The sequence below is a fragment of the Hordeum vulgare genome, chromosome 1H (assembly GCF_904849725.1).
Source record: "Hordeum vulgare subsp. vulgare chromosome 1H, MorexV3_pseudomolecules_assembly, whole genome shotgun sequence".
In the NCBI taxonomy this organism is placed as follows: domain Eukaryota; kingdom Viridiplantae; phylum Streptophyta; class Magnoliopsida; order Poales; family Poaceae; genus Hordeum; species Hordeum vulgare.
The window spans coordinates 406,505,994-406,578,082 of NC_058518.1; the positions used below are offsets into that span (position 1 = coordinate 406,505,994).

A 72,089-nucleotide genomic window follows, 5' to 3' on the forward strand; every position below is an offset into this window, starting at 1 on the left:
AAGAAGACGGACGCGGACGGTAATGTGACCGTTTATAAAGCTCGACTTGTGGCAAAGGGTTTTTCACAAGTTCAAGGAGTTGACTACGATGAGACGTTCTCACCCGTAACGATGCTTAAGTCCGTCCGAATCATGTTAGCAATAGCTGCATTTTTTGATTATGAAATCTGGCAGATGTATGTCAAAATGGCGTTCCTTAACGGTTTTCTTAAGGAAGAGTTGTATATGATGCAGCCCGAAGGTTTTGTCGATCCGAAGAATGCTAACAAAGTGTGCAAGCTCCAGCGATCCATTTATGGACTGGTGCAAGCTTCTCGGAGTTGGAATAAGCGCTTTGATGAGGTGATCAAAGCATTTGGGTTTATACAAGTTGTTGGAGAATCTTGTATTTACAAGAAAGTGAGTGAGAGCTCTGTAGCGTTTCTAATATTATACGTGGATGACATATTGCTGATTGGAAACAATGTGGACTTTTTAGAGAGCGTAAAGGATTACTTGAACAAATGTTTTTCAATGAAAGACCTAGGAGAAGCTGCTTACATATTAGGCATTAAGATCTATAGGGATAGATCGAAGCGCCTAATAGGACTTTCACAAAGCACATACCTTGATAAAGTTTTGAAGAAGTTCAAAATGGAACGATCCAAGAAGGGGTTCTTGCCAGTATTACAAGGTATAAAGTTGAGTAAGACTCAGTGTCCAGTAACTGCGGAAGATAGAGAAAAGATGAGTACCGTCCCCTATGCTTTAGCCATAGAGTCTATCATGTATGCAATGTTGTGCACAAGACCGGACGTCAGCCTGGCCATAAGTATGGCAGGCAGGTTTCAAAGTAATCCATGAGTGGATCACTGGACGGCGGTCAAGAATATTCTGAAGTACCTGAAAAGGACTGAGGAAATGTTTCTCGTTTATGGAGGTGATGAAGAGCTCGTCGTAAAGGGTTACGTCGATGCAAGCTTTGACACTGATCCCGATGACTCTAAGTCTCAAACCAGATACGTATTTATTCTTAATGGGGGTGCGGTAAGCTGGTGCAGTACCAAGCAAAGCGTCGTAGCAGATTCTACATGTGAAGCGGAGTACATGGCTGCCTCGGAGGCAGCTAAGGAGGGTGTCTGGATGAAGCAGTTCATGACGGATCTTGGAGTTGTGTCGAATGCACTAAATCCAGTAACTTTGTTCTGTGACAACACTGGTGCCATTGCTCTAGCAAAGGAACCAAGGTTTCACAAGAAGACCAGACACATCAAACGACGCTTCAACCTCATCCGCGACTATGTTGAAGGAGAGGACGTAAACATTTGCAAAGTGCACACGGATCTGAATGTTGCAGATCCGCTGTCTAAACCTCTTCCACGAGCGAAGCATGATCAACACCAGAACTGTATGGGTGTTAGATTCATTCCAATGTAAATCGCATAGCGATGTGAGACTAGATTATTGACTCTAGTGCAAGTGGGAGACTGTTGGAAATATGACGTAGAGGCAATGATAAAATAGTTATTATTATATTTCCTGTTTCAAGATAATCGTTTATTATCCATGTTATAATTATATTGAATGAAAGCATAGATACATGTGTGGATATATAGACAAAACAATGTCCCTAGTAAGCCTCTAGTTGACTAGCCAGTTGATCAAGGATTGTTAAGGTTTTTTGACCATATGCAAGTGTTGTCACTTGATGACTGGATCACATCATTAGGAGAATGATGTGATGGATAAGACCCAAATTATAAATGTAGCATGTGATCGTGTCATTTTGTTGCCATTGTTTTCTGCGTGTCAAGTATTCATTCCTATGACCATGAGATCATGTAACTCACCGACACCGGAGGAATGCCTTGTGTGTATCAAACGCCACAACGTTATTGGGTGACTATAAAGGTGCTCTACAGGTATCTCCAAAGGTGTCCGTTGAGTTAGCATGGATCTCAGGTTATGTCTACATAGTTCTCGAACCCGCAGGGTCTGCACACTTAAGGTTCGGTGACGTTTCGGTATAGTTGAGTTATAGGTGTTGGTGACCGAAGGTTGTTCAGAGTCTCGTACGAGATCACGGACGTCACTAGGGTTTTCAGAATGGTCCGGAAACAAAAGATTGATATATAGGATGGTTTCATTTGGTCTTCGAAAAGATTTCGCGCATTACCAGTAGTGTATCGGGAGTGACAAATGGGCTCCGGATCTTCACCGGGAGGGGCCCACCCACCCGGGAGTGAGCCTAGTGGCCCAGGGGTAGCGCACCAACCCTTAGTGGGCTGGTGAGGGCAGCCCAAGTGGGCTATGGCACCACAAAAACAAAACCAAAGAAAAGGGAAAAAGAGAGGGAGGTGGGAAGGAAGAGGAGTACTCCTCCTTTCCAAACCGAATTGGGGTTGGAGTCCTCCTCCTCCTTTCGGTCGGCGCCCTTGGGGCTCTCTTGAGCCCCAAGGCTAGCCCCTCCCTCCTCCTATATATACTAGAGGTTTTAGGGTTTTTGACACACAACTTTGCTACGTGCAACTCAAACCTATACCTCGTAGTTCTACCTCTAGATCGGATTTCTGCGGAGCTCGGGCGGAGCCCTGCAGGAATAGATCATCACCATAATCGGCGCACCGTCACGCTGCCGGAGAACTCATCTACTTCCCCGTCTCTCTTGCTGGATCAAGAAGGCGGAGATCGTCATCGAGTTGTACGTGTGCTGAACGCGGAGGTGTCGTCCGTTCGGTACAAGATCAGGACTGATTGTGGGACGGATCGTGGGACGACGGTGATTTGAATCATGAAGTTGTACCACTACATCAACCGCGTTTCTTAACGCTTCCCGCTGAGCGATCTACAAGGGTATGTGGATCAGATCTCCCTCTCATAGATGAACATCACCATGATAGGTCTTCGTGTGCGTAGGAATTTTTTTGTTTCCCGTGCAACGTTCCCCAACAACAACAAGTCATGACTTCCCACATTTGATCTTTCGACCAGCTGTGAGTGGGGTACCGAACAACAGCAAAACGAGATTGAAGCACACCAAATGCCCGCTCGACATCCTTCCTGCAAGCTTCTTGACGCTTGGCAAAGTAGGAGTTCTTGCCTCTTGGTGCAGGGTTTAAGATAGTCTTCACAAATGTGGACCATCTTGAATAGATGCCATCTGCTAGGTAGTATCCCTTGTTGTAGTGGTGCCCATTGACCTCGTAGTTAATCGGAGGAGCATGACCTTCAACAAGCTTGGCAAAGACATTCGAGCACTGCAGTACATTGATGTCATATGTGGTCATGTGTGGCCACTGTCTCAAGTACCACACTGCAACCTCCTTTGACGCCTTTGTACATCCCCTGCCAAGCAAATGGACAGTTTTTCCATTTCCAACCTCCATTAACGCCGCAAATGCCTCCTCGTTGTCGGAGTCCATCGCCCACACAAATTGTCGAACTCCTGGCGGGCGCGGCGGGCACACAGTCGCGTGCATGCCCGGAGCGCCGGAAAAACTCACCAAGAAGCAGGGGCGAAGCGCGGTGAACCCTCCCTTCGTCGACGGGGAGATGGCCTTTGTAGTGGCTGTAGATAGGTGGGCGGCGCCAGGATCGTCACGGCAGCAAAAGATGTAGTGCGCGAGGGGCGGATCTAGAGGAGAAAAAACCTTTTTTTCGCCTGACGCGCAAGGGGGGGTGTGACGCGCCGTTTTTCCTTTCGCCGACGCCCCCAACGCGCTGGGTTCGGCCTGGAACCGTTTGGGCCAATTTCGGTCCTAACTGGCGAAAAACAGGCTCGTGGGACGCGTGACTGGGCCGTTTTTCCCCGTTGGCAACAAAAAATGACCTTGGGGGCCTGTTGGGGGCACGGCTGGAGATGCTCTAAGGATTCGCACAAAGACACTATCAGGATCCACTTTTAGCAGGGAAGAGAATTGCATTTCAGCTCAAATATTTCATCTTTATGAGGAAGTGTAGAACTGTAGAGAAATAAACTCACAAACTTTGACCAGCTCAATAATAATTAGAGCCATCACAGCTTCTTTTTCTCTGGTTAACCTCAACCAGCTCAACAACTAGAGGTATCACAACCTCTATTCACATGCAACTACTCCCAATCTTGTGAAAAAGCTCCTAAGGCTTTGAACAATGCAAAATACTTAGTAAAATAAGCCGAGTTTTTCTTATGCTAGTGCTTACATATATAGAAGGGGTGCCTAATTAATCATGCATAAGTTTATTTTTCTAAGCACCTTCTCTAAGCATCTTACATTGTACAAGGCTCAACATTTGCAACAATAATTCCATATAACATAAAAGGGCCAATGATAGCTTTCATTAGCAAATGTGATTAGAGAAAATACTGCACACATTGGGATACAACACGTTCATTGAAAAAGAAAAGGATACAACAAGGAATGGAGCATTTTGGAGGCCTGGCTGCCTGGAGGCCGTAATCCCGGTCGATGATTGTTACGTTGGAATCCATGGCTTCTGGCTTTTCAGTGATATACGGTAGCTACTTTGTAGGAATACATCGATGCCATTCTCTGCAGTTATTGATTTGTGCGTGCCCCCCATATAGGCCGGTGCTTGGATGAACATGATGTTCTGCGTGGACTGTTTTGAATATGACCTGGTACATCAATAAATGAATTAGATGGGCCCACGTGCGCAGGCAGGTATGTGTGTTCGGCTCGTCGACCCCTACCTCTAGCACACCAGAAACAGAGGTGCTTTCGCCATGGATGTCCTGAAGTTCTTCAACGATTGCTCTCGATGCATGATAATGCTCCATCGGATTTGATTGTGTGTTCTCCTTACACTAGCGGGGTTGTTCTTGGTCTGGATGGCAATGCTTTGGGTTGGTGATTTTTCCTTTTTTGCTCACCTAAGAACAGATCTGACTGGTTGTTGCTTTTGTGTTTGGGCAGATTTGTCCTTGTTTGGACGGCCGGGTTGTCCTACGAACTAGAGATGCTGGCGCGCAGTGAATAAAACTGCTGGGGTCCAACATGGATTGATTTCTTCTGAGTCAAGAAGATACACGCTCCAGGACGAAGCAGACCAGCAGACGGAGGAAACAACCGTGACCGAATCCCGCCGTTCCTGAACTCCTCTCACTGCATGGACGGGATGAGCGAGGCGATGGAGCGTGTTAACAACCCATCAAGGGGGCGTCACAGTACATGGGGGCGTCACAGTACATGGAATAACACTGCATAAATTCAGAATACGGCGTGGTGTAAAAATGTGTCAGATGAAATACGGTTGGATAATATGGCGCTGCAGCTGATCCACAGGAATACCAACGAGCCAGATAACGGCCTGCATTGTGCTCGGCCTCCAAATGGCATTTTCGTACAAGCTACCTACCTACCTATGTAATACACCTTATTTACAGTATGTACAGAGATCTGCTTTGCTGGAGTTCACCAAAAAGGGCACCACCTGTCAAACAGAATACATACAGTGAGACGTGGCAAAACTCAAATGGTTAACTAACACAAAGTTGCTAAAACCAGATGGAAAATACAAATATACTCTTAGTTTCTTATGCACCTATTACTGTCTTTTTTTGCATATAAGGTTTTGCTTTTTCACTTTCTAAAATGCTATACTAGTGCAATACGAAATTTGTAGTTTTTTTTCCCGTATGTGCAACATCTCATGAAAAGGTGCATATTGTACCGAAGAGCATAAGGTCCATGTATAAGAATATCAATTGTAAAATAACAATGCATACCCGACATAGTTCTGGCACAAATTTTCATGCGAAGTCGCTTGAAGTATAAGCTTCTGAACCTGAACCTTCACGGATAATCCAGGTTCTACCTCCCGAGCATCTACGGAGGCTAAATGTTCACTGCCATGTTGACTGGAGCCACCACCTCCTGACAATGTCGATCCAGAAGAAAAGTCACGCCCTGTTAGCTTGTGACTCATCCGTGCCATGACAGCCACAGCACGCTCGTTTAAAACCTCATTAGCATCACCGAGTTGATTGACCGCCTGCATGAACGACATAAATGGTCACCACTATAGGGACGTGGTTACGACAGTACAATACAATCAAGCATGAGAAGAGGACGCAACCTGTAGCAGTTCCTTCTCGCGTGCTCCCCTAGGAGGTTGCATGAGCTCTTCACTAGGAGCAGCTTCTTCACTGCTAACCACTGTATGAGTATGAGCATTTCCATAGTTTGAAACTTGAGGAACTTCATTGAAATTGAACAAACGCCAATTGATCAGCGGGTCATGTACAAATGCCTGAAAACAAATACTAAATTAGAATATCACCAAACATACTGGTTTAGGTACAAGAGATGAAGCATGAAGGAGCAGAATAGTTTGAGGAAAAATGTATAAGTAGCCATTAGTGGAGCCGGCAACTATGGGCAGCTGCACAGGGTCGCCAGAGTGACGACCCGCTGAGCTAGACGCGTGCATGTGCAGTTTGCTTTGCCCACGCAAAAGCTTCTTGGACTCATTAATCCATGCACAAAGCGTCAATTTTGTCCACGAGGGCACATGCAATATGTTGACCTGCTTTCCTCCCAAGAGCCTCCGTCTGACATTTAATTTCTCCACTTTCTCCACCGTTGGTATATGCAGTATGCAGCACCGAAAAAGATGCAAGTATTTCAGCAAGTGGACGACACAGGAGAACTTGAGTTGTTTTTGACCAGCAGATCCAACGTCACAATCCGGAGGTGGCGGTGGTGATGGTGCCAAGTTTGTTTTGGTCTGAACGGTGCGACAACAAAGCTGCAGTTCCACTGCCTATCTCGCAAGGGGTGTATCCCTCGCCACAGTGCGTTGAACGATCTAAAAATTTCACCTATTGGGGTGGTGGGCAACTCATGTGGCTCTCGAAAACCTTTGAGCTAGTACAGCTTGTGCAAGTTCTGTCTTCTGCAATGTTTTCACCGGAGACACGGAGATGCAAAAGATGAAAAAAAATGCTCAAGTCATGGTGCTGTCGGCTCTTCCCACTCTCTGCCACCAGCCTCCTGTAGTCTTGAGGTCCTGCTTCCTCCCAGCCTGCTGCCATGGCGCGTCCCAACTTCACCTTCCCAACACAGCTGCTTAGCTAACCATGACGACCTCAGTGGACATGAAGCTTTTTTTTCTTTTATGAGATAAAGCAAGCTGCTGTGATGCCATATTCTCCTCTCATTTCTTAATCTTATTTAGTCATTTTGGTCTAACAAAAAACCAAACCAAAGTGTTCGGTTAACCAAACTTTTGGCTCCCAATAACTGACAGGCAAATTTGGCTGTTGGTTAAAATAAACAAAATAATTGTAAACACAAGAAACCAAACCAAAAAAACCGGAGAACCAAATGTTCGCCCCTACTTTGAATTACCTTAAACAAAATAATTGTAAACACAAGAAACCAAACCAAAAAAAACGGAGATCGCGTTCTTCTGCCGCCTGGTGCAGGGTACCATCGGTCACGGACCTGCCACAGTCCGCCCACCCCTGGCCTTGGCTTTGCCATAGAGGAGACAGGCAGCACGCAGGTACCCGCTAAGCCTTTGATTGGCTGGTCAATGAGGCGGCATCGGGCGGACATTTCCACGGCGGTCCTAGACCGATCCTTGGCCAAGGCCAACACAAGGTTCGGGTTCATAGGACCCAGTCCAGCGCGACGTTGGACGTGGCGAATGCCTACCATCGGTCATGGACCTGCCACAGTCCGCCCACCCCTGGCCTTGGCTTTGCCATAGAGGAGACAGGCAGCACGCAGGTACCCGCTAAGCCTTTGATTGGCTGGTCACTGAGGCGGCATCGGGCGGACATTTCCACGGCGGTCCTAGACCGATCCTTGGCCAAGGCCAACACAAGGTTCGGGTTCATAGGACCCAGTCCGGCGCGACGTTGGACGTGGCGAACGCCTACCATCGGTCATGGACCTGCCACAGTCCGCCCACCCCTGGCCTTGGCTTTGCCATAGAGGAGACAGGCAGCACGCAGGTACCCGCTAAGCCTTTGATTGGCTGGTCACTGAGGCGGCATCGGGCGGACATTTCCACGGCGGTCCTAGACCGATCCTTGGTCAAGGCCAACACAAGGTTTGGGTTCATATGACCCAGTCCGGCGCGACGTCGGACGTGGCGAACGCCGCCTGCCGCGCCTGCTTGGCAGCCGCTCTGTATGTGCACGAGGACGAGGAGCCGCCGCCGCGTCCGAAGTAGTGGGGGATGCGATCGCGCATGTTGGCAACGGTGTTGCCGAGCTCTTCCTTCATCGGGCGCCACCACCTCTCCTTGCCGCGCCAGAAATGGAATAACGGGGACCCCAGCTGGAAGCAGCCAAACATGTTGCGCAGCGACGACAATGGCTCCTTCATTGGATGCCGCAATTGCGTGGCTTCTTCTACTTGACGTGACGGTGAGGGCGGCACCCTCGAGCTGGACCTCCAGCTACACCTGGCACTCCTAGACCATCGAGGTGGCCTCCGCGATGAGGGACGGCTGTTGCTGCTTCGTCGACGTCGCGGTGAACGATGACAACCATGGGAGACCGTGCAGCGGCGCCACGATCCGGAGGGAGATCCACCAACCGACGCCGAGAACCAACCGCCATGATCCGGCAGGCGGACCGACGCCGCTTCAATGCGGCTCAGCGACCGGAGTAGACTTCTCAATCGTCATGCGTCAACATTGAAGCGGTGCAGCCCTCCCATCCGGTCATGTCGGTCTGACCGGCAGCGTCAGGTCACGTCCGCTCTAGAGCAGCATGAATGTACGAAGAACGTTCGCAGGCAAGACACACGGCGACGACTTCGGGTTGGGCCGCACAATCGGATGCGTACAAAAGGAACGTCCAGACACCTGCAAACCTCCGCCCGGTTTGGAGGAATCCGGACGCGGACATTTGCGAGACGGTGCTGGATGGCGGCAAAAATCATGTGGGGGAGCATGTCTGGACTTTTTGGGGGCGGATTGGGGTACGCTGTTGGAGATGCCCTAAAATCAGATAAGGGTGTAAAGTGGACTGTTTAAAAGCTCAGGGCAACCTGGGCTCATCATGCTATACTCGCGGGGAAGGAAAAACAAGCAGTTTAAAGTGTTAGGACGAAATGTGGACTCTGTTACACTATATGTGGATTGACTAGCCCTTTCTATCAGTTCGGACTTTTGGTTGCGTTGGCTAGTGCATGAAGCTTAACATGGTATCGGAGCTAAGGTCTTGAGTTCAAGTCCTGGCTTTCGCAATTTATCAAAAATCGCTGGTAGCCCCCCTTTGTGTCCATGTAGAGGCCTCTTGAGTCATACGTGAGCTTCGCGCGCCGTCGCTTTTTTCCGGTTGCACGTGTTGACTTGTCTTCCCCGTCACACATGAGAGGGGGTGTTACACTATATGTGGATTGCCTAGCCCTTTCTATCAGTTCGGACTTTTGGTTGCGTTGGCTGTGCATGAAGCTTAACAGACTTGAGGCAAGCTTAGGGCCTAAAAAAGCAGGGACTGATCATGTATACTCGCAGGGAAGGAAAAAACAAACAGTTTAAAGTGTTAGGACGAAATGTGGACTCGAGGCAGGGTCTAAAAAAGCAGATTCTTTTTATTTCAATATTTAAATACTCACTCCATCTCATAATATAGTGCGAGTTGGTATCGTAAAAGTCAAGCTTTACAAACTTTTGACCTATTTTATAGAAAAAAAATATCTATATGTATAATACCAAATATACATCATATGAAAATATATTTCATGATGAATCCAAGGGTATTGATTTGGCATTCTTTATATACTGGGTCAAAATTTGACTTTAAAAAAATACAATAAGCACTATATTTTGGGACAGGGGGAGTATATAATATTGGCCAGGCAAGGTGCTACAGGCTATAGAATGTGTATTACTTACCTCCATCATAGCCATGACGCTGTCCTTGTTTGTTCGAAGGACTTGCATCACATTTTCACAAGTTGTTCTGAAAGTACCCTCGATACCACTAACTTCCATAGCTTTAACGAGCATTCTAGTCAAACGGAATGGTACCTACACCATGCATACAAAATGCGGAAGTGTAGTAAAAAAAGTTAAAATGACACATTCAATAACAGTTACAATACGAGACAAGATTCAACTAAACGATAGCATCAACCTATCAGGTGATTGGCAAGGAATAAAGCCCACAACACGGCCTACTTACTTTTTCAGGGAACTTTTCTCGATTCATTGATGCCTCAAAACAATCTCCAAAGTCAATGTGCAAAATTTTCCCACTGAAGCAAAAAATTACTATTAGGCCTCTAGACAACAGAACAAATTCACAACATTACATATGGTTACTTCAAGCTTCGCAGAAATTACCTAAAACGATCCAACATAAGATTGCTTGGATGCCGATCTCCTAACCCAAGCAAATAGCCAGCCTGCAAAATTACATTTTCACCATCTTAAGTCAAAAGGAATATTTCATACGAAAACACATATCATAGCAGTAATTCATACCATGCTCATAACAGCCAGGCTTCTTGTATAATTTGTACGCCGCTCAAGCCATACTTCGGATGTTCGACTTTTCAGCCAGAGAACCTATCACAATTTTGTTGAGGTAGATTAAATATTGTCACCAGAAAGCATCAAAATCAGCGAGCTTTTTTCATAGTGCAGTGACTAGAGACAGCATAGTACCTTTGCAAGGTCATTTCCTTCGGTATTCTGCAGAGCATGCTGAAATACTTCCACCTTCGCGATGAGGGGTAAGTGGTCATAATCAGGTGCAAACGCCAACATAAGTCTGTGCTCTTGATTTAAGAAAATCTGAACAAAGAAGAGGGGAATTAATTGAGAAATGACATCAAGCAGAACATGTTTATCTTCTTTCAGAAGGAAACAAATTATTGAGGCAGACTAACCTTCCTTGCATCTCTGTATTCACGGATCAGAGCATGAAGCGTGTCACAATTAGGTACCCATCCAATTAATCCACTGTTAGGAGACAAGGGAATAACAGCATATCTTTGGATCGACAAATCTTTCTCTGATGTTTTCCTTGAGTTCTCCAGGAGAGTATTCACCAGACCAAAAAGCTAAGTATAGAGGAAAGATATTTAGATACATATTTTTTGTTGGTAGCTTGTAATATCTAGAGGCTATTTCAGCTTGCGAGGACACCACCAGATTAACAGATTATGCCCATGTTAATTGCATGAATGCCAGAGAGGGGCTCCAGCTTATCAACAGTACATCAGTATTATCAGGCCCTCAAGAACAATTTGTTAACTAAGCGTTCGTCTGAGTTCATCCTGTGCATCACTATGTAAGATCAGGCTACTTAACTAAGCATGGGCATGGGAACAGTTTTTGTTTTGGACTCGTGGTGTTTTTCAAGCTTTCTATTTCAGATCAAGATACGGAAAAGAAGATGGCCTCAGGTGAAACAAATAAAGATATAATGATGAGGAATCGGTTACGGTTCAGATGGTAAACCACAAGGGTGCAGGAAAAACAAAGAGCTGGCCTCAGGTAAGGGGACAGTGGAGGACAAAACTATTCATGGGCACAACATATAAAAATATGCTTGCTAATCTGTGCTCTATTGCTACCAAAACAATAGTCAAAACAGCGTGAAAAAGACTTGCAATTTAGATACAAACCTGCATAACGCGTTCATCTTGCCTTAAATCTTCATGACCTTTAAGCAAGAATGCATAATCCTCGCCATCACTTCCATGAATTGTCAGTTTCCTCGGTCTTTGTTTGGATGTAATAACAATCAATTGCGGAACAAAATACTCAATAGTCACTAGTGGTGAATCTGGAAGCAAAGTTTAATTCTTAATGTCAGAATTCTAAGTCAATTTAACAATCAATTGCAGAACTCAATACTGGTGAATATGGAAGCAAAGTTTAATTCTTAATGTCAGCATTCTTATACAACCAAATGAAAGGCACGTTTCTCAAAAGATCTAAATAAATTGTCTTATTGTTGCCATCACTCAACATTTTATTGCATGGTTCCAGTAGGGACCTATCATATACAGACAAGGGATGTTCATGAGATAACACAAACTAGTGGATAATTAAAATGTTGGGGGTACTTGGTACAAATAACCCATGTATGCTACAAATAACCCATCTCACAATTGTGAAGATCTTTTGGAGTTCTGTAGAATTGGTAAGGCAAAAGAAAAGAGTACTAGGTTCCGTAAAAAGTAGAGAACTAAAATTTTAAATAAATGATATAACCCTGTAGAATACCTGCAGAATAAGTTCCTGGTACAGCAAGCTCCAACTTTCGACACTTGAGCAGCTCAGGTGAAACAGACTGAAAGAGACATCAAATGTTCAATCAAGGAGCCAAAGGAAACAAACTGCAGGGAAACAATCATATAACATGCTTACATGCAAATCAAGAGTTGTAAGACTTGGAAGCTGTTTGTCGATTCTTCTGAAAACATGGTAATACAAATCCCATGCCTAAAGAACACAGAAGTCATCCTCAGCAGTACTCAAGAAAACACAATAAAGAAATTATTGTATTGACACTCTTATATACCTTAGTTAGCTCAGCATCCTCTCCAGTAGCGCGATATTTTAAGCAGCATTCATGGGCTTCAAGTAATTCATGTCCATAGGCCTGGATAAGTTTCAATAGCATAAGCTATTAAACACTAACAAAACAAACTGAATTTGATGTTCAATGTCAAGTTGATAATTCAATAGGGTGAAGGCACCAAAAGATTTACTGTATAAAACACACCAAGATATAAGGACAAAATGCATTTTCATGAAAAGTAACCCAAACATTAGCAAGAGAAATATATTTGTGTAACGATATAGTGTGGTGGGGACTGGAGGTAAGTTTGGTGATGACACTACCTGAATGAAAGTGTTCTCTTTTATTGTCTCAGGCCCTCTCTCAAGCATTGCATGCAATGGCTCCAGTACCGCAAGCATTCCATCAATATTGTGCTCACCAAAATACATCCTGCTAGCTTCCTCGAGAGCTTCATGCCACATCTCATGCCACAAAATGGCAACTCGTATCAGTTCCTTTGAAACAAGCTGCGCCTGGAGCAACCAACATCAACAGTCAGGAGTGCTATGTGTCTTCCTTAGAAGCTTAACATATACTGATGCTAACCTGATCAACAAGGCCTCCACTATGCTGGCGGATCTTATCAACGACCTCCTGTGCTGCACGTTGCCTTAATATACTTATTGATTTGCAAGCAACCAAAAGAGGATACATCAATGCCTGGTAAAAAATGTCAAAGGAATTGGCAAAACTAAATTAGAATAATCCAACATAGTTTAAAAAAAAGGTCATCCTTTCAGTTGGATAATGGCCAGTTATCAGTCAAACTAGTTCCAACAAGTATGGATGGTACACAGCAGTATTCAGGTACATAGGTTTTATTTCAAACAAACGAAGGAACTAAAAAGCCAAGGAAATTTGAAAATTTTGGAAAGACATAAAAGGAGAATATAGTTATTGGGGTGTAGTTTGTGTGAACAGCAGGGGTTTCAGGAAATCGGTAGGGAGCTACTCCGTACATGGGCTCTTTGAATGTAGTGTAGCCAAGGTTGACAACAAGGAAGAAAGTGCCCTTCCAGATGGTCCAGTGCTCTAGCCCGCTAGCCTGACTGCTGCGCCGCGCCGCCAACGCCGCCTCCGTCCCCGCCGGCCGGACCTCCCCCGCGGCCCTCCCCTCCCGCGACATGACTCCAGTGGGGGCTGACCCTGTCGACCGCCGCGAGACCCTCTCCGGCGAGCGTGTCTCCTACGGGGACCGCTGGTCGAGCTCGGAGAGCGAGTCCTCAGCGCGCTCGTACCGCCCTCGCCTCCGGCCGCCTGGCGCCTGCAGCCCGTACACCCGCCAAGGAGCGCCTCGGACCCCGCTCGGAGGTTCATCGCGTCTCGGGCGGCCCTGTGCTCGACGCCGACGGCTTCCAACAGCCTCGTCGCAGAGAACGGCCCCGTCGCCCGCGTCGCGTTGCGCCGGCCGCGCCTTCGCCTGCGCGCCGCCGCAGCCCCTCCCCGGAGGAGCTCGCGGGCCTCTGCTTCCGGTGCCTTGATCACCGCCACTGCGTCAGGGACTGCCCCAACGACATCCGCTGCCGCCGCTGTCTCGCCTCTGGCCACGCCTCCCGCGACTGCGATGGTCGGCGACCCGCGGCGCCCCAACGCTCCCAGCGCGCCGCCGGGGACCAGCAGCCCAAGCCCCCTCGCGGTGCCCCTGCCAGGGCGTCCCCCCCCGACGACGCGCTTGCCCGCTCCGATCCCCACCGCTGTAGCCCCTCCCCTGCAGCGGCCTCGCCAACCCGATGATGCCCCCGCCCGCGTGTTCCTGGCCCAGACAGAAGAAATGGACGAGGCGGAGCTGGTGCTCGGCCGCGCAATGGTGGCCACCGTCACGGGCACTCGGCCATCTGTGTCCCTGATCGAGGTGTCCGAGCTCGTCATGTCCTCTCTGGAGCTGGAGGAGGGAGACTTCTCGGTCCATCAGCATCACCCGGAGGACTTCCTGATTCTCTTCTCCTCCCTCGCAACCATGAGAAGGTTCCGCGGCGAGCACTTCCTCAGCTCGCCGCGCTTTGCCCTGTCCCTTCGGCCCTGGTGCAAGCTTGCCCACGCCGGCGCTGGCGAGCTCGAGTACCGCGTCGAGCTGGAGATCCGCGGCATCCCCGCCCACGCCTGGCTGCTCTCCACGGCGGAGCACGTGCTGGGTGGCAGCTGCTGGATCGAGCGCCTGCACCCCCGTACGCGTTCCCGCGAGGACATGGCCGTCTTCCGCGTCACCGGGCGCGCCCACGACCCGGCTGACATCCGGCGCGCCGCCACCCAGGAGATCATTGAGCAGCTGCCCGGCCGTGTCCCGTCGGAGGCGCCAGACATCCGAACGCTCACCTTCCCCGTCTCCATTGCTCTCACTAAGGCGGAGCTGATCAGGGCTGCTCCGGCTATCGCCCAGGACGCTGCGGGCAGCGCCGGAGACGGTGAGGACGGTGGCGCAGACGGCCGGCATGGCCCCGGCAATGGGCACGGTCACGGTCCTGGTCCGGGGCTCGAGCGCGCTCGCCGGCGTGGTCGCAAACGCCGTCGTACGGCGGAGGCGCAGAACGGCTGGGCCGATGGTATGGCAGTGGACGCGCTCGCGCACGCACGTGGCCGCTCCGGCCGTGCAGACGGCGCCGGCGTGGTGGCTCCCTGGCCATACCCGGCCGCGTCGCGGCAGGGGCTGTGCCCCAAGCGGGCTGGCATGCTGACCTGGCCCGGTCAGCAGGGCCCAGCACACCTCGTCACGGCGTCAGAAGAGGACACCAGCAGACGCGCGTCGTGACGCCCAAAGCGTCTTTGTCGGCGGGCCCCTCGCGCAAAGTGGCGAGCACAGGCGTGGAGGACGGTTCGGCCGTTCGCTTTGGGACAGTTGGCACTCCCCCGTTCGCTGCTCAGGGCCACGATGCGGCAGGGGCGTCGACGTCGCGCACGACCGAAGCAGATACGGACGGGCCCGCTTCTGCAGCAGCTGATCCTATGCCCTGTCGGGATCGGTGCCTGCTGCGCCTGGGGCCCGCCGAGCAGCGCGTGAGGTCGCCGCCTGCACCCCGGTCGGGGCAAATCGAGCCGATCCCATCCCTCGCCGCTGCCACACCAACAAAGGCCCCCTTTGACCAACCCCCTCGGCTAATTTCGCGCGCCTTTGAGGAAAGGGCGGGACGCGCATCGCCCTCCCCCGCCAGCCCTGCTGACGCCGCCCCGTCCCTACCAGCCTGCTCTCTGGAGGCGGGGCCCGCGGCTGTCGTGACCACCATCGCCGCGCCAGCGCCTTTGGATGCCGCTGGGACCAAGTCCTCTGGGCTGGTGGCTGACGTCGCTGTTGCTGGGACGCTAGCCGAGGATCACCTGCCCGTTGGGGCCACGCCTGCTCCTGCAGAGGCGCACACAGCAGAAGAAATGCCCTCGCCCGATGGCCCGCCTGTTGTTCGGTCTGTGGTGCCCTTGGACGCACAACAACAGCAGGGACCAGGAGTGGATCCCCCCCGCGGTCGCGGCCACATCTCCATCCTGCCGAGGCCTGCCTGCCAGCCGGACCCGGGGGCGATTCCCATCAGCAACCGGACGCAGCCTTTGATGCCAGGGCGCTTTGCATCGCCGCCGCTTACTCTGCAGAGACGCCGACCCTGTGTAGCCACTGGACAGACATGGACGCTGGGGGCATTCCTGTCCGCAGCCACTAAGCAGCTTGATGCAATGCTGCCATCTCCCGGGAAACGCCAGCGGCCCCCTCTCAACTTCAGTCCCAGGAGGGGGCATTCCGCCGCCGTCGTCGCTCCGGCACCCGCGGCCTGCACTACGGACAGGAGGGCGGTGGTGCAGATTCTACGCACTCTCGGGATCGTCGGCGCGAATCAGCAGATCACCCCCGTCGAGATGAAAGCATATGACGACATGTTCGCCGCGCCGATCAAGCTTCCGGCGCTGCAGGCTATAGCCGCTCTTGTAGACCGTGCGATCCCTGCAGGCCTGTCTATGCCGGTTGGTGATGCCATGGCATGCGCGCGCTAGTCTGGTGGTGCCTGTAGTCGACCTCGCGCTCATGTATCCAGGACCCCAGATAGTGGTTTGGAATGTCAGGGGCTTGAACTCGCGCGCTAGGCGCTGCGCCATCCGCTCACTGATATGTACCACCAGTGCGTCCATTGTATGCCTCCAGGAAACTAAAATGACGTTGGTCTGCTCGTCGATTGTGCTAGACACCCTTGGATCCGAGTTTGATGGCTCTACTTATCTCCCTGCCGACGGCACCCGCGGCGGTATTCTCATCGCTTGGAAGAGTAGGGTTGTCACCATCTCCGACCCCCTATTCACCCAAAATGCGATCACAGTTAAAGTGTGCGCGCCTAGTGGTGCACCGTGGTGGCTTACCACGGTGTATGGCCCTCAAAGCGACCCCGACAAGATACTGTTCCTGCAAGAGCTGCGGGACATCCGGGCTGCTTGCCCGGGCCCTTGGATGCTATGCGGCGGTTTCAACCTCATCTACCGTGACGCGGACAAGAGCGCCGGTACCCTGAATCGCCGCATGATGGGAAGGTTTCGCCGCGCCATTAACGATCTTGCCCTGAAGGAGGTATACCTGAATGGGCGCCGCTTCACATGGTCTAATGAGCAGACCCCGCCGACGCTTGTGGACCTCGATCGGGTACTCTGCACTACGGACTGGGAGGATTACCACGGAGAGTGCCACCTCAGATGCCTTGCATCTGTCGTGTTTGATCATTGCCCCCTGCTGTTGGACTGCTCCCCCATGCCCACGGCCCACAGACGCTTCCGCTTCGAGTCTTTCTGGCCCAACCGTGATGGATTTCAGGACACGGTCGCCACAGCCTGGAGCTCCGTGCATGACCCCGACCCCTTCCAGCGGCTGGTTCGGCGTCTGCAGGCCACCGCCCGCGCCCTTACGAGTTGAAGTGCTAGGTCCACGGGCAATGTCCGGGACAAATTGGCCATATGTCGAGAGCTGATCGCCCGCTTCAACCACGCGATGGAGAGTCGCCTGCTCTCTCCGGCAGAGGACTGGCTACGCAAGCAGCTCAAGGTGGCGTACCTTGGGCTGGCTTCTCTGGAGCGCACCATCGCGCGGCAGCGCGCCCGCATCTCCTTCCTGGCCGAGGGTGACGCCAACACGAGCTTCTTCCACAAGCAGTGTACGTTCAGGCGTCAGAAAAACTGCGTGCACAGCCTCCTAGTTGACGGACATGTGCTATGTGAGCATGAGGAGATGGCCCACGTGGCATTCGCGCACTTTGACGGGCTGCTGGGCACTGCCGTGGACCGAGAGCACACTCTGGACCTCGAGCAGCTCGTCACGGCTGATGACCTTGGCAGCCTGGATGCGCCCTTCACCCCTGAGGAGATCTGGGCTGCGGTGCAGCACATGCCGGCGCATAAGGCACCAGGGCCAGACGGGTTCTCCGCAGAGTTCTTGCGGGGCCTGTTGGGGCGTTATTAGGCAGGATATCCTGGATGTCTTTGAGCAGTTATTCCTGCTTCGTGGGAGAGGGTTTGCTAAGCTCAACCAAGCCCTCCTGACCCTGCTGCCTAAGCGCGTGGATGCACAAAAGTTGGGCGACTACCGGCCTATTTGCCTGATCCACATCATGGCCAAGCTATTCGCGAAAGTTCTGTCGTTGCGCATCGCCCCCAAGCTGGACAGCCTAGTCAGCCGCAACCAGAACGCATTCATTGCCGGATGCTCCCTCCACGACAACTTCATGCTCGTTCGGCAGTCTCTCCGGATGCTTCACCACTTGGGCACCCCGTGCATCATGCTCAAGCTCGATCTCACGCGGGCTTTCGACTCCATATCCTGACCGTTCCTCTTCGAGATGTTGCGCCAATATGGGTTTGGGGACAGGTTCAGGGAGTGGATAGCCATCCTCCTTTCCTCGGCCAGCACGCGGGTCATGCTCAATGGCGTGCCTGGCCCCCCGATTTGGCACCGTCGCGGGCTGCGTCAAGGGGACTCCACATCACCACAGCTATTCGTCCTCGCTGTCGACGCGCTAGGCCGCCTCATGCATCGGGCACTCCAGGCCGGCATACTTCGGCGGCTGCACCCCCGACGTACTGTTCCGGCCGTCTCGCTATACGCCGATGACGTGATGCTGTTTTGCCATGCTGAGATGGATGAGGTGCTCGCGGTGAAGGGCATCCTAGGTATTTTCGAGGCCGCGTCGAGCTTGCAGGTCAACTATGGCAAGAGCTCGGCCACGACCCTACACGGCGACGAGGAGAGCGATGCCCTGCTGGAGGCATTGGGCTGCCAGGCGGCGAACCTGCCCATCACCTACCTGGGCATACCGCTCACCACCAGGCGACCCACACCAGCTCAGATGCAGCCGCTAGTCGATGCTGTGGCTGGCCGCCTCCCGACATGGAAAGCATGGCTCATGAACAAAGCTGGGAGGTTGGCATTGGTCAAATCGGTCCTCAGCGCGATCCCAATCCACCAGATGCTCGCCCTGGCACACTCGAAGAAGACCCTGAAGCAACTAGAGAAGATCCAGCGCGGCTTCCTCTGGGCTGGCCGTGCGGCTGCTCGGGGAGGACACTGTCACGTTAACTGGCGCGCGGTCAGTCGGCCTCTCACTGGCATCCGAGATTTGGAGCGCACTGGGCTAGCACTTCGGCTGCGGTGGCTCTGGCTATCTAGGACGGACGCCGACAGGGCCTGGAAAGGCCTGGACCTGCAGTTCTCCACTGAGGAGCTCGGCCTCTTCTATGCCTGCCGCACGGCGCTGTTCTGGGAAGACGATGGCTGCATGGGCAGTCGATCCGCGAGCTAGCACCCTTGCTGTACCTATGCATTCCCAAGAACAGGAGAAGGGAGCGGACGGTGGCGGATGGCCTCGCCGGCAACGCGTGGGCCCGAGACATCCGCGGTGTCGTGGGGCTGCAAGAGATTGGCCAATACCTGACGACATGGCAGCGCGTCACGCACACCGCCTTGTCCACCGAGCCAGACAGGCTTGTCTGGAAATGGACTGCTAATGGAGAATACTCGGCGCGATCATGCTATCAGGCCACCTTCCACGGATCCCTCGCTTGCCATTCCTGGAAGTTAATCTGGAAGGGATGGGCTCCGCCGAATGTCAAGTTTTTCCACTGGCTTGTGAACCTAGACCGATGCTGGACCCCGGACAGACTTGCCCGTCGCGGCCTACCTCACCACGCCCGATGCCTACTTTGCGACCAGGAGCCAGAGACCATTCACCACCTGCTACTGGCATGTCCCTTCGCGCGGCAAGCCTGGCACGAGGCTCTTTCCTGGCTGCGCTTACCAGCCCCCACACCGGAGCAGGATATCTCCATTCAGGACTGGTGGATTAGGGCGAGAGATGCAACACCACCATCACTCCGCAAGGCGCTGAGGTCCACCACATTGCTAGTTCCATGGATGATCTGGAAACATAGGAATGCGTGTGTATTTGATCATGCCACTCCGTCGCTCCCCGAGCTCGCGGATGGGATCAAAGATGAGATGAGATGTTGGGCTAGAGCTGGGGACAAGGGGCTTAGGGTAGTCTTGCCCCATCCTGGGATGTCCGTTGAGTTGCTTGTAATCTGTTGTAACCGTCTCCTTTGAGACTGACTTTCCCTCTTTTCAATACAAAGAAACGCACATCTCTGTGTTTTCTCGAAAAAAAAAAAGAATATAGTTATTATCACAGTGAAACAATGGAACCAGTCAGCTCCTGGCAGACAAGACCCAACGAGCAATTCACAACATACACACACAAAGCATAATGAATTCTGGAGAAAACTGAGCATGAAACAACAAACCTGAACACTAAAAAAGACAAACGGTACTACTAACCATGCAGCCACCTTATGCAACCGTTAACACAAACAAAAGACAGAAAAACTGGAGGTGAGCATGGATCAAACTAAAAATGAGGAATGCAACAAGAACCAAGCATCACTCAGTAGGTAGGGGTCTGCTGGCACCAGACCGCTCGCCAGGGCTCGACCCTGTGAGGCAAAAAATTATTCAGCGGAGTGAACCGTTTACTTGTGTTTTGGTTGTCCTTTAAATGAATGCCACTGGGCGCTAATGCCTGGTAGGTCTCATTGTTCATTCTCTACTATAAACCGACTCCTTTATTTTTTTTAGTCGTTTCTTTAGATCACCGAATAGGGAGATAGGTCGTCTTGTGTCACCTTAGTTGTTAAAGCAACAATTGTGACTCTATGACAGTCGTTATAGCAATTCAGAAACCTAGTAAATTTCACAAGAAAGAAGCACATATACTCTAGTTGAACATCCAAAAATCTTAGCTAAAGTTTATCAGCCTAAGAAGAAAAATGCGAACCTGTGGATGCCCCTTTCCAATTCGAACTAGCAATTCTTGTATCAGTTCTCTAACTATTCTATTATTTGAATGAATCCTGGCAATTATCTGGGGCAGCACAACCAACCACATTTCGATCTTGACAAGTGAAAAGCCTTTCTCCAACGCCATTTGAACCTCTGAGGTTGCCCCATGGTTGAACCAAAGAGTCAAGAGACGGAGAATATCCTACAAAAGTAAACATAATCATCTAAATATATTATTGAAAAAGCAAGGTATTAGTGAAAACAATTTTTTAGGCAGTCATCTCAAAGTGGCATAGTATTTTTTTCATGCTACCAAGATGTAGCAGAATGATTTTTTAAAGATGTAGAGGAGGACCCCCACAGTAAATTTTATTAATATAAATAGAGATATTTAAAAAAGACCCAAAGTGGTCGGACCCTTCCCCAGACCCTGTGCAAGAGAGGGGCTGTACAAAGGAGGAAAGAAAGAGCGAGGGCTGTACAAGAAGGGGCAGAAGGCAGGCAAGCACTAGGCCCTGGGAGATGGCAAGCTCATCCTTCATCCGTAAGAAAGAAGGAAGAGGGATCTCTCTTCAAACATAACAAGCAAGTGGCCCTGCTAGGGGACATGTTGCTAAAGACTTCAAAATTTCTTGGCTTTCAAATATTTCAAGCTGCAACCGTCGTGATATCAAAGAAGAAAGGCTTGTTGATCTTGAGCTTTACCCTGAAGATAACTTCTTCCATGGGAGATCGAGGCGTAAATCAAGAGCATTCCAGCACGAGGAGCTCAAGCTACATAACAAGAAGAGATGATCACGAGTTTCCAGGGTATCCAAGTTCCAGAATATACAATTAGAGCCTCCAGGAGGATTAAATTAGCGACGTTGGAGGATGCCTTTTGTATTAAGTCTATCATTTAGAAGGAGCCAGGTAAAGCCTTTAAGCTTAGGAGAGTACTTAGGGTTCCAGAGCCAAGCAGTGGGGTTGGGGGGCCTTGGTTGTGCTGAAAGTGGACTCTAGATTTTAGAAGAGAAAAAACTTGCAATCCATGAGAAAGAACAAGAATCAGCAACATCAGGGGAACAATGAAGGTTGGTCAGGAATTGCCTGAACTCGAATTCATCGAAAGCCTGGCTGGAAAGCTGAAGATGAAAAAGATGTAAGAGCTCTTGGGTAACAAGTACACCCTGGGCCGAAGCAAGATGATCAAGGGCAGAGGAGTGAAGCCTGGGAAATCTTCTCCCCAAAAGGTGATCAGACCAATTGTCACTCCAGATATTTCACGGCTGTTCATTACCAGTTAAATTTAGACCAAGTCAGAGATGCTGCTAGTCAAGAGATCCGCATACATCACCTTTCAAGACTTCTAAATATAGTAGGAAAATGGCTAAACAACATAATATTGTAATTTGAGTTTTTGCTCGTCTCAAACATTGGAAAGGGTGTAAAAGGATTTTTGAAATGCGATGGGATCAACCACTATATGAACCCTTGGCTTAAAATCAACTTCATAGAACAAAAAATAGAAAGAAAAATAAAGATTTACCTGCAGGCTATCATCGACACCTTTAGTTGTAGATGCACAAGCAATAGAGTAGAAATATCCTGTTACTGCTGCAACAACATATTTTCCTGCTATATCTGGACGGCCTCGCAAAGTATATCGGGACATGACTTCAGTGTTGAACAAAGCCCACACGTGCCATGCCTTGCCCCAGTCCTTGGCACTTAATGTGGCATTTTTGTAAGAAACCAATATTTCTGGAGAAAGAGATTCACAATTGATTGAAATAAAATTAAAGGAAAACAGTAGAAAAAACTGAAGTTTTTCGGACCGTGAATGGCATCATCATCCAATCCAGGTGACAGTGCTCTCTTCCAGCTAGCAAGTGTCAAATAGACACGGGCAATAAGTGGTACTCCAGCATTTGATATAGCACCATGGCTTACTAGCATTCCAGAGTAACTATTTGTGGCTGTTGCAATCTGCACTGACAGATCCTATCTCACCAGAAACAAGGGTACATCAGTATAAACACTTGAAGATATTAGTGCTGCCATGTATTGTCAGAGTACAAGGACAATCACCTGTAGCCTAGAAAATGCGTCCTTTCGTTTAAGCTCATCTCCAACAGCATACTGGTACTTCAGGTAAGCCAGGACTACTTGAGGATGTCCATGATACAGTGTCAACTCAGGAGAAGATTCAGGATCAAACTGCATGTGGTATAAGAAATTGTTTCTTTTATAGAGAGAATTGCAGAGTTAAATGGGCACACTAATTAATAACTACTATTTTCACCTGTAAAAGTTTGACTAAAGTAGATTTAGCCTGACTAATACGTCCACTCTTCCAGCAAAGTTTAGCAAATTTTATCCAGGTATCTCTATCTTCATTAGGAGGAAGAACCAACTCTCTAACAGCAAGTAGGGCTTGCCACACCTGAGAAAATTTTGAAGTCAACATGGAGAATAAGAACCATACAGGCTACAACACAGTATTCTTAAGCAAATACATCATATAACCTCAACGTTCCGTTTTGTTCCTTTAATGCGCTCGTTCCACATATTACGGATAAGTTCCCTTCGCCCATCAGCAATTGGACTTTCCATCGGAAGAGTACAGTAATCAATCACCTGAATTACACACCTTTTGTTAGTAAAACCGTAACTAACTTCTTCAGAACATAAACCAAAATTAGAATACCTCTTCGAGTTCTGAAAGCTGCTGAACCCGCACCATATTATTATAAGCACGCTCATAACTCTCAAGTACCTAGTAAATTGGTAACAAACAAGTATGGGTATACAGAAGACCAAAAGGGATTTGTGAGCAGTTAATAAACCCTTTTTTGACGGAAACACAGTTAACAAACTTATGAAAGTGCAGACTGTTCATCACAAGAAGGCCCCCATATAGGGCCAAACGATGAAAAAATCACACTTTTTCTTTCATATAAAAGAGAACACCAGGTATGTAAACCAATTAAATTCTTGAGATAGAATTAGAGAAACACCCTCTGAGAACAGAAAAGTGCATTGTAAGTGCTAACACGCTGGAGAAGAATAAAGACTAGTTATTGCATCTATACTTATATCCTACATAATGTATCAGTTCCAAAAGTTCCCCTCTAATTGTTACACATATACTGCTAGTCTCAGCTATAAAGCAAGATATTTTATCAGTACCAAATGCCTCTTCTTACCCCCCTACCCCATCACCCAAGACCCAAACACACCGTTTACTACCCCTTTGTTTGGGCTGCAGATTACTAAGAATCAATTGTGACTTAGATTCTGAGAATCAGCTGTGGGTGTGGATTTTGAAAATCTGAAGCTGACTGTTTGTTTACCCTGCTACCGGAAAAAGCGCAAGTGTTGTGAAATGTCCATAGCGCCCATTATGCACAAATGGTCACGAGCGAAATCTATACGTCCTCGTGAGTTGGGCAGGTAGAGCAGGAGCAGGGGGCCAGGGTGGAGCTCCCGTGCAGTACAGCAGGACCACCGACGCGGTGCAGGGGCAGCTCAGTCCGGCGGTGCAAGGGGTGGTCAGGAGCGGCGGCGGAGGCGGAGATTAGGAGCAGCACATCTCAGGTGGAGTTGTGGGACAGCGGCGCAGTGGAGCTCGTGGCCAAGTTTGGGGAGGGGCGGAGGCGCCGGATCCGCACGCCATTGAGCCGACGGGGCCGGCGAAGGTGGCGGCGGCCGAAACCTAAACAGCCATGGCGGCCTCTTTGTGCGTGTGTTCGGTTGGGAAAGAAAAGAACGAGGTGGAAGAGGACCTGTCGGTGGAGGAAATTGGGCTGGGAGTGATGGCATTTTCATCGTAATAACGGGAAGAACATCGCCTAGTTTTCAACCTGCGTAAGTGGCAGCTCGGGAATCAGCAAGATCGCTGATTCTGGCTTCCGGGTGCGTGTAGTTCATTTTCTAAAATCGATTCTGAAAATCTTAGATAAAAATCTGAGTGTTTGTTTAAGATTCAGATTTTGGATGAGCTAGAATCTGAGAATCACTAGCTAAAGCCCAAACAAAGGCCACCTTAGCAACTCAGATGTATGAGAGTCAGTTTATGGTTGCTGTGTTGCGCAAAATCACAATGTAATCATCGGTTGGCTTTGGCAAATATGAAAACCATGCTACACAAAATATTTCCAAAATATGAATAATATAGTAATGAAAATAAATTTAGACAAAACTTGAATCATGGAAATTATACAAAGGAATATATTGTTAGGAATAAGCAACTTGTATTCCCATGAGGCCATAGGCCCCTCAAACTCATGGTGGATGAACAACACTGAGTTTGGAGAGATAAAAGTCATGTTGTGCTCTAGTCTGGGCCTTCGTCAGGAAATCCGCCAACTGTAACTCGAAAGGCACATGCTGAAGAGCAACAACCTGATCCTGCACAGCAGCGCGCACATAGAAAGCATCAACACCAATGTGCTTGGTGAGCTCATGCTTCACAGGATCGCGCGCTATGCTAATAGCACCTGTATTGTCAGATAAGGGCAGAGTCGGTGTAGTGACAGAAACACCAAAATCCTGAAGTAACCACCGTAACCAAGTCACCTCTGCCGTCAAAAGAGCCATCGCTCGCAACTCAGCCTCTGCACTCGAATGGGAAACTGCAATTTGTTTCTTCGTCTTTCAGGCAATGAGAAAACCACCAAGAAAAACACAGTAAGCAGAAAGTGAACGGCGATCTGAAGGATCACTAGCCCATGTAGCATCCGAATAGGCCTGAAGCTGTAAAGAACTGGAGCGAGGAAAGAATAGACGGTGAGAGATCGTGCCCCGAAGATATCGGAGAACATGGAGGAGATGACTATAGTGAACCGATGTGGGAGCAGAGACGAACTGACTCAGAATATGAACCGGATAAGAGATATCCGGACGAGTGACGGCTAGATAAACAAGACTGCCAACAAGATGACGATAACACCATCAGTAGCAGAGAGGTGAACATTGAGCTCCATAGGAGTCTCAACAATGCGCTCATCAGTAAGAGCAGCACGAGCAAGAAGATCCTGGATATACTTTTCCTGTGATATAAAGAAACCATCAGAGGTAGAAGAGACTTCAATCCCAAGAAAGTAGCGAAGAGGTCCAAGATCAGACATAAGGAACTGCTCACTAAGGCGGGCCTTGACAAAGGCAATATACTCGCGGTCATCCCCAGTGGTGACCATGTCATCAACATAGAGAAGAAGAAGAGTCCAACCACGAGGAGAAAGGTGAATAAACAATGCTGGATCATGAACACTGGGTGAAAAACCAGCAGCAGTCACCACAGAGGCAAAACGCTCAAACCAGGCGCGGGGGCTTGCTTAAGGCCATAGAGAGAGCGACGAAGACGGCATACCATGCCATCAGGAACAGAGTACCCAGGTGGTGGCTGCATGTACACCTCCTCACGCAGCTCACCATTAAGAAAAGCATTCTTAACATCAAGCTGAGAGATAGACCAGTGGCGTGTAGAGGCCACAGCAAGAAGTGTACGAATAGTGGTCATATGAGCCACAGGAGCAAAAGTCTCGTCATAATTACGACCATGCTCCTGCTGAAAACCACGAGCCACAAGACGAGCTTTGTGACGCTCAAGAGAACCATCGGAGCGAGTCTTAACCTTGTAGACCCACTTACAAGTGATGGGACGGACTCCGGGAGGAAGGGAAACAAGATCCCACGTACCAGTGCGTTCAAGAGCAGCAATCTCCTCTGCCATCGCAAACTGCCATTCAGGATGAACAACAGCCTCATGATAATTAGTGGGCTCAAGAACTGCAGCACCAGCGGTGGAAAATCCAAAGCGATCAACAAGCGGACGAGGACGAGAACGCAAGCCATAAGTAGGCTGAGACGAGGATGACGACACATCCACAGAGGCATCCACGGAACGTGTACGTCGAGTGTAACACTGAGGAAAAGATGGAACAATGGAAGGAGGAATCACCAAGATAGAATCGGGGAGTGGCGACAAAGAAGTCACCGGAGATGAAGGTGTAGAATCCGGTGACATGCTAGACAAGGAGACCGTGGAGGATGGTGGCGACAAATCGACTGGAGGTGGAGAAGCAGAGGGAGCGGAACGAATTGGCAAAGGCTAGACGGGTGTGATAGGTGTGTCAGGAAAAGTGAGGAAAGAGATATCCTCCACTGAGAAAGTCGAGGAAGATGGGTGTGGGTAGAAGGGACGAGACTCATCAAAAGTCACATCCCGAGAGATACGCATCCGACGACCGATAGGATCCCAACAACGATAGCCCTTATGCTCATCACTATAGCCTAAGAAGACACACTCAACAGACTGAGCGGTCAGTTTGGTGCGTTTGCGGGGGGCAAGAAGAACATAGCAAACACAACCAAACAAGCGAAGCATCGAATAATCAGGAGAACGATCAAAAAGACGCTCGAAAGGAACACCACCTTGTAGAGCAGCGGAAGGCTGGAAATTGATGAGATGGGTGTAGGTGGAGACGGCCTCAGCCCAAAAATGAGGCGGGAGAGAGGCAGCAATCATTAATGCACGAGCCGTCTCAAGAAGACGACGATGCTTGCGCTCAGCCACGCCATTCTGAGTGTGAGCACCAGGACAAGAGAATTGAGAGAGAGTCCCTTGCTCAGCAAGAACACCACGCAACATCTTAGAGATATACTCGCCAGCGGAGTCAGCACGAAACACACGAATGGGAGAAGAGAACTAAGTATGAACCATGGCAGCAAAACGTTTATAAATGGACAACACCTCACTACGAGAAGTCATGAAATAAAGCCATGTGTAACGAGAGAAGTCATCTATGAAAATAATATAGTATTTATGACCCCCTTTCGAAGCGAAGGGAGTCGGACCCCATACATCGGAATGAACTAAATCAAAAGGACGCTTAGACACTGACTGACTATGTGGATATGGTAACTGAATCTGCTTGCCAAGACGACAACCCTGATACTCTAAAGAGGCATCTCCTGAGACAGACCCCAGAAGACCTCGACGAACTAACGACGACAAACGAGAACCACACAGATGACCAAGTCGATGATGCCACTGCTGGAAGGAACCAGTAGCTGAGGCGACCAAAGCGGAAGAACTGGCGATAGAGTGGGCAGCGAAAGGAACATGAAGCCAGTCCAACTCCCAAAGACCCTCAGAATCACGGCGGCGAGGACCAGCCCCAACCAGAGTGTGCGTGCGACGGTCCTGGACAGAACAAGAGTCAAGGTCAAGGATGACGCGACAACCAGAATCAGAAAGTTGACCAATGGAAAACAAATTCATGGTAAGTCGAGGAACATGAGCAACATCATGAACAGAATAAGGAGTGGTAAGATTGCCTCTACTAACGACAGAAAGGGGAGTACCATCAGCGGTGAGGACATGAACAGGAGAATCAAGCGATCGAAGAGAGGACAAAGTAGAAGAATTAGAAGTCATATGAAAGGAAGCTCCAGAGTCCAGAACCCATGGGGATGTACCTGACTGTGTAGAAGGTGGTTGCTCCGTGCGGGAAGCCTCGGTCACAAAACCAGCAGTACCCGTCGAGGAAGAACCTGAAGCAGCGAGCAGACGCTTAAGTCTCAGAATATCCTGCTCAGTCAAAGCAATGGTTGAAGTTGTCGAAGTAGATGACGAAGTCGCTGTAGATGATGATCGCGCCTTGCGCAAGTGTTTCTTCTTCGTGTAGGAGTGGGACTCAATATGACCATCATTGTTGCAGTAGTCACAATGTGGACGGGGGCGACCCGAGCCTCCAGAAGGAGTGGGCAAGAGCGGCGGAGCACTCGAGCGAGAAGGGGTCGGTGTAGCAGGTGGCGTAGAAAAAGTCCGAGCAGCGAGCACCGAGGGTACCTCCAGCAAACCAGCACCACGTAAGCGAGTCTCCTCAGCACGAATCTCAGAAAGCGCCTCCATGAGAGAAATACGGCCACAAGCAAACAACTGAGCACGTCGGGGCTCAAACTCCTTACGGAGCTGAGACAGGAACTCGTAGACGCGATGAAACTCCAAGTCGGCCTAGACAGCCTGGCAACAGGGGCAAGTGCGACAACCAGCACTGAGGAGAGAATCAAGCTGGCGCCAGATAGCAGAACTCTGTGCATAGAAGTCATCAACAGTAGAATCACCCTGCTGAAGAGCATGCTCCTGACGGACCATAGAGAGGTATAAGGCATCACCAGGGGGCTCATAGCGCTGACGAAGGCGAGTCCACATCTCAAACACAGTGGGAAGGCCCAGAAACTCAGAGGCAAACTGAGGCAGAACGCTAGCAGTGAGAACAGCTGCAGCACGAGCATCATCATCAAGCCATTGGGTGTAAGTAGACAGAGCACCACGATATGTCTGAAGAGCCACCTCATAAGCCAAAACCTTCTCATCATAAGCACGGATAGCGGCCTCATCAGCAAGCTTAGCCGCATCCTTTGTGGCCTGAGGAGCATCCGCAGGAAGAGCCGGTGGGGTCGGCGGAGTGGGAGCCACGGGAGGAACCGGACATGGCGGACAGCAGACCTCGCCAGAAAGAAAACCCCATAGGTGGATGCCACGCATGTGAATGCGCATGAAGCCAATGAACTCGGTGTAGTTAGTGCCATCAAAGATCACCGGACAACGAGGAACAGCAACATAGCCGGAGGCAGCAGACTTTTTTTTTTGCAGCAGCAGAGAAACAGCAGTACCAAGGCGAGCCGGATCCAATCGAGATCGGGACGGGATCGGGTCGGCGGCTGGCGGGCGCTGCAACTGAAAGACGAGAGCAGCGCTGGCGGGCGCTGCTACTGGAGGAAGAGAGCAGAGCTGGCTGGCGCTGCAACTGGAATCAGATCCGATCGAGACGGGATTGGGGCGGCGGCTGGAGTCCTAAGAGCCGGATCAGCAGAGAGGCAGCAGGAATCAGCAGCACCGTCCTGGATGGATCAGCGGCAGCGGGGATCAGCAGCAGCACCGTCCTGGATTCGACCCTGAGCCTATGCGCAACTTCCCTGCTTCGCTCACGGAGTCCCGCAGGCTGCGTTGTCCCGCAGTCTTATCAGCAGCACCGTCCTGGATCGATCCGAGCCGGATTCGATCCCTGTCCTGGACCGATTCGATCTGGGATGGATCCCATCCGATCTGGAGCAGCGGGGAGACTAGGACGAGGCAGGGCACGAGGGGACGAGGAGGAGAGCTGCTGCCTGACGGGAACGAGCCAGAGAAGAGAGCGGAGAGAGCGGCGGCGTGGGGCGGATCAACAGCACGAGTTGCGGCGTGCAAAAGTTAACCTAGCTCTAATACCATGTTAGGAATAAGCAACTTGTATTCCCATGAGGCCATATGCCAGTATATATACATGTACAGGCAATGGACTATATGCAGGAAACCCCTTATATATTGGGATAAATACAAAAAGGTACATGACTTATATTATAACTCTAACATATATAATGGCTATGTGTCATACCAATGGTGCAAGTTCAGTTGCCAAACACCGCCGAGCTCTCTCAACATATACACGAGCTTCTTCATACTGCAAAGGAACACAAAAATCCCAAACTATGATCAAACTATGGAAAGAATGTGATCAGAGTTCAAAATAAGAACATACTCTACCTTTTTGCAACGAACTGAAAGAACAGCCCTAAAGAAAGCACCATTACTGCTTCCATCACCGCTAGCAGTTGTGTTACCCAACGAGCGGAGCTTGTTTTCGTCCCCATCATCCAGACGAGAAACATATTCAGACATCTGGTCCCACTCACCCATATGCCAAGCAGCATTTGCAGCCTATAAGAACAGAAACAAAAAGAAGAAAAATTAAGTTCACCTGTTAAAAGTTATCTATAAATGGATAAGAAGATTTATCCACAACCATTGGAGCCATTTCCAGCCGAGCAGGCGGTTCTGCACCAGTCCATTGCTCCCTGCATAATGTGCTTAAATCTTCCCACCGAGCCAAGGATGCTAGGCACCTCATCCTCCCTAACATAAGCATGATTCTCAGCTAGTTACATTTGTTAAATATACTAAAGAAGATTCATATATGAGTTATTAGGCATAAATAACTCCCTATGTGGTTTTCTCTGTTTTTCTTTTCCGCGGACAATCATATTTGAACAGAAAATGACTTCCACAATAAGCCAATAACAAGGGTGCATTAGAACAGAAAAATGGCTTCTCTTCTTTCCTTATTTCTCTATGTTATGGTAAACAATGTATTTCCGTTATGAAAGTAATGGGAAGGGGGGAAGCCCGGTTCGAAGAAAAAAAAAGGCAATAACAAGGGTGCTCTAGTGGAGGATCTGAGAATTTTCAAATGGTATTCTGGAAACTGTTTCTTGGATTGGAAAGTGACAAGTCTTCGGCAAGGAGGGTACGATGCAAAAAAAAATAATGATGACCATACCCAATGTAGCATCCAAATTTTGGCTGTGTTGTAAAGGGCCAGATGCTTGAGATGACTTCATGGTATATGCCCTTAGGGCCTCATCCCAACGGTGCAATTTCTCGTACCTACATTACACAAAATTTAAACAGATATTGAAACAAGAAACTTGAATTATAAAAAAACGATGGGTCTTATTTCAGCAAGTTCTCAACCATATTTATCATTGAAAGACATTAGTTTAAAAACACTAATTAAAAATGCCAAATAAGGATCATAATAAATGCAAGAAAATGATTCTTTGTCAAAGGGGTCATAGGTGTAGTAGTAAACTGGCATATACCAGGATTCCTTCAACTGAACTTCTAGATGCTGTTGTGAGTAAGTCAGTATTCCAATAGCTGCCTGTAGAAATTTAAAAAAGATTTAAAAACTATAAAGATCACTCCTTTATCCTTTCATATGATACAAGGACCAACCTCATGCTGGTGTAGTTGATTGTTAATATGAATAAGGGATTCAACCACTGTAACAGGATTTGCACCCATCTTCTTTGAACATACAGCTTCAAACTCCATTTCTTTATAATGGAGGGCTTTTGCATATGCTCGACACTGAAAGTAATTCAGAAGTTTCAATAAAACACACATGCTCATGAAGATCTCAATAGTTTGCCAAAGACACACAAAGAGCAACAATACAGCTAACCTTCTCAGCAAGTGCACCAAGCAGCCTAGTATCAATTGGAAGAGGCTTCTCGTCATGTTCCATAAACTCTGCCTACTTATAGAAACGGACAATTAATAAAAGAAACAGCATGGCAAATGAATTGTAAAAATTGTATATAAAAATCCCATGACCAAACTTACCAAGTTCAACAGCGTTGCAAGAATTTCTGGTGGTATGTTTTGAGATGAGAATGCTGTCTTGAGACTTCTCACTAGTTGCTCCTGGGATGATTCGGTCATTTGGGCCCAGCAACTTGCAAAACCCGCAGCAAACAACTCGCGTCCAACAGAAGGCTGGATATTTATGTCAGAAAATAATTCACAGCATGATCAACACATTATAAAGAACAACTGCTGTACCTGAAGCTGTGCTAGCCTTGCACAAGTGCGTAGAGCTGGAGATGGTGACTCTTTGAGAAGTGCAATACTAAAGTGCCTCATCCATTCAGCCCAATCTTCTCTAGTACTTCTCTGAGAAGCCTCGCCAGCACTTCTCAATCGAACATCGTTGACCTGCAGCAACCAAAAGTCTAAATTAAGTATACAAGAAAAAAATGGGGCTACGTGAAAGAGCAGACGACCAATACAGGTTGTTAATCATTTTTCACGGAGAGGCAAAACCATCAATTACAACAATCTACTACCTAGTACTACAACAGAGAAAGAAAATATAAGAACAAAAAACACATACAGCAGCCTAGTACAAAGTCAAGCAACTACCACAGTAAGTGGTTACCAAGTGGTCATATTGATATGTGTGGCTACCATGAATACTTAAGTGGGTGTGTACACGGTAGCTGCTCAGAAAAACTGAAAAAGAATGTTAGGATTTTTTATTTTATTTTTTGAAAAAGAACCAAGGTCTTCCCAGGTGAAATAACAATCTTCAAAAAAGTCAAAGGTTCTATGGGCAAGAGTGAGCTCTGATGTCTTAAAAGCCAGGCAAAATGGTCAAAAGAGCAACGAAAAACAATAATTAGTATGAAGGAGAATAGAAGTGAAGAAATCTATAAGATCTCAGCTGGAACAACAAAGCGTATTACTTGATGACTTCTTGGTTGCCGCTGTGTTTCATCAGCTTCCTCCGAAGGAACACCCTCAAAATCATCAAGGGGGTCACTAATGACATCAGGTGGACACTGTGTGTACTTCTGTACTGAAAAGTTATCGGAGATGAACGGTTCTCGCCTTAGTAACCGATTTTCAGTCTCATCCCACTTTTTGTACTGTAAGAAGCAAAACATGAAAAATTAGGCAAAAGACATCAAAAGGTACATACATAATATTAAAACAGAATACCCGCAAATGGTGCTTCACAAGAAGTTTGCGTATCGATGGTATGAAAATTGTAAATTCCTCTCCGAGAGCATGTGCGAGTGAGCAGAGCGCCTCTGCAGCTTCTTTCCGTAAATCATCATTGCTTCTACTCAATAAGGGGAAATAACAGTCAAATTAAGAAAAGAGATTCACAAAATAAAATGTATTAATTAAATTGATAAAAGTAGAAATAACCAGTTACGAATCAATTAGAAGTAGAAATAATATTGTGATAATAAATATGCTACGAAAACAAGAACTTAAAAAGTACAAGGAAAGCCCAATACGTTAGATATATTAAATTATTTGTAACCATAAACCTTACCCATCCAAGACGAGCTTCAGATGATGCACTAACGCCGAAACATGAGTACCAACCTGGACAAGTTATATCGAAGATGCATGATGAGCAATTCAAAAGCACAGAAGCAGCTTTTTGCTGTATGATAAATCAAACTGGATTAGAACATCAACCGACCTGCACATTAGGTATAAGCTTAGTCAAAGTAATGATAGCACGCCGTCGGATGTCAACTAGCTCCACTTTAAATAAACGAACAAGCACTGGAGCAACCAAGTGCATGTGCTCATCCAAATTTCCTAAAAGGTGCCATGTTAATTTTCAAAACATAAATTAAGGACATGAAAAAAAGTAGGAGTTGGACACAAACCGCCAAACACTTCAAGTGTGTGTAATATGTCAGGAACATAGTAATAATCGTTGCAGCGTTCCGCATCACCCAAGACTTGAATACAACTTGGTAAAATATGGATTAAATACACTCTGTACTCATCATTCAATGCTAAGCATAGTTGCTCGACAAGATGAAGAACCTGGAGAAGCAAGACAGTAAAATTAAGAAAATCATGATATGAAAAACCAGAATCACAAAACTATTGCTCCACGAATTTTCTAATTGCCATGATATAATTATAGGAATACACAGAAATTATATCATTTAAACTGGACTTCTCACAAACCACGCTCAGGAAACATAGTCACTCACCCAACCACAGAATCAGTTTGGGTGCACAAGATCTTTCAGCAGGTTAGCAAGACACACTCACTATACAGCATGGTGAATGTTTAACCAGGCAATAGTGAGTGGTCAACCAGGGATGAACATGCAAGAAAATAGTAATCATATGTTTGTATCTTAATCTATAAAGAGGGCGCAAATGATGAGTTATGAATAGCACTTCCTAATTTTTTAAGGGTTCCTCTCTTGCCTGATTCCAACCAATTCACCGACCTCTATTTTCATATCTATTGACATAAACAATTATGTTACAGTATTATCTAGCAGGTCTATATGTTATCTGCTGGCTTATTACCTAATACATTGTACTGATACTGCGACCTCTATATAACATCCTACAGACTTTACATGTCATTCAAAGAATCTCAAAATGTTCTTTTCTAGTAAACTATTCCCTCCGTCCCAAAATAAGTGTCGATGATCTAGTACAAAATTTGTACTAGTTTAGTATAAAATCTGCGACACTTATTTTGGGACGGAGGGAGTACAATATTGCTACCTGCCTATAATGTAGCTATTATTACTGCAGTGAACTATGCATTGTCGGGAAATACCCATATTAGCTAGAGGCAGGTAAGCCTGGAAATTCCACTATTATCAGCTGACTTAATGATTTTTAAAAACATAAAATAGCTATGCGCACAGAAGCATGTGGCGACAAAAGATGATACCAGCCGTAGAATATAGTCATCAACATAGCTAATCCAAAATAAGTGGGATGGTTGAAATTGAGCATCAAGCCTAATGTACAACTTAAGAAAAAAAATGCAGTTTGTCTGCCTTTTGTGTTCATTCCCATGTAAGCATACCACTATGCCTCATCTATGGAAATTATAAAATGTAGGTGCGCAACAGAACATAACAACAGAGGAAAAGTCAAGTGTTATTACTGGAGAGCCCTGTGGACCCTGTATAGTCCGCTTTGGTGCAGGAAGGCTGAACGAGGAAGTCCATAATTCAGAGACGAGAGAGAGTATGTCTTGTAAATACTTCCGAATGTGCTGAAAAAGGTAAATCTGATGAAATACACTAGATACCAATTGCAACAACAAAAATCTTTGAAGAATGAAATGAAGAGAAAAGGTAACACTAGAAGGGCCATCTTACCTGTCGAACAATAGATACCAATGTCCCAAGTTTCCACGTTATGAACTCTTTCAAACCACCATCCTCGCACATACGAACGGCGCGGAATAGCTCAGGGAGAACCTTTCAATCAAAAGAGGAAGTATTTCAAAAAAAAACAACCGTGCAACTGTAACACGTATTCAATCTTTTCGCACAAAAATATAGCAGTGTCAAACCAATTGCCTTATATCCAACCCTAACACTCCCTCCGTTCCAAATTATTTGAAGTTCTAGCTTTGTCCTAAGTCTAACTTCTCTACATTTGACCAAGTCTACAGAGAAAATTGCTAATTTTTGTAACATCATACATATATATACATATAGGTATATATATATATAGGGGAAGACTAGTGTGCAAGAATAGAAAAACTTAATGTCATCCGTCGGATCCTGAGTGGATGTCTCACATTCAACGCACGTGAGTGGGGAAGTTTCCTGTTTATTTTATGAAAAAAAACCTGACTAACAGTTATGTATAAATAGGTCCCTCCACCATGGTCAGTTAAGATGGATCTGAGACATCCATTCGACATCCGATGACTGTCGTTGGTTTTTCTATATATATATTTCTATATATATAGAGAGAGAGAGATAGATAGATAGATAGATAGAGAGAGAGAGACGGAGAGAGAACCAAACCATTGTGGTACATAGAAAACAAACCTCTGCTCTAATTTTTTACTACCATTATATGCCATGTTTACTACTATAAATATATCAACTAGAAACCTATATGCTAGTAGTATTAGGCTAGCCGTAAAGAGCTATGCATCATTACTATAAGATCTTAACATTTTATGGTAATATTACTTAGTTTGGAAAGTCACATGTACACATAGCTACTGCATGTGAGTTCCAAACCGTCGCTCATGAACGTGCACGTGCACTTTTTACTAGAAAAACTTACCTGTTTATCACCGTGTTCATCAGGTTAACCATCAATTTCTTATCCTATGCATCAGCCATAACTACCTACAGATTGTTACTACATTCGGAGAAACCTTTTACCATCGAACCAAAGGATTTGCTGGTCTGGTTGACTTTACCTACCGCCAGAGCGCATGATAAGGATTATGCACGGGACTGGTAACATTACTATGTGTTCAGCTTATTTTACGGTTAGATTAGAGGATCGAGGAGTGGTGTGCGACACCTCGTAATGATTTTATTTCCATTACACGGCCCCTGCGCAATCAGGAGCTATGTGCACCGGGCTGTCGTGCCTTTTTTTTATCATGCATGCCATTCTTGTTACCATGGTTAGTAGCAGGAGCCTTTGGGCACTTTGGCGTTGTCAGTGCATGGAATCTGGTAAAGAAATTTAATTCCATTACCATTCATTGCTAGCATTTTTACCGTGATTAGGGAATAGTTCCACCTGGTGGAGGTTGGGCGCGCTGCAGCGGTAACAAAAAATAAATCCATTGCGCTATTAGCGCGGTGGTCGTGGGTTGTACTGCATGAGCGGCACGCCATGTAATTAGCACCGGAGCGTACGATTAGAGGATTTGCGCTCTCACTTAGTTCAGCGCCATCGGAAAATAATGGAACTAATTTGGTGTTGTAGATGTTGATATATATGTAGAACAACAATATATTTTATGATGAATATAATGGAACTAATTTGGTATTGTAGATGTTGATATATATTTTCTATAGACTTGGTCAAACTTAAAGAATACCCCGGAAAAAAAAGGTTTAGCTTTCTGGTTGTGATTCACTCAACCAGAGGAAAACTTTATCTGTTCAATAAATGTTTTTGGGACCCATCAAGAATTTGAATAACTGGAGAAATGGAGATCACAGAAAATCTTGGAAAAAACAACTGATACTGTTTGAAGGAACTTGCTAGGTACAACTTTCTCATGACATAAAAAGGTTATCCTGCAATTAAGCTTGAAATTTGACATTGTTGTTAAAACTCTCCAAATCACATAATTCATGATTTGGTTTTGTGGAAGGACTTCAGTTGATGCAACAAACAGGTTATTGACATATCAGTTACGGTTCCTTAGAAAGCTAACAACTCAAGGCCATGCATGCCCCGAGTATCAGCTAGAAATAAAATCCCTCATGCATGAGTATTCCAGTCAGCCAGAGATGGTGGATCACATCTGGACAGTACTGTGGTGAAACATGACTACTATAAATGCGCAGGACTTGTAGAGTTGCAGTACAGTAGAGGAAATTGAGTCTCACCTTTGGTAAATAGGGAACACAGCCAAGGCCCATTGACTAGATCCAAATGTATCACAGAGAACACAGAAAAATTATTAAAGTGATAATGCAGAAACATAGTCGAAGGAAAAAAATTCAAAATAAAAATATTATACCTTAAAAACGAAGATAAGAGAGCCAACAACCATTTGATGATAACTTGCAAGGGAAGGATCTCGGAGAATACGCATGAGAGAACTAATTGCAACCTAGCAATTGATAACTTTACGGTTAAAGGGACTAATACAAGGATCCTCCCTATTTCCAACATAGGTAACACAAAATCATACCGTGGAATAGTAGTCCTCAGACGCCGAAAAAGATGGCCAGAAATCAGTTGGTGTCTCTTCCATGGAAACGACATGTTGTGCAGTCTCAACTGTTGGACGTAGAACCTCTCTATGTTGACCAGGTAAATTATGTTGACCAGGTAAATTATGTTGATTACGCTTATGTGCATGAGGGTCCAACGCACCCATAATCCCTAAAACCTGCAAAATATATCACCTTATAACACAAGGGCAATATAATTGTTTTTCATGAAACAGCAACGCATCAGCCAAATAAATACCTTCAGAACTTCCAATCTAGTAGACCATTCCAGTTCACCATTCAGCAACTTCAAGAGTAAGCCAAGCAACGGAGGATATTCGTTATAGGGAGCAATAACATAGCTGATGACCATCCATGAAAAAACAGAAAATATAAGCGATGACCAAGCCATGGCAATACATACATAGTGAAATTAATTACTCTACAACATATATGAAAACAAGTACTTGGACGTTATAATGCAGCTATCTTCCACATTACTAACTGGGCGTCCACCAGTTGGCCAGCGCCTCGCACCTGGGTGTGTGCCCAGACCACCACCAGCGTTCGAGCCCTCTGCTCCGCAGGGTATGTGCCTTGATTGTTTCTTCTTAATTTAAAAAGACACAGGGCATAGTCCCTGTTGGTCGAGGTTTTTTTACATATTAGCAAACTATTATCAAGGGTCAAGACTTGAGAGCCATCTGTGCCCGCGAGGCAGGAAGCAGAGCAGGTAGTTACCAAACGCAAAGGGTAAGATACCACCCAAGAAAGTGAAGCTTTTAAAAAAGGGGGGCTCACAATGACTCTATAACTACCAGATGTTATGTATGAAATGTTTATAGGACGGCTTGGCCCATGGGCCCATCAAACCTAGGATTGGCATGACTTCTTTCTTTACAAAAAACTGTAGGGAAGGCCCCGATAGTATATATTTACAAGAGAAAGGGGAATATACACCCAGATAATTACAAAGAGTTAAGAACAGAGAGGAGTTTATATACAAGCCAGGAAGTTAATATAAAGAATCAATCCAGCTATCGAGAGGAGCTCTAGGCTTATTTGACCAAGGTCGTCATCGGTCGTCCACTGGATGCTGAATTTTTTATACCAATAGGCAAGGCTGAAAGGGGCACAACTAAAAGGTGGTTCCGCATTTCTCATGGTCTGTCGCTGCGGAGGCCCATGAATTGTACTCCCTCCGTCTTGATGCATAGGGCATGCGCATAGTTCTAGGTCGTCGATTTGACTAACTAAAAATGTGTTATATGTCATCAAAAGCATATTACTGGATCCCCATGCGAATGTAATTTCTAAATATATATATATATATATATATATATATATATGTATATATATTATTACAAATAATACATATTTAGCTAGTTAAGGGCCAGTTCTTTTGGGCGGCTTAAAAAATAAGCTGCCTCTCCCCATCTCCCCAGCTTAAAAATAAGCCGCCCCCTAAATTTGTTGACTTCTAAATTAGTTATCACATAACTAGTTTAGAAGCCCCAACGAATAAGAGAGACGGCTTAAGGCGGCTTATTTTTTAAGCTGCCAAAAGAACTGGCCCTAAATTGATGGCCTAGAACTACGCGCATGCCTTATGCACCGAGACGGAGAAAATATATTATATTGCTCACAAAATACTAAGAATACTCACATTTACTTTTTTTCTGAAACTAAGGTCACTATTACTATTTCAAACCTCAAGTTTGGAGTAGATAACAACGCTAAACAACACTAACAAGAACAAAGCAATAACAAACTTCCATGGACAGGCAGAAAAATTTAACAGCGAAAATCTTGTGATATAGAATTGATATCATGTTGTCAATTTGAAATATGCAACTCAATATGCACACAAATGAGAAGACAAAAAAGGCATGTACCCTGTGCTTTGAATAACTTGTCCAAGGGTTGCTACCGCAACTTCCCTTTTGCTCACAGAACCTCCATCCAAAAGAGCATCCACAACCAGAGGCATTAGCTCAGGAAGATATTGCCTCATTGCAAAACCACCCTATCACGCAGAACATAAATTATCACAATTCAGAAGTCCTGGTTGGACCCTTTGTTACCCGACACGATTGGACCAATTTGAACTTTTGTAAAAGTAGAGGGGCTAAATGAACCAAACATCACATGATAGAGAAAGACATACCACTTTCGCCAATTCTCCAACAGTGGCAAGCACTCCTGCAGCAAGCACAGTATTGGCCATTGGTCCTGTTCCTTCACAAAGTCTAGCCACCAGCGCCTGACAGAAAACATGACGTGGGAAGGCTAGCACAAGAAACAGTGTAAATGATCTCATGTCTTACTAACCTTGTGAATTGGAGCAATATAAGGAAGTATTAGCCGTGGACAGCTCCTAATTAAGCAGCCCAACAATCTAGCACTTTCCTCTCTACACTTGCTATCCATACTGCAGACAACAAAGATATTTCGAAGCATGAGGCTGTAGTAACACAATATGAATTGAAACCAGCACGAATTTTAGATGCTACAAACCTTTGGTCAAGATAGGTGAGCAACTGTATAAGATAGCGACGAAGGGCAGGCATTACATATGCAGGGTTTTTTTCAGACAATCTGCCTGCAACTAAAATTGCCAATTCTCTTACACCGTACTCCTAAATCATGGAGAAAAGGAAAAAAAATGTCAGCAATAGCAGGGGTCATAATGTTTACAAATTACTCCTTCTGTTCCTTTATATAATGTGTATTTACTTTTTGATAAAATTTCACAATGTAAGGTGCATTTCTTATATTTCCACGTAATTCCATTTTTAACCCTCCAAAAAATGGAAAGTATCTATCCCCCGATTGCATGTATCTCTCTTTGTTAGAGAAAAAAAGGAAAGTGTATCCCTCCCGATTGTGTGTATCTCTTCCTTTCCTAGCCTAAACGATTTACTTGCCGCTAGTCAACGAAATAGCTCAGAGTACTCTTGTTCTAAATTTTCTATAATTATGTGCCTTGGTTACCGCGCCAAAATTATACACCTTACATAAAGGAACGGAGGGAGTACTTGCTACTAACAGATATATGAAGGGAACGTGAACTGGAATAGTGCAAAGAGAACAACAAAATGTCCGGGTCCTAATGTAGATATTTCTGAGCATGGATATAATAACCAAGAACGAAGATGTGGTATTTAAACACTACTTCCATAACGTCCCTGCTCCAAAATAATAGTACTTCCATAAAAGAAGAAAAATAAGAACAAACTTAACAAATGTGCCGAAAGCATCTGGTAACATATCTATATGGTAACTGATAAACATGTCATACAGTGTACCTCATCATTTAAGGCAACAAAAATTGAAGTCAGGATCTCAGCTTGGGCCAGGAAATCATCAAAAGTTGGATTACGGTACAGAGCCCTGAAGACTGAACTCCTAACACCAACATCAGCATCAGCAACTGCAGCAATAAGAAGTTTTTCCACTATCTGCAGAGGGATACAAGAATGCCAATATGATCAATATTATGTCAACCAAAATGCATCAGAGGAATGTGTTAGGAAGTATTAGTGTTGATCTAGGAGCCCTTTAGTCTATGTTTACTTTCCTTGCACCTCAAGTCTTGTGTAATATATATATATATATATATGTGCCCCTTGGGCCTTCAATAAAGATAAGTTGGTTGCATAACATGGTATTAGAGCCTAGGTTTAGGTCTTCTCCTCGGACGCGCAACTCGTCCTCCTCTCCCAATTGATTTTTTTTCTGATCTTAGATCGATCTGTGCAACTCGTGCACTGATTACTCCTCCCACCGCCGGTCCCTGCTCCCCGCGTTGCCACTGCCCCTGCCCGTCTGGCTCATCTCCGCTGCCGCCCAGCTCTCCATGTCTGCAGGTCAATCAACGCATGCGGATCCGGCAGCCACCTCTCATGCAGGAGCTCTCCGCCGTCGTCTTATTGGATCTCAGACGCCATGAGCTCAAGCCAATCGTGCCGGCCTTACCTGCGTTGACTGGTATGGCGCCGTTCCAATCCGTCCGCCCGCAAGATCAGCGCGCGAGCTGCCCAATCTGCAAGTCTGTGCGAAGCCATGCAGATATGCTGCTCTCCTACTGCTCGCATGTGTAGCCTATGCCTAGCACGTGGCTGCTGCCCTCCATCCAACGTGTGTGTGCTTGCTGCTGCTATTGCTACACCCTCATGTGTCAAGTGCTCCTTTTTGCTGCTCCTTTGTCAGCATCTCATTTACACAGTCTGCTTTCACGATGGCTTTTGCATTTTCGTCTAGCATATGCTTCCTAGCTCTCTAGTTTTTTATATTTTTCGCTGCGTCCATCAAATCGGTTGATATTTTGTGTTTCTCATGCCATGGGAGTCCACCATATCATTGTCCGTCAGCCTTTCTCCGGTCCTGATCATTTCTATACAACTTTTGTGGCCTATTTGCCCTTGTTGTTTTCTATAGGATTTTCTAGACTTCTTTTGCATTGTCGATCTACGTCCATCATGCCTTATCCGCCGAGCTTCTTTCGCCGACGGTTGTCGTGGACTATGATTTTCTGCGCAACGCTTTATTCTCTTGATGTGCCATCTTCTTTTCACAACCCATCTTCTATTGATACTTATGTTGTATCTTCAAGTGATGTGGTGTCTTCCTCTGATGTGCCATCTTCTTTTCACAACCCTTTGGCTTGACTCGACAGGTTTTGAAGACTCTTCATGGTACGATGACACTCCCAAGACGCGAATTTGGATTATCAACTTTCTTTAGTATTACACTTCTTCAAATGCAATGCTATTGCATACGCTTTGCATTTGAGGAAGGGGGGGGGGGGGGGTTGTTAGGAAGTATTAGTATTGATCTAGGAGTCTTATTAATCTATATTTACTTTCCTTGCACCTCAAGTCTTGTGTAATATATATATGCCCCTTGGGCCTTCAATAAAGATAAGTTGCTTTCATAACAAAATGATCACTTAGAACGAGGCCAGAGCGAGTTGTTGAGCAGAGCAGGGAAGGATAACGACGCCAGTCCCTTCTTTCCGGCTGCTCTGTTTTTTTCAAAGAGGTCTTGGGTTCTTTTTATTGTACAGAGAAAAAACATAGTTTGTTCAACACTGCAGTATTAAAATCACAGTTGTTAGGGCAACCAAACAGCTCACTGTAAATAAAACTAAGGTAATTTAAAAGAACTGTAGTATTCTCAAAATACTTTGCTATCAAACGGGGCCTTATAGTGCCTATGACGCAACATAAAGTGTGCAGCTCCCATAAACCGAGTCCAAATCTGAAAATAATGTGTAACTGACAGGGATCGATGGCTTAAGCATGACTGACTATCACACAGGACAAGCTCCTGATTGCAGGTCCTTCCTGTGTAGGCCCAATCATTCTGTATTAACCCAACAAACTAACCCTTGCCTCCACCCGACGCACTCACTCGACACCACCGCCTCCAACAGCCATTGTGCCACCTCCTCCCTCCCATTCTTCCTAGTCAATGCAGCCTCTGAACTCCACTCTATGAACCCACTGCCTCCTCCAGTTAGGCCAGCTTCAATCTTCTGGTCCATTTACATCTAGTGATTCCTAGCATGCTCACTTGATGTTGTCTAATAAGGCAGTAACTAAGTACATCTGACGATTTGTTAATAAAGACAGTAATGCAGTTACTAGGTACATTAGTGATTTGCTATAGAGAATGGCGGGTAGAGGCTCTAAATGTTCTGATGCCATGGTAGTACCGAGTCTGCTGCTCTTCTGATCCTCAAGTATTGTCTACATGATGCATTTCCATTTTCTAACATGATATACCTGATGTCTCATGTTGTCTGCCTAACCTTGTTTCTGGAAATGCATATCGTCGCACACATAGTATGTGTGAGGCAAGTTACACAATCATGAAATATGTTAACAGGTATAATTATCCTAGTTCACAGATGTGCCAGATACGATGCGAACCACCTCTACCCTTTTACAGCCTATCATCTTCTCATACATGGTTTGCTTCATGTCAATGTTTATAAATACTACAGTTCCCCATGAGAAACTTTACTCATGCAGTATTAAAAAAAATCATCATTCATGGTTAAATTGTAAATTTCATACAGACATACATCCATAATTAACATACAGTTGAATGGAAGATGGTAGGAGTCGTCTACCATGTCATATCTTATGAGATGTTAACTCAGTTTCTCGCATTCTACATTTCCATGTAAGTCAAACTCAGTTTCTCGCATTCTACATTTCCATGTAAGTCAAACTGAAACATGTACCAACTGATACTAGTGAATTGTCTCTAATATATTATCCATACCCTAAGGCTAATTAGTATATGGAGTAGCCAGTTAATGCCATTTCTATGTCCAGGTGTGAAATTTGTGTTGAGGGTACCAATGATTTTTGATGAGAATGCAATTCCTCCATTTCACAATATAAGTCCGCTTTTTACTTAGAAATAGCCATTTCACAAAGATAAGAGACATGTGCAGTAGGACTATGAGAGAGAGCTGACCAAGGCTATGATGAGGTTCCACAGTAAGCATGCTATAGTTGTTGACATGTTTTTTCTCAGAGGACAAGTGATCATGTGTTGTAGAGCAAAAACATAATTTACTTTAAAGGAACAAGGATAAATGGTCGCCGAAGGCTGCTTGAATCTTTTATATGTTTCTTTCGAACGCTATTACCAGGTCAACTTATGTTTTCAAACTGGAAAATACAAAATCAAGAAATTCATTAATGAATTATGGTTAATTTCAGCTTGCCTGTGTTAAAAATTGTTGCTTCAGTTTTTTCAGCTAATAGTTCAGAGTAAATATACACTTCTTATTATATCAATAGCAGAAATTTGCATGATGGTTCAACAAATTATTAGCTTCACATCAAATGCAAAAAGTCGTGTATGATGTTACCGGAAGTAGTAAAACAAAGGGTGGCAAGCTGAAGCAGTATCATGTAAGCAATTTTAGATGGCAGTACCGAAGTTTAGATATGGTACTTAATGTGGCAAGCTGAAGCAGTATCATGTAACGAATTTTCAAGAAAAGTCCAATCAGGAAAGATATGCTTCACCACATGCTTGAATGTTATATTGAATAACCAAGTCTTGTCAAGAAGGGCATGCTTCACAACATGCTTGCATAGAAACTGAGACTTTGGATTTTATCTGTGACTATGGCTTCTGAAAGTACTAATGAAACAATTGCACATGCAGTTAATAATAACTCATTTCAAAACGTTTACCTCAGCTCTTCCAAAAAAATACATGTTACAGCAGGCATGTCTAGTAAGGTGACCTTTGTTTGGGCTACAGCTACTGATTCTAGATTCTTGACCTTTCAAAATCAGTATCTCAAACAGACAGATCAGATTCCTAGCTAGCATTCCAGAATCGATTCTAGAAAATGGACTACCATGCAGCGAAATCCGGAAGTAGCGATTTTGGTGATTCCAGCGATTCTGCGGCTTCCTCAAAATAAAACGATTCGTTTTCAGCCTCTGCCCCTGTTTCCAGTCAGAATTACAGCCAAATTGCCATCGTAACCCTCACCCGAGCAAACCACCCTAGCCACTCAGCTCTCGTCTCTCCCGATCTACTCACCCAGCCACCGCCTCGTCCTTGCTCGCCCCGCCCCAAGATCGTCCAGCTAGGAGCCACACCAGGGACGGCCGCCGTCTGCCTTCTCCCCTTCCTCCTCGACCTCGCGGGTTCGCGACCATGGAGACTGGTGGTGTCCTGCTGCTCGCCGGCCAGATCCACATGAGGTTGTGCTCGGCGGCTCAGCAACTACGTACGACGGTGGGGATGGTGCTCTGCTGCGTAGCACCCACGTACGGCGCTGGGAACGGTGCTCGGCGGAGTCGCTCTGGTCCGAGGTTGCCATCATGGTCCTTGTCGGTTGCTTGGATGGAGGCGAGCAACAACTGCTGCCCGGAGGCGAGCTAACAGCCGCTGCTCGGAGGCAATCACGGACACTCCTTCCGTCCGCCGTACACCAGCGCGTTCAACACCAACGTATTGGTACTGTTTGTAGCATGTCTACCTTTTCTGTTGATAGGCATTTGTTTTCCTCTTCCATGGAATTTTTTGCTCAGATCATGTGTGTCCAGAATGTGCAGGTATGCATGAACGAGTGAATTAGTAAATTTATTAATTGTTTGATGAATGTGATAAGTTTTTGCAAGTTTTATTACTGAACATTTGTTCATTCGGGGCGTTCTGGACATTTCACAGTAGTCGTGAATTTTCTACAGCAGGGTAAACAAACACTCAGATTCCGATTCTCAAAATCCTAGGCACAAGTGATTTTCAGGAATCTGTAGCCCAAACAAAGGGGGCCTAAGTAGTAATTTTAAGCATCAAACAGGATAGCTTCAATATGCATGTCAGATAATTAATGAGCACATGATGAAGTTGAAGACAAACCTCTTCTATAAGACGACGGCGCTTAGCTCCTCCCATACGATTTGACCTATTTGAACTGAACTGTGAAGTAGACGAAGCAGAAAGAGAGTGTGCAACTAATCTGCAACAGCATATCGCAGCAGCTTTTCGGGTACTGCTATCCTCATCTTCCAGATAAAGGATGACACTCTCTCTTGCCAATTCCAGGAGCTCATGACCCTGAAACCACTGCATAATTTAAAATCTGAAGATGATGACAATCACACAGCTCAGTGGAGCATTTCAAACCTTAAAGTTAAAGTTTGCTAGGGTACGCAGAGCAAGTTGGACAAGCACTGGACCACTAGAATCCACAAACTGCTGCAAACTGTTGGATCTGGTTGCTCGAATAACAGTAGAACCGGACCTCGTAGATGACTTTGGAAGTGCTTGAGCTATACAATCCAACAAACGCTCTTGTATTGTTGGCAGTAGAGACGGGATGCTGTAGGAAAATGGGAAGGTGATGTTTTCATGCCAAAGACAGAATAAAGCAAGAGAATTCAAACCAAGAAACAATACCTAGTACTTATAGACTCAAGTGCATCTACAAGTTTATCAGAAAGACCAGCAGAAAACATGGCATCCAGCAGCCCACCACGAATATGGCGCTCCATTGCAAGACCCATGGCTTTTGCGAAGCTTCCAACACAAGTAATAGCCTCAAGAGATGGCCGTCCTCTGCGAGGAGCAATCTGCAAATAGAAACACACCATTAAGCAAGGCAAAGTTCAAATAAACACCAGAGTACAAAAGGGTTCTGAAGCATACTGCTTCATGCAAAAGTGGGGTAATTGAGGGCAAACTGGGCACAAGTTCTGCACCCAAAGCACCAGCCATCTCTCCCAGAGCAACAAACCCACTAGCACGCTCATCCGGGGTACGTAGAACAAACAGGATATGTTCCATGCATATCTGGGAATGAGAACAATATGTGTCAAGCTATGGCATGGTTTTCAAACTATTATGTTTCTGTTACAACTTCAAAATTAAAAAAAAATGATACAAAAAATGAATCATATAAGGTGCAAAAGAGAAGAAAAATGGTTAAGAGAAGAAAAATGGTTTCGTTCAAGAAATTTAGCAGCAGGGAAAACCTTAAGGTAGTTGGTCACAAATCTGTCTCGCAGGAAGTGAGCAATTCGAGGAAGAAGAGATGTTATACTACGACGAACAAGCTGATCCCGGTGTTTTAAGTACGTGAGGACTATATCAGCCACTTCTCTGTACCTAGACATCATAAATTCCCCAGTGTTCCTGCAACATTTTCATGCAACAGAATCAGAGTACGCAAAGCTGTGTATTGTTGCCACAAGAAAAAAAATGGGTTGATGCTGTTTTGCTATATTGATGATCATAAATGCCAGAAGTTAGACATGTGTTCCATAGTAAAAGAAATACAGGAAAATATGGTACACTAGCAAACAGACATAAGAAAAAAAAACTTGCGGCAGTATGAATATTGTGACAAACTTCCGGGGAAAATCACTGCAAAATCAACTTTAAGTTACCTCAACAATTCTCCAACAGCCAATAATGAGCCATGGATGCTATGAACAGAAGCATTTTTTCCAAGTCCCACTTGTGCTGCTTCACACATGCGGTAATACCTGGTAACATAACATCATGAAAAAAATAAGATAGACAAAATGGCAATATTCTTAGCTCATATAGTCTAGTCAGGTCACCAAGGTAGCAGCATGCCAGCTACTAATTTCTATAAAAACTACACAGAGCAGAGATACAGTGGTACACACACCGAAATCAGTGGTAGTGTGGTACACAAACTGCAAATCAGAGTTGGGTGTACTTGGCATTGCTGCAATACTAAGAGAAAGGCTCGGCTCATCACTAATCAGAGAAGTTGAATTGTTGGCTGAAGAGACCAATGACCAACATGTAGATGAATCACATTGCAAAATGGTATCCCAGAAGTACATGGTCAGTGATTTGCGACAAATAAACGACCACGATGTGCTTTGGAAATTGTTCCTAACAAACTGGCATAAATAGGTTTCTGAGGGACACAATGTGTAATTTTACAACCAAATGCAATATATAATCTCTTTAGACCCAATGGTAGATTGAACCCCATGCAATGCAACATATGTTTAATCCTTAGAAGATGGGATACATCAACCATCAACAAGATGCTTAACAAGTGTTAGCTAGTCATAAGAGTAGTTAGTGGGGAGCATGGATGGGGTTGAATGTAAGAAGTTACCAAAGTCTTGATATCACTTTCAATTTGCAATTTTGGCCAAAAAGTTATTCCCAAACTTAGTGGAATGGATGAGTGATCACTCCAAGTAAACATGGGGTCACAGTATTTGGTAAAAATAAGAGTTAATAGACTAAGCACCATAACAATCCTCTTAACCACCACAAGAAGGACCTTCATATGGTGTTCATTGATTTTGGAGAAGGCCTATGATAAGATACCTCGGAATGTCATGTGGTGGGCCTTGGAGAAACACAAAGTCCCAATAAAGTACATTACCCTCATCAAGGATATGTATGATAATGTTGTGACAAGTGTTCGAACAAGTGATGGCGACACCGATGACTTTCCGATTAGAATAGGGCTACACCAAGGGTCAGCTTTGAGCCCTTATCTTTTTGATTTGGTGATGGATGAGGTCACAAGGGATATACAAGGAGATATCCCATGGTGTATGCTCTTTGCGGATGATGTGGTGCTAGTCGATGATAGCCGAACGGGGGTTAATAGAAAGTTAGAGTTATGGAGGCGGACTCTAGAATCGAAAGGTTTTAGGCTTAGTAGAACTAAAACTGAATACATGACGTGCAGTTTTAGTGCTACTAGGCACGAGGATGGAGAGGTTAGCCTTGGTGGGCAGGTGGTACCGGAGAGAGACACGTTTCGATATTTGGGGTCCATGTTGCAGAAGGATGGCGATATCGATGAAGACGTGGGCCACCGAATCAAGGCTGGGTGGATGAAGTGGCGCCAAGCTTCTGGCGTACTCTGTGACAAGAGAGTGCCACAAAAGCTAAAAGGCAGGTTTTATAGGACAGCTATCCGACCTGCGATGTTGTATGGCGCGGAGTGTTGGCCAACCAAGAGACGACATATCCAACAGTTAGGTGTAGCAGAGATGCGCATGTTGAGATGGATATGTGGCCACACAAGGAAGGATCGGGTACGGAATGACGATATACGAGAGAGACTTGGGGTAGCACCGATTGAAGAGAAGCTGGTCCAGCATCGTCTCAGATGGTTTGGACATATTCAACGGAGGCCACCGGAAGCGCCGGTGCATAGCGGACGGATAAAGCGTGCTGAGAATGTTAAGAGGGGTCGTGGTAGACCAAACTTGACATGGGAGGAGTCCGTTAAGAGAGACCTAAAGGTTTGGAATATCGACAAAGACTTAGCCATGGACAGGGGTGCGTGGAAGTTAGCTATCCACGTTCCAGAGCCATGACTTGGCTTCGAGATCTTATGGGTTTCAACTCTAGCCTACCCCAACTTGTTTGGGACTGAAAGGCTTGGTTGTTGTTGTTGTTGTTGTTGTCTCATACAATACAGCGATAATGGTGAGGATAAATATGTGCTTACCACTGTACACGCCACCGTGTCTCCCGCTTTTCTATAACATGAAGACAAGCACGCAAGGCTTCCACTGCTCGTTCGCGCACAGCCTGTTTGGGGTCTCTCAGTGCTACCCATATAGCATCAACAAATTCAGGAACATGAACATTGAAAGTTGTGGACGCATTCTCAGCCATCTCCTACAAATATATACGAAAAGGACACATTTTACACAGATCATAGTATAGTACATCTGGACAAAAATAGCATTAGGTTAAATTAATGCAATTGCACAATAAAATAGTAAAATACCAACTGTAACACCCCAGGATGCCAGTGGTAGTGATACATAGGTTTATTCCTGGATACATTACAGTGCAATAAGAGCACCACTCAACATCACAGATATCAGTGAGCCAGCTCACTCATACTGTGTATGAATATATCAGTCCAAAAGATTCAAGAAACACAAAAACTAGACAAGTTATTTTGCTGGATGATTTGCAAGATAAGGCACACATAAAGCCCCCGAGGAGTAGTTGCTGGTCTGCTCATTTAAGAGCGATACTTAAGGTTACAGAACTGCTGAGGTTGTTACTACTGAATCTTATACGCGACTGTAACATACCATAGGAAGATTGCCACCGTATACCATGGAGCAGGGTTTAGGAGCCCAGTTCCTTCATTGCTATTTGACCAGAAAAGGGGCGAACAAAGAAGTCCTATGGCTCACTCATATTCACTGAAGTGCTTAACATTAGCGTAATGAAAATTTGCATAGAATTTGTCTACCATCATGACCTTGATAAAACTTGTAATAACTATAGATTATGGAAGCTAACAAGTTCAACTTACTTTGAGAATAAGAACAGCTGCAAACCGACGATACTCCACTCGATCCCCCTCAAGCCACCCTAAAGCAGTTTTAATCTGTAAAAAAAAAACTGCTTGTTAGCAGACTGAAAGACATATATTCAAGAAAATCGGAACCAACTATAGCATACCTGTCGCTCAACTTCATCTGCGGTCATTGCTCCCCCAGCTTTTGCTAAATGACCGAGCACAGTACTCGCTGGAACTAGGATCTCAGGGTCACGCTTTACTTCAAACACATTTCTCAAGAAACTGGCGAACTTAGAGACCTTTGAAGCACCTTCTCCGAAGGGCATATCAATCAATGCATCGATAGCACGGAGAGCCAGCAAATTTTCAGAAACATCGTTGCTTTGCAATAAACTAGATATCTGCTCATATAGCTGATCCATAAACCTAAGAAAAGCTTCACCACTGAGATCTCGAGCTTCCTCCTCAACATGCTTCCGCAGGGCAGCAGCAATAACATCCTATTAGAGAGGAGTACAAAATGTATCAATCTAGAAAAGCATATTGCTCGATATACGAAGATAGGTGCCAGTCAACATAAGGAATAAGCAGTATCAACAACCAAAGAGTCTTGAGGTTAACTATCCAAGGAGCCAAACCTCAAAAAACCCAAAAGTACCAAATTAGGAATGACATCTATGTTGCATTGCCATCAACGCAAAAACCATATGTGGGAACTACTAACTTCGCATTATTTCCACCATAAGACCAACGCCTGTTCCTAGATTTCATGGTACATCTGATAGCCCAACAGCTCTGCGCGCGTGAAACAACCACTCAATAAAGTATATATATGGGAAGCTATAGAACGACAGTATTCCATGCTATTGTCATGCTAATTCATACAGTACTACTAACACAAGCAAAATAACCCGATCAGGTAAACCCCCATTTTCGTTATCAACATCAACACCAACAAGCAGCACCATCGCAAGCAACAAAACAATTGACCCAAGTAGCTTCCGGCAAGAAGATGAGACCCCATGACTGTTCATCCACTCCAGCCGAAAACCCTAGCTCCAGCCTAACCGCACAAACAACACCACCGAAATCTCAAAATCGGAACAAAGAGAAGGTAGGAAACAAACCGCTCCAGATGAGATGTAGGCTGCAATGTTGAAACTGTGGTCCTTGGGGATCAAATCTGCACACCAAACGAAGCTTGATTTTTAGCCACTCACAGAGGAGAAAGAAATCCCTGGAAAAAACGGCGTGGAACAATCCGGGAGCGGAAGGGAGACAGTGGAACCATGACTTGGGGAACGGGGAGTACCTTTGGACTTCTTCCCGATCTCCGGGAAGTGCGGCGAGGGCTTCATGTCGACGGCGACTCCAGAGCAGTGGCGGATCTAGGATTTTAAAGCAGGGTAAATAATTATTATGTCACTGATCAGATGTTCATGTACTGGATAGAAAAATTAATGTGTATGTGTTTACAGGACTGTGTATTCATGTACTGGATAGCAAGTCTGATTGTAGTTAACGCAATAGACTTGACTCTTCCAACTGATTGATGCAATAGAGAGCAAAGAGCAAACCCTAAATCAGAAATTGGGGAATGAGCAGTGCCGCAGTGGACAACTTACCTCAAGTCCTCAAATCGGGCTAAACGCTGGCCGCCTGGCAGGGTTGCTGGCTTGCTGCCCGCCGACTGCCGGAGTCGGCGGAGAGCGGACTGGGCGGCAGGCGCCGCTTGCGCGGGCGCCAGGGGGGCGCAATGGCGCCGAGCGCCGAGCGGGCGGGGTGAGCAGGGGCGGCTCCTAGGCGTCTAGCGATGGCGAGGCAGGCAGTGACGGGCGACGGCGTCCGGCGAGGCAGGCAGTGACGGGCGACGGCGTCCGGCGAGGCAGGCGGCGAGCCGGCGAGTTTGGGAGCCGAGCGGCCAAGGTCCGGGGCAGCAGGAGCTCGGTGCGTGTGTTCGAGTGTCCCTGCGTGCGTTGTTTGTTGGGCTAGCCGGCTGAGATGGGTCGGGACGAGTAAAGCCTGTTTGTTGGGCCATTTTTCACTCTGGTCCATATGTAATTTCCTAGAGAAAAGTATAGTTTTCCCCTTAAATATAACGTTTAAACTGGTTATTTATAACACCACAAATCTGCAAAATCGGATAAATCTTTCACTAAAGTAATTTCGGACATAATTTGAGGTGGTTTTGACTTTGACTGTGTTGACCGATCATGTTGACATGACAATGCAAACCGAAAATGCCTAATTCACTCACACTCCGCGTCACTCTCGTGTGTCTCCCTGGACGTTCGGTCTATTTGATTTGTTCGGTCCGGTCTTTTTGGTATTTAAAAATTTCGGTCTTCCATAAGTGAAGATTAAAATAATTTCCGTCTTTTCGGTTCTTCAATATTCGGTCTTCGGTCCCGACCAAAGAGACCAAATTAATTGCTAGAACTTAGATTTATATTTTTTTCAGTAACAATTGTATGAAAATTACATAGAGGAGAGGTACATGTATGTACAAAGGTGTGTGTGTGTGTCAAGATTGCTCGCCTTCAGCTGCCAGGTGGAGCACGAGATTAACAGACGGGACGGATAGACGCGGGAGGGTCAGCGTTGGTGATGTGACACGACGCACGGGGCACGGGGCATGACGGTTGACGGCTTGGAGCCTCGGATGCTAGACGGCCTCGTTGGCGTCACCAGTCCAGGGCACGGCTCGGGCTGCCGGGATTCATTGGTCAGGGGCTCAGGGAGCGTGGCGGCTCGGTGCGACGGAGGTCATGGGCTCACAGGGGATGGAGCATCGGGCCACAGTGGCGGCTGTCGGCGGCTGGCTAGGGTTTGTCGTGGGAGACAGTGAGACATTGGGAAACGAGACTACGGGAGTGAATCGTGAGGTAAGGGCGTGAAGCAACGAGGCTGAGCGTGAGGTGTGGCGATCTCGCTCGTGCATGCGTGGGCTATTATTAATTCGGTCTATACGGGCTATTCGGTCTATAGGACAACCTAAGAGCATCTCCAACCGGCGTCCAACACGCGGCGCGATAAAATCTGGTTTGCGGCGCGATAAAACTTTTTTGTTTCTCGTGCGTGTGTTGGGGAACGTTGCATGGGAAACAAAAAAAATTCTACGCACACGAAGACCTATCATGGTGATGTCCATCTACGAAAGGATATTAGATCCACATACCTCGCTAAGCGGGAAGCGTTAAGAGACGCGGTTGATGTAGTGGTACAGCTTCGTGATTCAAATCACCGTTGTCCCACGATTCGTTCCGATCTAGCACCGAACGGACGACACCTCCGCGTTCAGCACACGTACAGCTCGATGACGATCTCGGCCTTCTTGATCCAGCAAGAGAGACGGAGAAGTAGATGAGTTCTCTGGCAGCGTGACGGCGCTCCGGTGGTGGTGATGATCTACTCCTGCAGGGCTCCGCCCGAGCTCCGCAGAAATCTGATCTAGAGGAAGAACTACGTGGTATAGGTTTGAGTTGCACGTGGCAAAGTTGTCTCTCAAAAGCCCTAAAACCACCAGTATATATAGGAGGAGGTGAGGGGCTAGCCTTGGGGCTCAAGGGAGCCCCAAGGGCGCCGACCGAAGGGAGGAGGTGGACTCCCACCCCAATTCGGTTTGGGGGAAGGAGTCCACTCATTCCTTCCCACCTCCCTCTTTCCCATTTTTTCCCTTTCATTTGGTTTTTTTCCCTTGTGGGGCCATGACCCTATTGGGCTGGCCTCACTAGCCCACTAAGGGCTGGTGCGCCACCCTAGGGTCACTAGACTCACTCCCGGGTGGGTGGGCCCCTCCCGGTGAATACCCGGAACCCATTCGTCACTCCCCATACACTGCCGGTAATGCCCGAAACTTTCTGGTAACCAAATGAAACCATCCTATATATCAATCTTCATTTCCGGACCATTCCGGAAAACCTCGTGACGTCCGAGGTCTCATCCGAGACTCCGAAAACATTCGGTAACCACACATATAACTCAACTATACTAAAACATCATCGAACCTTAAGTGTGCAGACCCTGCGGGTTCGAGAACTATGTAGACATGACTCAAGGCACTCCTCGGTCAATATACAATAGCGGGACCTGGATGTTCATATTGGATCCTACATATTCTACGAAGATCTTATCGGTTGAACCTCTGTGCTAATGATTCATATAATCCCGTATGTCATTCCCTTTGTCCTTCGGTATGTTACTTGCCCGAGATTCGATCGTCGGTATCCGTATACCTATTTCAATCTCGTTACCGGCAAGCCTCTTTACTCGTTTCGTAATACAAGATCCCGTGACTTACACTTAGTCACATTGCTTGCAAGGCTTGTTTGTGATGTTGTATTACAAGTGGTCCCCGAGATACCTCTCCGTCACATGGAGTGAAAAATCCCAGTCTTGATCCATACTAACTCAACGGACACCTTCAGAGATACTTTTAGAGCACCTTTATAGTCACCCAGTTGCGTTGCGACATTTGATACACACAAGGTATTTCTCCGGTGTCAGTGAGTTATATGATCTCATGGTCATAGGAATAAATACTTGACACGCAGAAAACAATAGCAATAAAATGACACGATCACATGCTACGTTCATAGTTTGGGTCTAGTCCATCACATGATTCTCCTAATGATGTGATCCAGTTATCAAGTGACAACACTTGCGTATGGTCAGAAAACCTTAACCATCCTTGATCAACTGGCTAGCCAACTAGAGGCTTGCTAGGGACATTGTTTGTCTATGTATCCACACATGTATCTATGTTTTCATTCAATATAATTATAGCATGGATAATAAACGATTATCTTGAAACAGAAAATATAATAATAACTAATTTATCATTGCCTCTAGGGCATATTTTCAACACGCGTGCGGGCTATTATTAATTCGGTCTATACGGGCTATTCGGTCTATAAGACAACCTAAGAGCATCTCCAACACACGCCCAACGCGCGGCGCGATAAAATCTGGTTTGCGACACACCCATCGCCAGGTTTGGCGCGGCGCGTAGCGCTGGCTCCAGCAGCCGCGCTGAAATGCCATCTTCGAGGGAGAGTTGAGACTACATTTGCCATCTTCGAGGGTAACTAAAGTGTGATCCCGCGGGTAACTAACGTAACTGCATCAAGACGTGTGGGCAGATTTGTTTTGTGTCACACGCGCGTGTGAGAATGAGTAGTATTTGTTGGGTGTGTGGCACGTAGTAGCTGCATCCACATGTACGGATAGTTATATTTTTCGCCCACACACAACTCGTGTGGGCTGCCTCCTGCATACGTCACACATGGTGTGTGGACGAATGCCTAATATGCCACACGTGTGGTAAATATTTGGACAAAAAAGAAATAGCATTAAAGATGTATTTTGATTGCACATAACATAAGTATTGACTCAAAACATTTAATATAGTCATGAACATGTGTAAGGTCTTCCAAAATATTCAAATGAGAGAGATATTGCAATGTTTGCACATAAAGGGAAGGGCTATATCAACCTGCTCAGGCATATCTAAATTGATTACAAGAAGAGCTATCGAAGGGATTAGCCATGGACAGGACATGATCATTATGGTGATAGCCCCTTCGAATACATCCAGTTGGACCTGCATGACCAGAGTAAGATCTGAAATCAAATAGAGCATACATTTGGAGAAGCCCTGCCATCAAACTGTAGGCACTTGTATTGATCAGTTCTCAATTTATGAGAGCATCTGCCTTCGACAACAAATTTCATTAACTCGAGCATCTTAGCATTCAGAACAAAGAACTTGGCAAAGTCAACATCTGGCTTCTTGCCCGTGTGACACTTCAACTCTACATATCTGATGTGGTCAAGAGATTCAATCAGATCTGTTGGCTCGCGATGATGCACATTTTGCATATCCATCTGCACAGATGACTGAAAAGAGTATAAACAATTCAAACATAGTTATTACCAAGCAGGAAAATAAACTTTCTACCTGGTAATGGCAACTAAACCAATGACTGGTTAGATAATACATAAAAGAAGTGAAATAGAGCTGTAGCTTATGCAAGCTATCCATCAACTCACCATGATGTATAGCTTCTCCAAGCAAGGAAAGACTCTGAGGAAGCCAAGAACTGCATCAAGATTAGGACCACTAGACGTGATATGTAAAACCTTAACACCACGCATCAACATTTCCAAGTTACCAACGACCATTTCCTGCTAACAGATTTTTTTTTGGCCAAAAAGTCAGTGCATGCTTCGTAGAATGTCGAATATGAAATGGCCATCTGCAGCTACCTGTGGAACTCTGGTTCCGAGCTTGAGTTGATCAAAGTTGTGTGTCAGTGAGCCCAAGATCTCCAGTCTCGGTGTTCTAATTATCCGGATGACCGGTGTTCTGCTAAATAAATCCGATCTGACGAATCTTTACATGCAAGGGGCATTCTCAATGACTATTTCACTCATGTTGCCTTGATCATTAGAGATACCGATGCTCGTAAGTGTTGGCGAGTTGATCACCAAGCGCCTGAAGCCACCACAACTGTCAAGCAACAGGTCCTCGAGGACAGGGCAGCCAGAGAGAATGATGTGAAGAGTGCCTTCATATACAGAAAGGAGGCCCAGGTAGAGTGATTTCAGGTGTGGGAAGTTAAATAGTCATTGAGAAGCTGCAGTGGGCGATGCGGGCCACACGGAGGGTCGGTGCGAAGCGAAGCACAGACAGCGGCAACTCATCATCGAATTTAGCGACATAGATGTCGAATTCCTGAAGATTATTAAGGGCTCGGGACCTGAACCAGCCATCAAGATCAGCAAAGTAGAGGCTGTTGAGGTGAAGGCGGCGTATGGGGCCCCGGTGCTCAGAAAGGATCTCAGTTACAACTTCAATTTGCTCGGGACAATACCCAGGGATATGGGCAGTGTCAAGGTTGATCGGAGCGGAGCGCCACAGGTGACGCCAGCGGTGAGAGAGGGCAGAAGTGCGCACGACATCATCGGTGCGGAGGAAGGAGATGATGGTGCAGAGGGTCTCATCCGGGAAGTCACTGATCAGATCAATTCCCTCCAATTTCGCCTTCTTCTCTCCACAGTCTGCCACTGCCTCAATGTTGGAACGTGCAAGCGCACGCACGGCTTCAGCTGCTCGTTCACAAATAACCAGTTTGGGGTCGCTCAAAGCTATCAGTATAAAATCAACAAACTCAGGGACATAATTCTTGAAAACTGTGAATGCATTTTCAGCCATCTCCTACAACAAGAAAAGGAGGAACTTTATACAAATTATAGTATAGATCATCTGGAAAAAATATTGGCATAAAGTTAAACTACTATCATAATAAACTAATTTCCAAACCGCAATAACTCAGGATGCTAGTTGTCCTGTGCATAGGGTTCTTTTCACGCAAAGTTCTTACGCATGCTGATTTTCAGGGAACCTTGGAGTGAAAGAAATGGCATACATGCATGGTTTAATAAGACAGCTAGCACGAACCAATATTATTTAAGTCTACACTCAACTCAATATTATTTGTGACTTGCAGATCAGTCACGACTAGTCATGATTAGCTGTTCACTAGTAGTAGTTGTTGATCATTACTTCCTTGCTACAAATATGCAGAAAAACAATCATACACATACAATAAATCAGTGGTACACAACTACACATGCTAAGAATCAGGGGCACCCTTATGATCTTGATTGTTGACTGAACACTATCAGAAGCTGATCGGTGCTACTTACTTTAAGAATAAGGAGAGCTGCAAAATGACGATATTCCACTTGATCCCCACCAAGCCACCCTAAGGCAGTTATAATAATCTAAAAGAAGTGTTTCTTAGAGAACTGAAAAAAGTAGTATGTTCATGAAAAATGGAAGCAGTTATAAGTTATTACTTACCTGTCTCTCAACTTCGCGTCCAGTTAATGCTCCCCCAACATTTGCCAAATGACCAAGCACTGTGCTAGCTGGAACTAGGATTTCAGGGTCACGCTTGACTTCAAACACATTTGTTAAGACATTAGCCAGTTTAGAAACCTTTGAAGCGCCTCCAATGGGTAAATCAATCAGAGCATCAATAGCATGAAGAGCCAGTAAATTTTCACTTTTTCAGTAGCATCATTGCTTTCCAGTAAGCTAGATATTTGCTCATAGAGCTGATCCATAACCCTTAGAAGATCTTCACCACTGAAATTTCGAGCTTCCGCCTCAACATGTTTCCGCAGGGCAGCAGCTATACCACCCTATTATAGATGACAACAAACTATACCAACCTAGAAAATATCATTGTTCGACGTAAACGAAAGTACAGTTAACTTAGAGATTCTGTTGCTTAACATACCGGGAAGCTAAACCTCCCAATGAACAACAAAGGTACCAAATTTACAAATGCATTTACCATGAACACTCAAGGAATACACACACAGAACAAATCCATAAGATCAGCATTTGTTCATAGACATTAATGTTATCTGACAGGGCAGCTGCTTCAGAGAGCCCAACAGTACCTCAACAGTCAAGTCCTCAACAAAATGTATATATAGTGCGAAATCTACATAGTTACAGTACTCCAGACTCCAGTAGACACGAAGAGCACTGACTTATGAACTTCTACTGAGCACTGACGCTAGAAAAGCAGAACCACAAAGCTCGCAAGCCCCAATTACCAATACCCACATCCACTAAAAATACCAACGCTAGCAACTAGGCAATTGATCATCCCCATGCACATCCATCCATTCCACACTAGCCCGGCACCGATGCAGTGCCGTAACGTGAAACAAGCAACTAGCTTTAATAATCCACATCCTCGGCTGATTAGCCTATACCTATAGTACCGCCCAAGCGAACCCAACACCGGCCAAAACTGAAGTTTATCATAGCCGCACCACATCGAGGACGACCGACGACGATACCTCACGGCATGACCAAGAGAAGGCGGGCGAGACACGAACCTCTCCAGATGAGATGTAGGCGGCGATGCTGAACCAGCGGTCCTTGCGATCAGACCTGCGCGCGAGGCAAATCGGTGTTTTTTAGCCTCGACCACAAGAGAAACCCCGGGCGAGATCCGCGGGGGGAAATCCGGAAGCGCGAGCCGCGGGGTAGACGACGGCGGCGGGGATGCGGGCGGCCTTCGGGGAGAGCCGCGAGGGTTCCATGTCGGCGGCTCCTCAGGAACCGGCGGTGCCAAGGGAGGTGGAAGGTTTTATGCAATCCCAGCCTCGGCGAAATGTCTCGCGATTGAGACGGGCTTGGACCGGGAAAATCCTATACGACGCTTTTTCGGTCAAGATGTCGTGCAAGCGCACAGCCAATGGCGAGGCGAGCGATTAAAGGTGCGTTTGGTTTGCTAGCTCACCTAGCTTTGCTGGGCTAGGTTTTTGTAGCCCATTCCGACTAGGGCTGTCAAAAGCAAGTCTTACTGTTTGGAAGAGAAGCAAATTAAATGTTAACTGTCCAAAGCGCCCACGATCTCTTCTCTTGCCCGTACGGGAGAGCCGAATTGGCTCGCCTCCATTGTCAAGTTTTTTGTGACAGTTGCAGGCGAGGTTGCCCTCAAAAGCAAGCTTAATTTATCTTACCAAACGGCTATCCTTGCCGAGCAAGGCTAGGGACAGGCCTTGCCTACGATCCAAACGCACCTTAAATGGGCTAGCCCCCATAGGTTTTGGGAGCCTTCTATGAGGTTCCCTGAACCAGTTTTTCCCTTTTTATTCTTCCGGTTTTTTCTTTTTTTCGTTTTTCTGTTTATTCTTTTCTGTTTGTTTCCTTTCTTTTCTTTCTAAGGTTATTTTTTAAAACTAAGTTCCTGTTGGAAAATTGTTCTTTAAATTCAGAAAATGTTATTCCATTTATAAAAATCTTCTGAATTTGAAATTTGTTCATGTTTCATAATTTGTTCACTTTTCAAAAAATAGTCATGTTTTCGAATTTGTTCACAATTTTATAATTTTATTCAGAAATTTCAAATTCATTCATGTTTCTAATTTGGTTCACAATTTGAAAAATGTTCCTGTTTAAAAATTTCTTCCCAATTCAAAAAAAGTTCACAAATTATAGTTTTGTTCACGAATTTGAAATTTGTCCATGTTTCAAAAAAACCACAAATCACAAAATGTTTATGGTTTCTAAATTTCTTCACAATTCAAAAAATGTTCGCGCTTTCCAAATTTGTTCACTTTTTTATAATTTTGTTCACTAATTTGAAATTCGTTCATGTTTCAAATTTTGTTAACAATTTGAAAGATGTTCCCGGTTTCAAAATTTGTTCACAATTCAAAAAAAAATCACAATTTCATAATTTTGTTCATGAATTTGAAATTTGTTCATGTTTCAAAATTTATTCAGAAATCAAAAAATGTTTATGGTTTTAAAATTTGTTCATAATTCAGAAAAAAATTGCACTTTTCAAATTTGTTCACAATTCAATAAATGTTCAAAATTTTATAATTTTCTTCATTAATTTGAAATTTTTTCATGTTTTAAATTTTGTTGACAATTTGAAATTTGTTCCTGGTTTCAAAATTTGTCGACAATTCTATTTTTTGTTAAAATTTAATAAGTTTGTTCACGAATTTAAAATTTTGTTCATGTTTCAAAATTTGTTCACAAGTCAAAAAATGTTGATGGTTTCAAAAAATGTTCACAATTTATAATTTTGTTCACGAATTTGAAATATGTTCATGTTTTAAAATTTGTGCACAATTTGATAAATGTTCGCGGTTTAACGAGAAATGTTCACAATTTTATAATTTGTTCACAAATTTGAAATTTGTTCACAATTAGAAATATGTTCGTGGTTTCGAAACTTGTTCCCTTTTTCAAAATTTTGTTCTCAAGATTTAAAAAATATTCTTGCTTTAAAAATTGTCCGTGCTTTCATAATTGTTTACGATTTTTCAAAATTGTTCTCGGTTTCAAAATTTGTTTTCAAAATTCAAAAAATATTCATGCTTTAAATCTTTTCTTAAATTTCGAATGTTCTTGCTTTTACAAAATGCCCCGAATTTAAAATAATTATCATTTTTCAAACTTCAGTCATAAATTCAAAAAATGTTCTGGTTTTCAAAAAATGTTCTTCAAATTAAAAAAAGTGTTTTTGCTTCAAATAAGAGAAGGAAAGGAAAAAAGAAAGAAAAACGAACCAAAAAATAAAAAAAGAAAGGAAATAAGAAGAAAGGGAAAAAAGAAACAGAAAAAAATATTATTTGATTTTTTTGAAAGATTTTTTTTTGCTAGGCGAACCTAGTTGGGTCGAGCCCATGTGCGTTGCAGCGCTTCCCTGTCGCAACGAGTGACAGGTAGGAGCTCCCCTTAGACCGTGATATCACTAGCATGATCGTGCGCGAGATTCGTCCACCAAAACTTACATTTTTCTCTTCCCAATCCAATTTTTTCCACATTATATTATAAAACAATTTTCACCGATCATAACGAAACAAATAAAAAACATCACATTAAGCTCACAAGAGAAAAAAAGCCAACAACAACAGCTTGACAAAGCATGGATGATTCATCACCGATGCGCCCTGTGAATTCGTCCCACCGCAGAAGGACTCTGAATCATCTCCTACCAAGCAGCATCTTTAAGAAGGGCTTCACACTGGCTTGGATCGTGACCGTGACGTCACGGGCTCGATCGTGCGTGAAATTGCTCCATCAAAATTGACATTTTTCTTTTCTTGACCCAAAAAACGGTTTTCCCACATTACATTATAAATTGACTTTCACCGATCATAACGAAACTGTGAATAGCGCATAAAACTTCCACCCGGGACATCTACGATTGAATACCAGTTCTTGCTTTTATTTTCTCTTTTTTTACTTGGTGGCAAAAATATGCAATTATTGTTGGAAATATGCCCTAGAGGCAATAATAAATTGGTTACTATTAAATTTCCTTGTTCATGATAATCGTTTATTATCCATGCTAGAATTGTATTGATTGGAAACTCAAATACATGTGTGGGTACATAGACAACACACTCTCCCTAGTGAGCCTCTCAAGGACTAGCTCGTTGATCAAAGATGGTCAAGGTTTCCCGGTCATAAACATGAGATGTTGTTTGATAACGGGATCACATCATTAACAGAATGATGTGATGGACAAGGCCCAAACTATGAACGTAGCATATGACCGTGTCAGTTTATTGCTACTCTTTTCTGCATGTCAATGTATGTGTTCCTATGACCATGAGATCATGCAACTCCCGGACACCGAAGGAGTACCTTGTGTTTATCAAACATCACAACGTAACTCAGTGACTATAAAGGTGCTCTACGGGTATCTCCGAAGGTGTTTGTTGGTTAGCATGGATCAAGACTGAGATTTGTCACTCTGTGTGAAGGAGAGGTATCTTGGGGCCCACTCGGTAGTACAACATCACAACAAGCCTTGCAAGCAATGTGACTAAGGAGTTAGTTACGGGATCTTGTATTACGGAATGAGTAAAGAGACTTGCCGGTAACGAGATTGAACTAGGTATAGAGATACCGACGATCTAATCTCGGGCAAGTAACATACCGATGGACAAAGCGAATAGTATACGGGATTAACTGAAACCTTGACATAGAGGTTCGACCGATAAAGATCTTCGTAGAATATGTAGGAGCCAATATGGTCATCTAGATCCCGCTATTGGTTATTGACCGGAAACTGTCTCAGGTCATGTCTACATAGTTCTCGAACCCGCAGGGTCTGCACACTTAAGGTTCGGTGACGTTTTTCAGTATAGTTGAGTTATGTATGTTGGTGATTGAAGGTTGTTCGGAGTCCCGGATGAGATCATGGACGTCACGAGGAGCTCTGGAATGGTCTGGAAGTCAATATTGATATATAGGAAAGTGGTTTTTGAACTCCGGACAAGTTTCGGGCATTTCCGGTAGTGTATCAGGAGTGACGAATGGGTTCCGGGGGTCCACCAGGTGGGCCCACCCACCCCAAAGGGTCTCATGGGCCGTGGGAGGACGTGGACCAGCCCGTGGAGGGCTGGCCAAACCCCCCACTAAAGCACAATTCAGCTAGGAGGTGGGAAGGAAGAAACCCAAGTGGGGAAGGGAGATCAAGTGGTATCCTACTAGGAGTAGGATTGGAGGTGGACTCTTCCACCTCCTCCCACTTCGGCCGAACCCTTGAGGGTTTGTGGCTGCCTCCTCCCCTCCCTCCCTCCTATATATACTAGAGGATTTGAGGGCATCCCCAACCCTAATAAGCTATGTGTTGTCCTCTCTCTCTAGGTCGTTTTCTCCTCTAGATTAGTTCAGTAGAGCTTGGCGAAGCCCTGCTGGATCAGTTCACCACTACCACAACCACGCCGTCGTGCTGGATAATTCATCTACCTCTCCGCTGCTCTTGGATCTACAAGTCAGAGATCGTCATCGACCTGTACGTGGGCTGGACGCGGAGATGATGTCCATTCGGCACTAGATCGGGATGGATCGTGATGAGATCACGGGACGGATCGTGATTGGATCGTAAAGACGTACGACTACATCAACTGTGTTATATATGCTTCCGCTTAGCAATCTACAAGGGTATCTAGATGCGCTCCCCCCTCTCGTAGATGGTCATCACCATGGATAGATCTTGTGTGTGTGTAGGAAATTTTTTGTTTCCGTGCGTCGTTCCCCAAAAGTGGCATCATGAGCTAGGTCTATGTGTAGATGACATCTCGAGTAGAACACAAAGGAGTTTGTGGGTGTTGATATTCAGATTGCTGCACTCCTTAGATTTTTCTTGATTCAACGGTATTGTTGGATGAAGCGGCCGAGACCAACATTACTCGCACGCTTACGAGAGACCGGTTTCATCGACTAACATGCAACTTGTTGCATAAAGATGACTGAGGGTGTGTGTTTCTCCAATTTTAGTTGAATCGGATTTGACAAAGGCGGTCCTTGGAGAAGGCTAAATAGCAACTTGTATATCATCGTTGTGGTTTTGCGTCAGTAAGATGCGATAATACTAGATACCCATAGCAGCCGCGTAAAACCAGCAACAACAAATTAGAGGATGTCTAACTTGTTTTTGCAGGGTAGGTTGTGATATGATATGGCCAAAGACATGATATGATATATTTGATAGTAACAACATAGTTGGCGCGACAACCTCGATGGCAACACAATGATGGAGATCATGGTGTGGCGTCGGTGACGATGGAGATCATGCCTGTTCTTAGGTGATGGAGATCAAGAAGCACAAGAACATGGCCATATCATGTCACTTATGATTTACATGTGATGTTAATCCTTGTTATGCACCTTGTTTTGCTTAGCACAACGATAACATTATAAGGTGACCCCTCACTAAAATTTCAAGATAAAATTGTGTTCTCCCTGAGTGTGCACCGTTGCGACAGTTCATCGTTTCGATACACCACGTGATGATCGGGTGTGATAGACTCTACGTTCACATACAACGGGTGCAAGTCAGTTTTGCACACGCGGAACACTCGGGTTAAACTTGATGAGCCTAGCACGTACATACATGGCCTCAGAACACACGAGACCGAAAGGCCGAACATGAGTCATGTAGTAGATATGATCAACATAGCGATGTTCACCATTGAAGACAACTTAACTCACGTGATGATCGGACTTGAGTTGGTGAATTTGGATCATGTGTCACTCGAATGACTAGAGGGATGTCAATTTGAGTGTGAGTTCTTAAGTAATATGATTAATTGAATGTATTATCATGAACATAGTCAAAATGTCTTTACAAATTATGTTGTAGCTTGTGTTGTAGCTCCACTGTTTTTGATACGTTCCTAGAGAAAACTTAGTTGAAAGATGATAGTAGCAATTATGTGGACTGGGTCCATAAAATGAGGATTATCTTCATTGCTACACAAAAGGCTATGTCCTTAATGCACCGCTCGGTCTGCTACCCTGAGCGTCGTGTGTGGATGTTGCGAACATCTGACATACACATTTTGATGACTACATTACAGTTTAATGCGTCATGCTTCATGGCTTAGAATTGAGGCACCCAAGACGTTTTGAACGTCACGGGACATATGAGATGTTCCAAGAACTGGAATTAGGATTTCAGGCTCGTGCCCGTGTTCAGAGGTATGAGACCTCCAACAAGATTCTTTGCCTGCAAAGTAAGGGAGAAAAGCTCAAACGTTGAGCATGTGCTCAGATTGTGTGGGTACTTCAATCGCTTGAATCGAGTGGGAGTTGATCTTCCAGATAAGATAGTGATTGACATAGTTCTCCGAAGTCACTGCCACCAAGCTACTGGAGCTTCGTGATGAACTATAGCATATCAGGGATGCACAAGATGATCCCTGAGTTATTCGCGATGTTTGACACCGTGAAAGTAGAAATCAAGTAGGACCATCAATTGTTGATGGTTAGTGAAACCGCTAGTTTCGAGAAGTGCAAGGGCAAGAAGGGATACTTCTTGAATGGCAAACCAGTAGTTGCGCTCTAGTGAAGAAACCCAAGGTTGAACCCAAACCTGAGACTAAGTGCTTATAATATGAGGGAGCGATCATTGAAGCGGAACTACCTTAGATACTTGGTAGATAAGAAGGCTGGCAAAGTCGACAAAAGTATATTGGATATATGTGATATTGATGTGTACCTTACTAGTACTCCTAGTAGCACCGGGGTATTAGATACCGGTTCAGTTGCTAAGTGTTAGTAACTCGGAATTATAGTTACAGAATAAATGGATACTAGCAAGGGTGAGGTGACAATGTGTGTTGGAGTTAATTCCAAGGTGGATGTGATCAAACATCACACGCTCCCTCTACCATCGAGATTAGTGTGAACCTAAATAATTGTTATTTGGTGTTTTGCGTTGAGCATAGACATGATTAGATCGTGTTTATTGCAATACAGTCATTCATTTAAAGAGAATAATGGTTACTTTGTTTACTTGAATAATACCTTCAATGGTCTTGCACCTAAAATGAATGGTTTATTGAATCTTGATCGTAGTGATGCACATGTTCGTTATATTGATGCCAAAAGATACAAAGTAGTAGTGATAGTACCACTTACTTGTGGCACTGCCGCTTGAGTCACATTGGTATAAAACGCATGAAGAAGCTCCATGCCGATGGATCTTCGGACTCACTCATTTTTGAATCGTTTGAGACATGCGCACCATGCCTATTGGTGTAAACGCATGAAGAAACTCCATGCGGATGGATTGTTTAGACTCACTTGATTTTTTGAATCACTTGAGACATGCAAATCATGCCACATGGGCAAGATGACTGAAGGCCTCGTTTTGAGTGAGGTGGAACGAGCAAGTGACTTGTTGGAAATAATACATTTTGATGTATGCAATCCAATGAGTGCTGAGGCACGCAGTGGATATCGCTATGTTCTTACTTCACTTATGATTTGAGTAGATACAAGTGTATTTGCTTGATGAATCACAAAGTCTGAAATATTGAAAAGTTCAAGCAATTTCAGAGTGAACTTAAAGATCGTGACAAGACGATAATATGTCTATGATGTGATCGTGGAGGTAAATATATAACCGAGTTGCGAGTTTGGTAAACATTTAAGAAAATGTGAAAATTGTTCCACAACTCATGCACCTGGAACACCATAGTGTGATGGTGTGTCCGAACATCATAGCCGCGCCCTATTAGATATGGTGCATACTATGATGTCTCTTATCGAATTACCACTATCGTTTTGGGGTCACACATTAGAGACAAACACATTCACTTTAAATAGGGCACCACGTAATTCCGTTGAGATGACACCATATGAACTATGAGATGGAGAAACTTAAGCTGTCGTTTCTTCAAATTTTGGGGCTGCGAGGCTTATGTCAAAAGGCTTCAGCCTGATAAGCTCGAACCCAAAGCGGATAAATGCATCTTCATAGGACACCCAAAACAGTTGGGTATACCTCCTATCTCAGATCCGGAAGAAAAGTGTTTGTTTCTATAAACGGGTCCTTTATCAAGAAAAAGTTTCTCTCAAAAGAATTGAGTGGGAGGATGGTGGAAACTTGATGAGGTTATTGAACCGTCACTTCAACCAATGAGTAGCAGGGCGCAGGAAGATGTTCCTCTGGCGCCTACACTACTTGAAGTGGAAAGCTGATGATGGTGATCATGAAGCTTCGGATCAAGTTACTACCAAACCTCGTAGGTCGACAAGGAAACGTACTGCTCCAGAGTGGCACGGTAATCCTATCTTGGAGGTCATGTTGTTGGACAACAATGAACCTACGATTTATGAAGAAGCAATGGTGGGCCTGGATTCCGATGAATGGCTGGACTCCATGAAATCTGAGATAGGATCTACGTATGAAAACAAAGTGTAGACTTTGGTAGAACTACTTGATAGTCGTAAGGCTATTAAGTAGAAGTGGATCTTTAAAAGGAAGACAAACGATGATGGTAAATGTCACCATTAAGAAAGCTCGACTTGTTGCAAAGATGTTTCCGACAAGTTCAAGGAGTTGACTACGATGAGACTTTATCATCCGTAGCGATGCTAAAGTCTATTGGAATTATGCTAGCAGTTGCTGCATTATTTATTATGAAATCTTGCAGATAGGATGTCAAAACATTGTTTCCTCGACGGTTTCCTTGAGGAAAGGTTGTATGTGATACAACCAGAAGGTTTTGTCAATCCTAAGGATGCTAACAAGTATGCAAGCTCTAGCGATCCTTCTATGGACTGGAGCAAGCATCTTGGAGTTGGAATATATGCTTTGATAAGATGATCAAAGTTTTGGGTTTATACAAAGTTTATGAGAAACTTGTATTTCCAAGAAAGTAAGTGGGAGCACTATAGAATTTCTGATGAGTATGTGTGGTTGACATATTGTTGATCGAAAATAATGTAGAATTTCTGGAAAGCCTAAAGGGTTCTTTGAAAGGAGTTTTTCAAAGCAAAACATGAATTAAGCCTACTTGATCATTGAGCATCAAGATCTATAGATATAGATCAAAACACTTGATAAAACTTTCAATGAATACACACTGTGACATGATTTTAAAGGAGTTCAAAATGGATTGCTCAAAGAAGGAGTTTTTGACTGTATTGTAAGGTGTGAATTCGAGTAAGACTCAAAACCCGACCACGACAGAAGAAATAAAAGAGTACGAAGGTCGTTCCCTATGCCTTAGCCGTAGGCTCTAAAGTATGCCATGTTGTGTACCGCACCTAATGTGTGCCTTACCATGAGTTTGTCAAGGGACACAAAGAGTGATCCATGAATGAATCACTGAACAGCGGTCAAAGTTATCCTTAGTAACTAGTGGACTAAGGAATTTTTCTTGATTATGGAGGTGATTAAAGAGTTCGTCGTAAAGGGTTACATCGATGCAAGCTTTGACACTAATCTGAATAACTATGAGTAGTAAACCGGATTCGTATAGCGGAGCAGTCATATGGAGTAGTTCCAAATGGTGTGTGGTAGCAGCATCTATAGGATGACATAGATATTTATAACACATAGACGGATCTGAAAGGTTCAGACCCATTGACTAAAAACCTCTCTCACAAGCAAGACATGATCAAACCCCATATCTGTGTGGGTGTTAGATTTATTACAATCGCATAGTGATGTGAACTAGATTATTGGCTCTAGTGCAAGTGGGGGAATGTTGGAAATATACCCTAGAGCCAATAATAAATATGCCCTATTGGGCAATTGACAGAATTATGAATGCACTGCAATGTTAATTATGCTACTTGATAGTTAGAGGTTCATTAGTAATGGGTAGTACGCCAAGACAAGTAGATCGTTTATTCATCAGCATCTACTTATTAATCATCCACCTTGAGATATCTATCCAGAACATCTCGCCGGTATTAAGTTGCGAGCCCCACCCAAAGTGTAAACTCAAAGCAACGGACAACTGCATTAACGAACTATGCGTAAGGTAAACAATCCTTGCAACCCTGGTCACAAGCATCGTTGTTTTCTCCCTGGTGGCAACATCACATCCCCTAGTCTCATGTTTTTGTCACTCAAGCTAAACATTGAGGGGCATGAACCCACAATCATGCATAACGCTCCCTCTTGGAGTTACAATCTACTACTCGACCAAAGCAATAAATAGCAACAGAGAACATGCATGAACCACTAAGGAACATAATATTAAAGGATAATCAAATATATAACTCATAACAATCTGAACATAATCTCATAATCCATCGGATCCCAACAAACCGAGCATAGCAATAGCAAGAGAATTACATCAACGCCTTGATCATGTAGGGCATCTCACAAGGACTAACCATTGAATCACAAGATTGGAGAGAAGACATCACATAGCTACTGGTCATGGACTCATGGTCCAAGGAGGACTACTCACGGCACGTCCGGGAAGCGTCCATGGCGGTGGAGAAGCTCCCGGAGGTCAATCCTCCCTCCAGCAGGGTGCCGGGAAGAGGTCTCCTGACGCACCCGATCTCAGAAGCGCTGCGGCAGCGGAACGATGGTTAAATTCGCGATTTTGGAAGTTGTGGAAGGGTTTTCTCCCGGAGGAATAAATATAGGCCGAAGGAGGGCACCGGAGGATGTGGGGCCCACCCAAGCGGCATCCTGGCGCGGCCAGGGGGTAGGCCGCCCCAGCAGGTCGCCTGGACGGCCCCTAGCCCCCCTCTGGCCCATCTTCGGTGATCTGGAAGCTTCCGTTACGCTGATTTTTTATATATTTTTCCTGGAATTTTTCGGGCTTCGGAAAATTGGGTAAAAGCCCGTGCAAAATAGAAATCAGCAGATAGAAACTGGCACTGGGTGCACTGAGTTAGTAGGTTAGTCCAAATATGTGTAAAATGATATAGAAGTGTAGCAAAACATATAACAATGTCACCCAAAACATCATGGAACAAGCACAAATTATAGATACGTTTGGGACGTATCAGCTGATCATCATGAATAGCATTAACTACATACATATGTTATCGGTAACGTACATCTTTAAACTCTATTGATCGAACCCTTAGATGTTGGGGCCTTGATGAGGGGTAGCACACTATATATAAGCCATCCCTCCCCTCTGGCACAACGGTTCGCACCCCCTGTAACACGCATTCCACACCACAAGAGCTCTCGAGCACTGAGACGTAGGGTTGTTACCTCTACGAGAGGGGCATGAACTCATACATCTTGCGTAGAAGCTTGTCGTAGCTAGGACTCTGCCCTCTCCTTTCATACCCTACACCTCTACCGTCATGTTCATTCCCATGACAGTTGGCGCCCACCATGGGGCAGGCGTATTAGCAACTTCCGACAAGTTTGCAATCTTCACTCTCCATCATGTCTTCCGGCTGTGATTTGTTCTTGGGCGGCGAGATCCGTTTCAGCGTGCTCGTCTTTGTTGTTGATGACTCGGCATGGCTTCAGGAGGCGCCTCTCGACATCGAGGCGCTCCCAATCCGCGGGGCAACACACTTCCATGCAAGCTCCTTCCGCGTACTCCTTCGGCAGCCGTCGACTCCGTTGTCGACCGTTCGCTCTGCTGCTCGTCGTCACAAGCAATTCGATCACTCACGACTTCAGCGATGGGTGAAGCACATAGTGGCTCGCCAGGCGTCATCTTCGTTGTCTCCGCAGGTTGCTGTCATCGAGCCTGCTGAACCTCTTTGGACCCCGATCCACTCGGCGTCAGATCAGTCTGATGTTCCTTTCGAGTGCAAGAGCTGCAATCCAGCAGCGGAGGTCTTCATGGCGGGTTCTATGGAGAGCCCTCTCGGGTTCGGTTGCAACGAATACGAGGTCGGCGAACCGTCGACTGGACATGCTCGTCGTCGTCCTCCAACTTCTAGTCGGCGTCAGCGACAACTCTTCTCGAGTGGACGACATGACAGCATTGAGGTATGTCGTACTCCGGTACTAAATGTTGCAACCGCCGCTAAGATAGCAGATTCTATTCAGCCATCAGACTTAGAGGCTGGTAGAGGCTTAGAGCAGATTCGTACTTTGCTTCAAGCAGCGCAACAACAAAACTCAGATGTATCGCAGTCGCTCAATAGGTTGCACAGTAATTCACCCAAAGCAGATACAGTTCAATCAGTTTTCAGTCGAGCGTCACCTCAGCATCGCAGAGACGGGGGTTATCGAGATAATCAACACAAAGACCAGGGGCGGAATCAGTTCGCTCCCCGTTATCACCCTGATGACCGCCGTCAGGTGCATTCTCCTCCGAGGAGTGGTTCGTATGCGTCCCGACACTACGACAACAGGCGCGCGTTCGGTGATGAGCGGAGTCCTGGATTTGATGCGAGAAATGTACTCGCCCAGAGAAGGATTGACAGCGGCAGAGCTCATAGAGATGGTTGATGACCCACAAGCGTATGGGATCTATCGTAGTACTCTCGATAAGTAAGAGTGTTGAACCCAACGAGGAGCAGAAGGAACTGACAAGTGGTTTTCAGCAAGGTTTTCTCTGCAAGCACGGAAATT

The 72,089-nt window shown here is 45.5% G+C and overlaps 1 protein-coding gene, 1 long non-coding RNA gene and 1 pseudogene across 2 annotated transcripts; all 3 read right to left on the bottom strand.

Annotated features, from left to right (window-relative positions):
* Positions 1 to 5,165: 5,165 nt before the first annotated feature.
* On the bottom strand, positions 5,166 to 52,465 carry LOC123440764 (serine/threonine-protein kinase TOR). The gene is made up of 59 exons (XM_045117316.1): positions 52,344 to 52,465; positions 52,031 to 52,106; positions 51,846 to 51,901; positions 50,880 to 51,218; positions 50,731 to 50,805; positions 49,903 to 50,075; positions 47,831 to 47,929; positions 47,417 to 47,576; positions 47,091 to 47,234; positions 46,842 to 47,014; positions 46,569 to 46,764; positions 46,302 to 46,499; positions 41,204 to 41,356; positions 40,413 to 40,534; positions 40,227 to 40,326; positions 40,063 to 40,158; positions 39,791 to 39,921; positions 38,155 to 38,257; positions 37,874 to 38,074; positions 37,700 to 37,792; positions 37,566 to 37,601; positions 35,346 to 35,447; positions 35,129 to 35,239; positions 33,870 to 34,032; positions 33,677 to 33,798; positions 33,524 to 33,576; positions 33,181 to 33,304; positions 32,925 to 33,107; positions 32,242 to 32,394; positions 32,023 to 32,175; positions 31,862 to 31,933; positions 31,633 to 31,767; positions 31,497 to 31,558; positions 31,175 to 31,281; positions 30,641 to 30,750; positions 30,382 to 30,555; positions 30,233 to 30,298; positions 23,497 to 23,565; positions 23,316 to 23,426; positions 23,092 to 23,232; positions 22,878 to 23,006; positions 22,625 to 22,790; positions 22,336 to 22,550; positions 20,803 to 21,009; positions 13,067 to 13,180; positions 12,802 to 12,993; positions 12,479 to 12,559; positions 12,325 to 12,399; positions 12,181 to 12,247; positions 11,577 to 11,737; positions 10,836 to 11,009; positions 10,612 to 10,740; positions 10,429 to 10,512; positions 10,288 to 10,349; positions 10,127 to 10,199; positions 9,838 to 9,972; positions 6,058 to 6,231; positions 5,708 to 5,973; positions 5,166 to 5,412 (listed from the first exon to the last, which is right to left on the bottom strand). The coding sequence occupies exons 2-59, from the start codon at positions 52,074 to 52,076 to the stop codon at positions 5,394 to 5,396; spliced, it is 7,428 nt and encodes a 2,475-aa protein (XP_044973251.1). The 5' UTR covers positions 52,077 to 52,106; positions 52,344 to 52,465; the 3' UTR covers positions 5,166 to 5,393.
* Positions 7,095 to 9,171, bottom strand: LOC123440775. Its single transcript, XR_006630359.1, has 2 exons — positions 7,655 to 9,171; positions 7,095 to 7,427 (listed from the first exon to the last, which is right to left on the bottom strand). It is a non-coding gene; the product is annotated as an uncharacterized LOC123440775 (long non-coding RNA).
* Positions 52,363 to 59,847, bottom strand: LOC123399709 (annotated as a pseudogene).
* Between the last annotated feature and the right edge of the window lie 12,242 nt (positions 59,848 to 72,089).

Excerpts from the sequence above, each read along its gene's own strand:
- LOC123440764 (XM_045117316.1), bottom strand. The coding sequence starts at position 52,076 with ATGAAGCCCTCGCCGCACTTCCCGGAGATCGGGAAGAAGTCCAAAG. Across the intron at positions 51,902-52,030 it reads GATCGGGAAGAAGTCCAAAG|ATTTGATCCCCAAGGACCAC; the intron begins GTACTCCCCGTT and ends TTTGGTGTGCAG. Across the intron at positions 34,033-35,128 it reads AGGGTCCACAGGGCTCTCCA|GTTCTTCATCTTGTCGAGCA; the intron begins GTAATAACACTT and ends TTGCTTCTCCAG.